The sequence below is a fragment of the Vipera ursinii genome, assembly GCF_947247035.1.
Source record: "Vipera ursinii genome assembly, chromosome: 2".
In the NCBI taxonomy this organism is placed as follows: domain Eukaryota; kingdom Metazoa; phylum Chordata; class Lepidosauria; order Squamata; family Viperidae; genus Vipera; species Vipera ursinii.
The window spans coordinates 14,881,770-14,953,858 of NC_139513.1; the positions used below are offsets into that span (position 1 = coordinate 14,881,770).

At 42.7% G+C, this 72,089-nt stretch overlaps 1 long non-coding RNA gene across 1 annotated transcript; it reads left to right on the forward strand.

Moving 5' to 3' along the window:
- Positions 1 to 9,991: 9,991 nt before the first annotated feature.
- Positions 9,992 to 30,009, forward strand: LOC310635720. Its single transcript, XR_014491490.1, has 3 exons — positions 9,992 to 10,080; positions 12,059 to 14,629; positions 29,765 to 30,009. It is a non-coding gene; the product is annotated as an uncharacterized lncRNA (long non-coding RNA).
- Positions 30,010 to 72,089: the final 42,080 nt, after the last annotated feature.

Genomic DNA, 72,089 nt, shown 5'->3' on the forward strand with positions numbered 1-72,089 from the left:
TTCAAGTGAAGGTTGATTCTTTGGGAATGGCTTCCCTCCAGAGGTTGGGGGTACTCCGTCACTCGAGGCTTGTAACAGAGTTGGAAGGAACCTTACAGGTCTTCTGTTCCGACCCCTTGTTCAAGCAGGAGATCCTATACCATTTCAGACAAATGGCTGTCCCGTCTTTTTAAAAGCCACCACTGATCGAGCACCCACAACTGCGGAAAGCAAACCGGTCCACTTGCTAATTCTTCTCAGGGTCAGGGAATTTTCCCTTAGTTGTAGGTTACTTCTCTCCTTGATTAGTTTCCATCTACTGCTTGTCTTTCCTTCTGGTGCTTTGGAAAATGAGTTGAACCCCCTCTTCCTGCCCCCTCAAGTATTGGAACATGTCACCCCTAGTCCTTCCTTTCACTAACTAGACATACCCAACTCCTGCAGCCATTCTTTATGTTTTATCCTCCAGCCCCCTAATCATCCTTGCTGCTTTCTCTTTGCTCTTTATAGAATCTCAACACTTTTTTTTATATTGTGGTGACCAAAACTGGATGCAGTATTCCCAGTATGGTCTTACCATAGCATTATAAATTGGTGCTAACACTTCATGTGATTTTGATTCTGTGCCTCTCTTTAGGCAGCCTAGGATTGCATTGGCTGTTTTGGCCACTGCATCACAGTGTTGGCTCGCATCTAAGTGATTGTCCACTAAAACCTCAAGATGTCATAAAACTGAGTTCAGGACACTCAAGTGAAGTTTTCCAGTAGTTCTTTTATTCTTGTGTTATTTGGACAAAAAGCAAGACAGGCATGGTTCCTTTATATTTATACATATACTTGTCTAATTTTAAAGTTATTTTACTTCAATAAGTTATTCCCAACAAGGCTCTTCAGGTTACTATGCCCAACAAGGCTACTCAAGTTGCTGTAAGTATTGCTGCCCAACTAAGCTACTCATTCACACAATAATCACATATCCTCTCAACACAGGTGATCAGACTATGTTAGAGTGGGCTGGAAAGCAGATTCAGGGTGTTTCCTGCTCCAACAAAACTGTCTCGAAATGTGGGGTCTGATTCATCCCAGTGTTCTCTTTATACCCAACTTGTTTACTCAGAATCTATGTGTATGACAATCTTACCCCAGCCATATCAGGAACTTTACATCCTCATGCTTTGGTCCAAAACTCCATAAAAAAATGCAACCTCCTACACTCCTTATGCCCACTAATGTTTTACCTGCTGTCACCAATAATATATCATTCATACATGCACTCAGAATCTTTCCTTATCAGTAGTACACACATTCCAGCAACGTGAGTTTCCCCAATGCGATCTCAAGAAAAGGCTAACTACGGTTGCATTACAGGCCCTCTATATTCATAACTTACATTTGTGATATATTCATAACCTATGACATTAAATATATAACAAAGATCCCTCTCCCATTTATTGCTATTGATCCATGTTCCATGTATTCTGTACCTTGATATTTGCTTTTTCTTGGCTAAGAGGAAAGCCTATTTTTTGTCCTCCATTGAATTTCAATTTTTTAGATGGGGTCCCAGAGTTCAAATATATAAAGATTCTACTGTATCTTGAGCTTGTCTCCTGGGTGTTGGCTATTTCTGCCAGCTTAGCATCATCTCCAAATTTGATACATTCTTCTATTCCCTCATCTAAATTGTTTATGAAAATATTGAAGAATATTGAAGATAGAGCCTTGGGGTACCCTGCTACTTACAACGCTTCATATTGATGTAGTTCCATTAAGAACTAATCATTGGATGTGGTTTGTCAGCCAATTACAAATCCATCTAATGGTGATTAAATCAAGTCCAAAGTCCGCAAGAAGCATCTGATGTTCTGAGTTGGGAAAAAAACAGTTCAAAGTCCAAAAGATGGGATCTGGCACAGCTGGGAAGATGCACATCAGAAAAAGCACTGCCCTTCTGATGGGAGGGGGACCTTGGCAGCTCTCCTGTGATATCTTTAGCTTTGCTTTGGTTTGCTGTGTTCCTCTTTGCTTTGGTGTGCCTTTCTGGGGACTGTAAAGGGAAGGGAATCGCCTGAGGCCATCTGCTTCACCTCACCAAAGAAAAGAGGCCTGGGAACATCTTATCCACAGTCTCCCCCTGGAGTTCTCACACAACATCTTCACACCTCTGAATTGGCTCCTATGGACTTGGCAGTTGGGAGGGGTTTTAAACAATAGGTTTTAGCTTTTTCGTTGTAATTATAGATTTTGCTTTCTTTCACATCTGCAATCATTTCATGCACCATTAAGCTTTAAATTTAAACTTTGGGCTCAGTTGTGGTCGTACGTTGAGGGCTATCTGTATTTGAACTTGGATCTTGGTAGTCTTCCATGTGTCAAATGAATCATGATTAATGTAAGAGGTTATTGTAACATCGTAGCATGGTTACTTTTTATTTTAATGTATACTTATTCATATTTTCTACAATTTTATAAACAATTAACATTACACTTTTCTTTAAATCCCATAGGCAAAGAGGATGGCAATAAGAGCAACTGGAAACTCTGAATTAGAAGCAACGTTGAAAGAAAATCAATCCAGAAATCAAAATATTTTCCATTTCCTTCAGCAGCTAATAGACAAGAGAGAAAACTAAGAAAGATTTCAAGCTGCAATAAGTAGAGCATATGGAACTCAAGAATACATTACGTGAAAAGGCAAGGGAGATTATTCTTTATTCAGTAACAGAGTGAAATATCTGGAAGTCACTGGATAGGAAAAAGTCACTTGGAGAGCCACCTAGGGCAGACAGTGATGCAAGCTGTGCTCTGGGAGGGGAAAAAAGAGCTTTAATTAAAAAAATCCACTAAAAAAGGGATCACACGTTTTTGACCTCCAGAATATAATTGGTGGAAAAGCTCAATATATTTGCTTACTGTGGGAAAGATACAACTTGCAAATCACAGCTGATTTGCATGACAAGACCCATAAAGGAGAGAAGCCATAAAAGGTCTCCCAATGTGGTAAATACTTCAGTGAGTGTGGCACTGTGGTGATACATCAAAGGACTGACACCACGTATGATTGCCCGGATTATGTGAAAGTTTTATTGGAAATTCCCAATATCATGAGGCAAGAGAGCACTCACACAGCAGAGAAATCCTTTAAATGTGTTGATTGTGGTAAATGTTTCACTCAGAATTACTACCTTGTGAGACACCAGAGGATTCACACAGGAGAGAAACCCTTTGAATGTCCTGATTGCGGTAAAGGTTTTATTCACAATTCCAGGCTGGTAACACACCAGAGAACTCACACAGGAGAGAAACCCTTTGAATGTCCTTATTGTGGGAAACGTTTCAGCCAGAATTTCACCCTGGTGACACACCAGAGGACACACACAGGAGAGAAACCCTTTGAATGTCCTGATTGTGGGAAAGGTTTCAGTAAGAATGCCCACATGGTGATACACCAGAGGACTCACACAGGAAACAAACCCTTTGAATGTCCTGATTGTGGTAAAGGTTCCAGCCAGAATTCCAGCCTGGTGAAACACCAGAGGACTCACACAGGAGAGAAACCCTTTGAATGTCCTGATTGTGGGAAAGCTTTCATTAGAAATTCCCACCTGGTGATACACCAGAGGATTCACACAGGAGAGAAACCCTTTGAATGTCCTGATTGTGGGAAAAGTTTCAGCCAGAATGCCCACCTTGTGATACACCAGAGGATTCACACAGGAGAGAAACCCTTTGAATGTCCAGATTGTGGGAAAAGTTTCAGCCAGAATGCCCACCTGGTGGTACACCAGAGGACTCACACAGGAGAGAAACCCTTTGAATGTCCTGATTGTGGTAAAGGTTTCAGTGACAGTTCCAGTCTGGTGAAACACCAGAGGACTCACACAGGAGACAAACCCTTTGAATGTCCTGATTGTGGTAAATGTTTCAGTCAGAATTCCACCCTCATGACACACCAGAGGACTCACACAGGAGAGAAACCTTTTGAATGTCCTGATTGTGTGAAATGTTTCAATAACAATTCCAGCCTGGTAACACACCACAGGAATCACACAGGAGAGAAACCCTTTGAATGTCCTGATTGTGGGAAAAGTTTCAGTAAGAATGCCCACCTGGTGATACACCAGAGGACTCACACAGGAGAGAAACCCTTTGAATGTCCTGATTGTGGGAAAAGTTTCAGCCAGAATGCCCACCTTGTGATACACCAGAGGATTCACACAGGAGAGAAACCCTTTGAATGTCCTGATTGTGGGAAAAGTTTCAGCCAGACTGCCCACCTGGTGCAACACAAGAGGACTCACACAGGAGAGATACCCTTTGAATGTCCTGATTGTGGTAAAGGTTTCAATTACAATTCCAGCCTGGTGCAACACAAGAGGACTCACACAGGAGAGAAACCCTTTGAATGTCCTTATTGTGGTAAATGTTTCAGTCAGAATTCCAACCTGGTGACACACCAGAGGACTCACACAGGAGAGAAACCTTTTGAATGTCCTGATTGTGGGAAATGTTTCAATAAGAATTCCAGCCTGGTAACACACCACAGGACTCACACAGGAGAGAAACCCTTTGAATGTCCTGATTGTGGGAAAAGTTTCAGTAAGAATGCCCACCTGGTGATACACCAGAGGACTCACACAGGAGAGAAACCCTTTGAATGTCCTGATTGTGGTAAAGGTTTCAGTGACAGTTCCAGTCTGGTGAAACACCAGAGGACTCACACAGGAGAGAAACCCTTTGAATGTCCTTATTGTGGTAAATGTTTCAGTCAGAATTCCACCCTCATGACACACCAGAGGACTCACACAGGAGAGAAACCTTTTGAATGTCCTGATTGTGGGAAAAGTTTCAGTAACAATTCCAACCTGGTAACACACCAGAGGACTCACACAGGAGAGAAACCCTTTGAATGTCCTGATTGTGGGAAAAGTTTCAGTCGTATTTCCAGCCTGGTGACACACCAAAGGACTCACACAGGAGAGAAACCTTTTGAATGTCCTGATTGTGGGAAAAGTTTCAGTAACAATTCCACCCTGGTAACACACCAGAGGACTCACACAGTAGAGAAACCCTTTGAATGTCCTGATTGTGGTAAATGTTTCAGTCAGAATTCCGACCTGGTGACACACCAGAGAACTCACACAGGAGAGATACCCTTTGAATGTCCTGATTGTGGTAAAGGTTTCAATTACAATTCCAGCCTGGTGCAACACAAGAGGACTCACACAGGAGAGAAATCCTTTGAATGTCCTGATTGTGGTAAAGGTTTCAGTAACAGTTCCACCCTGTTAACACAGCAGAGGACAGGAAAGAATCCTTTTTAATGTCCTGATTATAGTAAAGGTTTCAGTCAGAATTCCAACCTAGTAGTACAACAGAGGACTCATATGAGGGAGAAACCTTTCAAATGTCCCTTTGAATGTGCAGATTGTGGAAAAAGGTTCATTAGAAAGTCCCATCTCATTAGACACCAGAGGATTCACACGGGAGAAACCTTTCAAATATCCAGTCTGTTCATGTAATTTCACTCATATATCCTCCCTTATTGCTCACAAAGAAATCTGTATGAGGCAAAAGTAGAAGAGTTTTAGAGAAGGCTTGAGTTTCATTTTGATGTCCCATTGAAAGTGTAGGTGAGAAATTGAAATATTTCTCAGGATTGTAGGTGGAGAGGAAAGGAAAATGATTAATTACCTCTCTGATTATCAGTGGAACGTTCTGGATATTTCCTTTTGCAGTAGTACTGGAATTCATGAAATAGGCTTTTGCGTGGTGTTTTTGAATATTGATTATGTAATTCCAACATCTGAAATTTCAATCTTCTGTCTTGTTTTCCTCCAGATTTTGAGCCCCAGAATTCCTTAGCCACCGTACAAGAGGTCCTCAAGATACAAATGTCATGGCCTTGCAATTACATTTGCACGTTGCAGCGGATGTCAAGTGGTACTGCTTTCCGTAACTCCCCGCATTCTGCTGCTCTCCCTTGAGGCAGCCATTAATTGAATGTGTGAGTCGCTAAGCGGAACACTGGCTACCTCAGGTTTAGGGAAAACTCTTGGTCTAGCACAGGGCTTGCCTGCTGTAGATATCCCTAGGCCTCCCCCACAGTAGATAATGTTTTATTTTTAAAAATGTGTTTTGTTAAAATTGTCAGTAGCTTTTGACAAGGGAAAAAAATGGGTATTTTCAATGTTGCCATGAAAATTATGGCAAGGCAAGTCGCTCAAAATTATTTCAAACGGCGTCATGAGCAGCTATTATAGTTTAATAAATAAATGAATTTAATAATAAAAAGTAATGTAAAGCTCATTTCCCAATTCTTGTTCAGTGATGAGGACTCCACACATAACAGTGGGTTTCTAACACAGTACAATTGTTAACTTGTAATCTATCTCTTGTGCATTCTACCTCTCTATGACCAATCTATTTTCCTGCTTTCCTTCCCTCTTCATTATAAATTTAAAATTACAGTTTCAGTCATACATCAGTCCAGCCTCTCTGTGCCTCTGATGATGTGAGCTGAAATTAGGCTTAATTTATTTGTTGTGTTTCTATCTGCCCGAGTCTTAAGTTCGATGGAAGTATGACATTTTATTAGGCTTGCGGACTGCTGCACACCCACGGCTATTTTTCATCCTTCCTGAAGACCCTAGTGGGTCCAAGCTGAAAAGGATGCCTTGGTGACTCTGGAATGAGGGTGGGCGGTCATCTTGGGGAAAACCTAACCCAACAGGAGAAAGGCTGTATTTCACCTATCGGCCCAAGCTACCTGCAACTGAAGTCCAAAAGAACTAACCAGCACAACAGTAAACAGCATGCTTGAAATTGGGTAAGGAATCTGATTTTCCCTTTTCCATTCCACACTTAATTTCCTGGAAAAGATCCCCAGGAAGCAAAATACCGGTACCTCCAAAAGTGAAGGAGTGGGACTTCTGCCCCACCTTTATACTAACGGAAGCAGCTAATTAAAATTTCCATGGAGGATGAAAATATATGATAGTGAAATAAATGTGTAAACTTGAAAGCTAAAATTTAATTTTGGACAAGTTTAAAATTGTTGAGTGGTTAAGACTCATTTTAAAAACCATTGTTTTTATTGAAAACTGAATAGATGCTGACACCTTTGTGATGGTTGAAGATTATGACAGTTATGATCTCCATAGAGAACTTGCCAAAACCTGGGAAAAGCTAATTGTGTTTGTGATCTTCAAAGCTTTAATAACAAAGAACAGCTGTGACAAAAAAAATCTGTGACAAAAATCTGGGCTGCAGACAAAGAGAATTATAAACTTTAGAAAAAAAAATTTTTTGAACACTTTGGATTACAAATATCTGTTTAACCAGGATTCTAAAGCTATTTGCAGATAAGAAGAAAAAAAGAAAGTGTCAGCATTTCTATAAACATTGGAGAGATTTTCTGTTCTTTCTCTTCTCTCCTAGGGCTCCTTAATTATTTTCAAAAATTTATTGTTCAAATAAAGAGAGGGACATTATTTGAAGCAGTGAAATGACATTTTAGCTATGCAGATAGATTATTCTGATTGTGCTGGGATTGGAAGATACTAAAAATTCCACAATTGTTTATTTCGCCAACACAATTGGAAAAGACAGTTTACAATTTTTTTTAGTAGATCACATGCAATGTGAAGGACACTCTGTGACCAGGAGCATATAATACTATGAATGTGACAAAAACTTTGGTCAGAATAGCTCCCTTGAGATTCACAGAAAGACCTACACAGGACAGATGCCCTATAAGTGTTCCCAATGTGGTAAATGCTTTAGCAAACATGGCAACGTGGTGATACATCAGAGAACTCGCACCATGACCTCCTCTTCTCGGTGGCCGCCCCTCAAATACTGGAATACTACTATCATGTCTCCCCTATTTCTTCTTTTCTTTAGACTAGCCAAACCCAAGTCCTGCAGCCATTCTTTATATGTTTTAGTCTCCAGGCTTTTAATCATCTTAGTTGCTCTTCTCTGATTTTTTTTCCAAACTCTCAACATCTTTTCTCTGATATGGTGAACAAAATTGGCTGCAGTATTCCAGGCAGTGCTTTTTTTGTAAAAGAAAAAGGTGCCAGAACTCACACATCATACAACCCGCCTTGCCTACCCTATAAGGTTCCATCCAAAAAAGGTGCCGGAACTCCGTTCTGAGCGTTCTATGAGAAAAAAGCCCTGATTCCAGGTGTGGTCTTACTAGGGTTTTAGAAAGCGGTACTAATACCTTGCGTGATCTTGATTCTATGCTTCTGTTTATACAAACCAGGATTGTATTAGCTTTTTTCGCTGCTGCTGCGCACTGGTGGCTCATACCTGAAGGCAGATATTATACTGTTGCCATTATGGAAACATGTTGGGATGAAACCCACAAATGGAACACACAGCTAGAGGGATTTAAATTATTTAAAAGAAACAGAATAAATAAAAGAGGAAGTGGAGTTGCTCTCTATATAAGAAATAACTAACATCTCTACAGAAATAGAGCACAACAATGATGAAAACTGTCTTGAATGCATTTGGGTCAACATAAAAGAGGGACAAAATGACATTGGCATAGGTCCGTGGAGGTGAACCTATGGCATGCGTGCCATAGGTGGTACGCAAAGCCCTCTGGAGGCATGTGTGCCATCGCCCCAGTCCTAGGCCTTCAGCTGGGTTTTATAAAACCTTTTTGCTTTAGGCCTCCGCTGCCGTGTGCAAAAAAAAAGGTTCAATCAGTTTCAACTTCTTACGGGAAAAAAAGATCTCGCAAAGTTGGAATTGATTGAACTTTTTAGTCCTACCCAGTCTGCCATTACCACCGCAACCACGCCCACCCAGTGGGCCATGCCCACACGGCACCCAACGATACATAAGTGGGTTTTGGGTTGCAGTTTGGGCACTCAAGTCTCTAAAAGGTTTGTCATCACTGCCATAGGTGTATACTATAGGCCATCCAACCAACCAGAGGAAATAGATGAACTTTTTACTAGTCAGCTAACTAAGGTATATAGGAAGCACATCATAATCGTAATGGGGGACTTTAATTACCCTGACATCAACTGGGAGACAAACTGCACCAAGTGGAAGATCAAATAAATTCCTGACAAACCTAGCATACAACTTTGTCTCCCAAAAAGTAGAGAAGGGAACTAGGGGATTAGCCATATTGGATCTAATCCTCACTAACAGAGATGAAATGATAGAAGGTGTTGAAGCCACAGGAACCTTGAAGGTTCAATATTGGAATTCAACATTATGGAATTCAACATTATGGAAGCACAAGCAATAGAACACAGAACACAGAGAACAATAGAACACAGTCAAACCAGAGTCTTGGACTTTAAGAGAGATAATTTCAATAAATTTGGGGGAACTTGGGAAGGATACCATGGATGAGAATCCTCAAGAGGAAAACAACTCAATTTAGTTACTTTATCAAGGAATGAAATAAGATTGGTTTGGCAGGATCTGTATTGCTACCTTAAGCCTGTGCAGACCATGTTAAGGTGTGTGGGGAGTAGGGCCGAGCTCAGTGAAAAAAGCGGGGTAAAATTTCACATGTAAAGGCTGCTCTGCCTTGCAGATGAAGCTGATGGAGAAGAGCTGTAGGAATATTAATTTGAGGAGAAAAGGGATTGTGGCTTTGATGACAGGATCTCCAGGTTTGTTAGCAATTCCTTTTGTGATCTCGTTTTCTTAGAGCTGCTTGCTTGTTTCCCTTTGATGGTTGCTCCGTGATAGCAGCACTAAGATGCTAACATATTCGTTGCATCCTCCTTGGTATTGGCGATGTGAGAAAAAATGCACATCTTGCAACTGCTTTAGGTCGAGACGGAGCAACGTGATTTTCAGCTTCACGTCACTAGATGGCGCACTATAGATAAGCTCCAGGCAACTCGTCACTGCAAGTAGAGCATCGGAAATTGAGGCGAAAGGAAACATTCGAATATTAGATTGCTAGAGAGGATTTGGAGGAGAGGAGGTCAACAGCAGAGAAACTTCCTCTTCCGCTTCTCCGCTGGGAGGACGGAGGCGGGGAGGCCGGTTCTCCTGGTCTTCCCAGGGTGGAAGCAGCAGCTGAAACGTAAGCTGAGGACAGGTGGAAGAGAGGCAAGTAGGGCTGCTTGGATTTCCCCAGGGTGTAAAAGCAGAGAAGCAACGAGGTTGAATCATGTCAGCTGCAACACATTCCTCCCCCCCGCCCCCCAGATTTTATTCCATTGATGGTGCATGCTTTAAAAAGTCTCCTTTGTGTTAGGGTTGACTCCTTGTGATTTTATGGACGTGTTTTTTTTTTCTTGGCAACAATTTGAAACTGATCTGCCAGTGCTGTGTTCGGGGATTTTGTTTTTACTTCCATATCTAGCAAACAAACATGGGATTTACTGGTGGTGTGCCATCCATGTATTAACCTGGCACAACCCTGAACTTTTTTAAAAAAAAATCGTTATTGGGCCCATTTGAGATGTTCGGTTTTATGGGTAACCCTACCTTATTGCTTAGCAGTCTTCAGTGCTACAGTAGTGATGAAAAGAAGACTTTAAACTATTCCTCAAAGTTGTAGCTGTCACAGTTATCTGGGGGTGACACTGGCTTGTATTTATGACAGTTGTAGAGTCCCACACATTTGGAGCGTTTATAACTGACTTCTATTAAACAAAATGAATTGAAAATTGACAGGAAGTTGCAAGTCACAGTTATGTGACATTACACTGAACAGACCACACTGATTCACTTAATGACCACAGCCAGAATGGATGTTGTAAGTTGGCATGGTTAACTGATGTCATAGTTAATGACCAAGTCATTTAGGAATGGACTTGCTGGTCCCAATGGCTGTCAGTAAGTGAGGACTACCTGAATTGGGATGTCATCAGCACCGTTGTAGGCAGTATTTCTTGTCTTTTTCTTATTTGGAGTGGGCAAAAATGGTCCTTTAAGTGTTGCTAAGGCTCTTGGGATCATTTCATAAGTTTCCCACCCACCCACCGACCACCATCGCTCTAAAATTAGGCCAAACAATGTGAGTGTAGCCACATATATTTGTATATATATAATGTGTCCCCAGCACTTTCAGATGATTGTTGTTGTTGTTAGTTGCGAAGTCGTGTCCGACCCATTGCGACCCAATGGACAACGTTCCTCCAGGCCTTCCTGTCCTCTACCATCTTCTGGAGTCCATTTAGGCTCACGCCAACTGCTTCAGTGACTCCATCCAGCCACCTCATTCTCTGTTGTCCCTTTCTTCTATTGCCCTCAATCTTTCCCAACATTAGGCTCTTCTCCAGTGAGTCCTTCCTTCTCATTAGGTGGCCAAAGTATTTGAGTTTCAACTTCAGGATCTGGCCTTCTAAAGAGCAGTCAGTGTTGATCTCCTCTAGGACTGACCGGTTTGAATGCCTTGCAGTCCAAGGGACTCACAGGAGTTTTCTCCAGCACCAGAGTTCAAAGGCCTCAATTCTTTGGCGCTCAGCCTTTCTTATGGTCCAACTTTCACTGCCATACATTGCAACTGGGAAAACCATGGCCTTGACTATACATACTTTTGTTGGCAGGGTGACGTCTCTGCTTTTTAGTATACTGTCTAGATTTGCCATAGCTTTCCTCCCCAGGAGAAAGCGTCTTTTAATTTCTTGGCTACAGTCCCCATCTGCAGTGATCTTGGAGCCCAGGAAAATAAAATCTATCACTACCTCCATTTCTTCCCCATCTACTTGCCAAGAATTGAGGGGGCCGGATGCCATGATCTTGGTTTTCTTAATGTTGAGTTTCAAGCCCACTTTTACACTCTCCTTCACCCACATCAAGAGGCTATATTTGATGATAACTCTTTGCAATTCTATGAACTCATGATTGATCCACGTTAATAAGTAAATTTCATAACTGAATGGGTATTTGAAAACTTGGTTCTCACTAGACATGTATACTGAAAATGAATCATAATTAATGTAAGAGGTTAAGTTAAGTTAGCATTTTGGCATCTTTGTTTTTTATTGTAATGTATGCTTTGGGATCTGTTTTTTTCCAAATGCTGTGCAGCCATTTTATAAGCAATAATTATACTAACCCTTTTATGTGAATGTTACAGGCAACAGAATGCCAAAGAGAGGACTATGGAGAACTGAGAATCACAAGCAGCATTAAAATGCAAAGCAAACCAAGGCAGAAGTCAAAATCTTAGTTCCTCTGGAAAACCCTAAAACTCTTCTTACCTAGCAGGTGACAGCAAGGAAAAGAGTTTTGAGCTGGACAAAATAGAGTATGTGGAAGAAAAATATCAAAATATCGAGGGGAATCATTTCCTAGTTCAGAAAAAGAGGGAAATGTTTGGAAGTCACTGAGAAGGAAAAAGTCACTTGGACAGCCACATAAGACAGAGAGTAATGCAGGCCTCGTCCTGTGATAAAGGAAACAGTAGTTTGAATCAAAGCTCCATCCAACAAGGGATTCAGAGTATTTTTGATGTCCTTGAGAATCCAAGAATATCAGTGGTAGAAAAGATCCACGGATGTGCCTATTGTGGGAAAAGCACACATTGTAGATCACAGCTGAATATTCATGAGAGGATCCACACTGAAGAAAAGCCATATCGATGCTCCCAATGCAGCAAAAGCTTTGGTCAGAACAGCTCACTTTTGTTTCATGGAAGGACTCACAACAGACAGGAGACCTACCAGGGCTCCCAATGTGGCAAAAGCTATAGTGAGTCGGGCAAGCTGATAATACACCAGAGAACTCACACTGTGGAGAAACTGTTTGAGTGTCCGGATTGTGGGAAAGGTTTCAGTCAGAATTCCTACCTTGTGATACACAAGAGGATTCACACAGGAGAGAAACCTTATAAGTGTCCGGTTTGTGGGAAAAGTTTCAATCGGAATTTTGAGTTGGTGATTCACCAGAGGACTCACACAGGAGAGAAACCGTATGAATGTCCGGATTGTGGGAAAAGTTTCAGTCAGAATTCCAATCTCGTGATACACCAGACAACACACACAGGAGAGAAACCATATGAATGTCTGGTTTGTGAAAAAAGTTTCCGTCGGAAGTCCCACCTGGTGATACACCACAAAACACACACAGGAGAGAAACCGTATGAGTGTCCAGATTGTGGAATAAGTTTCACTCAGAATTCTGATTTGGTGAGACACCAGAGTACCCACACAGGAGAGAAACCATATGAATGTCCAGATTGTGGGAAAAAATTTAGTCGAAATTCCAGCCTGGCAATACACCAGAGGACTCACACAGGAGAGAAGGCATATGAGTGCTTAGATTGTGGGAAAAGTTTCAGTCAGAATTCTCACTTGATGACACACAAGAAGATTCACAAAGGAGAGAAACCATATGCATGTACAGATTGTGGGAAAAGTTTCATTCGGAATTCAGACCTGGTGATACACCGGAGAAGTCACACAGGAGAGAAACCATATGAGTGTCCAGATTGTGGGAAAGATTTTAGTACTAGGTCTAGTCTTATCAATCATGTAGGTATTCATACAGGGGAGAAACCATTCAGATGCCTGGACTGTGGACGGTGCTTCACAAAAAATTCCTCCCTTACTGCGCACAAGAAAATCCACATGATGCAGGAGGTGATAAGTTTAGAGAAGTCTTGAAATTCATTTCCGGTCTCATTGGAAATCCAGATGAAAAACTGATTACTTACTTTGTGGCCTGAGTTAGTCAAATGTTTCATCATGAGACATCAAGGATAAGAGAGAGAAAAATGGAAAAGGTTAGTTTGATTAAAAACCAACAATACGTATCTGGCCATCAGCGGGAGTTAATGTATATTATTTACCTTAGCAGAAATAGCACAATTGGCAAATTGAGCATTATAGAACATAGGAAAGCAACTTGCAGATTTTCAGCCTTCTGCACCCAGGGTGTCTTCCAGATTTTGAGGCCAGAATTTCCCAGCCAGCATATTCTCGGAACAAAATGTCTGTGAGTCATAAGCAACGTTTCTGAGTGGTCCCAGTAAAGTTGCTGAAGCTTCTAAAAATACATTGTTAAAAAAAAGATGCACCCAGACTTTTATTAGAGATTGAAGCTTGAGGGAAAAAAACATTGTGGCTTTGAGCACAGGGTCTGTAGGTTTATTAACAACTCCTGCTGTGCTCTTGTCTTCTGGGAGATGTTTGCTTGTTAGCCAATTGGTACCAGCACAAAGATACTGACAAATTTGTTGGAGCTGTGAGAAAGAAATATGATGGGAAATGTTTTATTTCTTAAAAAAAAGCATTGTGTGGCTCTTTAAGTAGCTTTTGAGAAAGAAAAAAATGGGTTTTGTCAGCATTGCTGTGAATATGGGGATAAGAGGATGTAAAGTTGTTTCCATTTTTTTCATTCTTTCAGGGCTTCTTTTTAAAATTTTCCAAATAATTCCTACAAGTAAAGAGAGGTGTAATAATTGGAGCAGAGAACTGGAATATAGCTGTGCAAATGAATAATCCTAATTTTGCTGAATTTAGAAGAGACTAAAGAATTGCAGGTTTGTTCATTTCACTAACACAATTCAGAGAAAGTGGTTATATATTTTTTTTTCTAGTGAGTCACTTTGCATATGATCTGTCTGCAAACAGAAATCCACAACCAGGGCCAGGTGAGGGGTGAGGAGGAACCAAGAACCTATTTTGGCCTGAACCTCCAGCTCCAGGTAGCTTCAAATTTAAAGATGTTGAAAGTTTCTAAATTTTAAATCATTAAAATTATATTTAATGTTTCATTTTTGCTGCCATTTTTTTTGCACAGCTGTCATGTCTCATTATGGAGTAGGAGCTAAAAACCCTTGAAATGGCCAAAGCCTCTGAATCTTTTACAGCGCTATACTGTAGCCCAGGGATCTTCAAACTTGGCCCTTTTATGACTTGTGGACTTCAACTCCCAGAATTCTCAGCCAGCATGCCTGGCTGAGGAATTCTGGGAGTTGAAGTCCACAGGTCATAAAAGGGCCAAGTTTTAAGAGCCCTGCTGTAGTGCATAATCGTGTATTCTAAAATAATGTTCAGAATCCACCTGTGAGGAAAAATTATTGGCCATGGATTTCTGATTTCTTCAGGGAATAAAGTGGGACACTAAGACAGGCAACAGAAGAAAACTTGGATGACTTTATGGCTTTGCTGTCTACTGCAAGAGTTCACTGCAGAGTGTGACTTTTTTATCTTGGAGATCTCTTTTTTAAAATATATTTTATTAATTTTGTACAATGACATTCTTTAGTGCTTAGTAAACAACGTGTTGTCTGGGTTCAGAAATTTTTTAAAAACCATCAATAATAATTTCTATAGTTCCATAATCAATATATTAATGATATATTTCTTTGATCTTCTCTTGGTCCAGCAGTATTATCAACATTAAATTCTTAAAATTCAATACATATAAAGTTAGATATAAACCTTTTTCTTGTGTTTGTACAAATAACAGTAACCTCAGCATATAACATATTTTTGCATTAGCTTATATTTCAATTATATTTATAAAAGTCATCTTATTAAATCACTATATGTCCTATTTTCAAGATTCTTATTTAAGCTTAATTTCCCCTCTGTATTCAAACCATTGTTATCAGTCATAATTTTCTCAAATAACCTTTAAATACATCCAACCTTTTCATTCACTTATACACCATCCCAATATTTTTACATTTCATATATTATAAAAAATACTATACTACTTGTATATCTTATCTCTTTTACTGTGAGGCCCTTTTATATCCATAATTTATTCTTTTAATCATATTCAAACAAGTGTTTAATCATATAGTTACTCCATCTGGTAAATCGCATCAAATCTCTTAGACTTAATTCTAGCCTTCTTCTTTTGCCAGATAGATTTTGATCTCCATTGAGAGTCACCCCTAAGCAAGTTGAAAGTTGATTGTGTAATTCTATAAAACCTTCATGAACTTTTAGGGCTCTGCACATAGATGCTCTTCAGAAGCTAAGTAGCATCACATCTCATTATTTCAGTTGCAAAGGTCGCTTGCTAGCAGTCAAAAACAAAGCTGATAGCATTTAATCAGTGAAAATATCTTGCAAACGCCTTAGGGCCAGGCAGAGAAGAGACAAGAATGTTTTTCTACCACCTATCCGGGCATGGCGGTCACATAGGCAACCTCTGCGCCTGCAAAGCGGACGATACATCAGGCGCCGTCTGTGGTTGAGCTTAAAGGAGTTAAAATCATCGAGTAGTGCATTGCTAGAACGGAGGGGAGGAGAGAAGAAGTGGAAAGGAACTTCCTCTTCCTGATCACTCACGGGAGGAAGGTGGTGTGCAGAACGGCTTTTGTGCTGTTCCCAGAGTCGAAGCAGCTGAAAGGTGAGTTGAGGGCAGGTTGGAGAAAAAGCCGAGAGCAAGTTGGGCTTTTTGGTTTACTCCACTGCGTGGAAGTAGAGAAACAGCTGGGCTGAAGCATGTCAGCTGCTGCTGCATGTTCCTTTCCTGCCTAATAATAATAATAATAATAATAATAATAATAATAATAATAATAATAATAATAATAGTTGGAAGGGACCTTGGAGGTCATCTAGTCCAACCCCCTGCTCAGGCAGGAAACCCTATACCATTTCAGGCAAATGGCTGTTCAGTCTCTTCTTAAAAACCTCCAGTGTTGGAGCATTCACCACCTCTGGAGGCAGGTTGTTCCACTGGTTAGTTGTTCTAACTGTCAGGAAGTTTCTCCTTAGTTCTAGGTTGCTTCTCTCCTTGACTAGTTTCCATCCGTTGCTTCTTGTCCTGCTTTCAGGTGCTTTGGAGAATAGCTTGGCTCCCTCTTCTTTGTGGCAGCCCCTGAGATATTGGAACACTGCTATCATGTCACCCCTCACCCTTCTCTTCGTTAAACTACACATACCCAATTCCAGCAACCGTTCCCTATATGTTTTAGCCTCCAGTCCCCCGCTGGTGCTGCATGCTGTTAAACTGGGGGCTGCAATTTTCTGCTGGTGGGAAGATTTAAAGTCTCCTTCAAGTGAAGGTTGATTCCTATCGGAATGGCTTCCGTCCAGAGGTTGTGGTTGCTCCATCAGTGGAGGTTTGTAACAGTAACAGAATTGGAAGGAGGTCGTCTGTTCTAATCCTTTGCTCAAGCAGGAGACCTAATATCATTTCAGACAAATGGCTGTCCAGTCTTTTCTTAAAAGTCTCCAGTGATGGAGCACCCACAACTTCTGAAGGCTGTTCCACTGGTTAATTGTTCTCGCTGTTAGGAAGTTTCTCCTTAGTTCTAGGTTGCTTCTCTCAATTAGTTTCCATCCCTTCTTCCCACTGTGTCCTACTGTTTGCTTTTGTATTTTTGTGTTTTATTCGACAATCTAATATTAATGTTACAAACTGGGGAAAAAGAAAAAGAAATTTCTTTGGTGGGGGTTCCTTTGCTGAATCACCTTCCCTTTGCACTGACAAATGTATGATGAATTTCTCCATATTTATTAATATGCACCGCTACCTTGGTGGTCAGCTGACCGGTCGGCCCTGTTTCCTCCCTCCCTGCCCTCTTTCTCCTCAGCCTTCACTTGCAAAAGCCCCTCCCCTCTCTCTCACACACACTACTCTCCACAAAGTTTTCCTCCCCCTCCGTCTCACTGCTTTTCAGACAAAAGTCTTTTATCTTCTGACTCTTTCTCCAATGTATTTTTTTCCATCTCTCCCTGTCCTGCCAAAATTGCCTCCTTTTATCTCCTCTCCTGTCTCCACACCTCTCCTCCCTTCTCAGGTGGGAGGTCCCAGCCTTTGTCTCGCCCCAGCAGCCCTGAAGGACTCACTGTCAGGGCAAGTCCGTGTAACCCCGGCCAGGTGCCAACGTACCACTGGTTGAAAAGCCCTGCTTGATATGTTTTAGCCTCCAGCACCCTAACCATCCTTGCTACTCTTCTCTGTGCTCTTTATGGAATCTCCTTTTTAATACTGTGGCAACCAAAACTGGATGCAATATTCCAAGCGTGGTCTTACCAAAGCATTATAAATTGGTACGAACACTTTGCATCATCTTGATTCTATCTCTCTGTTTCAGCAGCCTAGGATTGCATTGGCTTTTTTGGCCATTGCATCACACTGATTAAGTGATAGTCCACTAGGACGTCAAAATCCTTCTCACAGTTGCTGCTATTAAGCCAGGTTCCATCTATTCTGTACCTTGACATTTGGATTTTCTTGGCTGACTGAGTGTAAAACCTAATTTTTCTCCATTGAATTTCATTTTGTTAGATAGGGCCCAGTGTTCAAATCTATCCAGATTCTTCTGTATCTTGAGGCTGTCTTCTAAAGAGTATTGGCTGGTCCTGGTTCCAACTCATCCTCCTCTTCCTCCGAACTGGGATCCGTTGAAGCCATACCAATCAGCTTTTTTCCAGTCCACTGGCAGTTCCCAGGTATTCGAGGAGCTTTGAAAGATAGTTCAATGGTTCTGAGATCAGGTCTGTCAGTTCCTTCAAACTCTGGAATGTAATGAATCTAGTCCTGATGATTTGATTTTTTTACCATTTTCTTGCCTATTTTAATTTGTATTCCTAGTTTGTCTTTTACAGTTCTGTTTTTGGTGGATTGAACTATTTTTCCTTTTTGTGTGAAAACAGATGCAAAGAATGAATTAAGCAGCCCCACTTTCTCCCTGCTGCCAGTCACTTCCTTTCCATCTTCTCCCATTAGTGAGCCAATTGTTTCCTTAACTTTTTTTCTTGTATTTTACTTGTTGAAAGAAACTTTGAAAATTATTTTTTACATTTGTAGCAGGTCTTCATTCATTCTGAACCTTAGCTTTTCTGATTTCATTTTTGTAGATTCGGGCTATATGCTGGTATTCTACCTTAGTTATGTGTCCCTCTTTCTATTTTTGATACTTATACTTTTGTTTTTCAGTTTATCGAAAGGACTCACTTCTTTAGATTTCTTATTTTTCTTTTCCATAAGTATTTTGCTGGACTGGGCTTTTGTAATGAGATTTTTCAGTTTCCTAAGCTTCTTGAGTTGTTTTCTCCTCTAAGATTTTCATACATGGAGTCCTTCCCAAGCTGCCTCTAGGTTTGTTAAAATCAGCTCTTCTAAAGTCTAAGACACTAGATTTTGTCCTGTTGCTTGTGTCTTCATTACATTGAATTCCAATATAACATGGTCTTGCTCCCCCAAATTTCCTGAAACTTCAACCTCCTCTATCATTTCATCTTTGCTAGTAAGAATTTAGGTCAGTGTAGGAGACCCCTAGTTCCTTCCTCTGTCTTTTGGATGACAAAATAGCCATCTATGTTCATCAGAAACCTTTAAGATAAGATTGGACAGCCATTTCTTCGGAATGGTAATAGGGTCTCCTGCTTGAGCAGGGGATTGGACTAGAAGACCTCCAACATCCCTTCCAACTCTGTTATTCTGTTATGGACTTGCTATTTTCTTGGCAAAAAGATAGTACTTACTTTGCCACTGGTGTATATTTTTTTTACTTCCATGTCTTGCCAATAAGCACAGAATTTCTTGTTGGTGCCCCATCTGTGTATTTACTAGGTTCAGCTGTACTTAATCCAACAGTTTTTTAAAAATAGCTATTGAGGACCTTTGGGATGTTCAGTTGTATAAGTAGTTCTCACTTACCACTTGTTCCCTGAGCCTTCTAAGTTATTATCGTACTGTAAAAGTAGATGTATGGCTGGTCCACAAATTTGTACTCATTGTAGCACTTGTTCAGTGACCCCACATCAGCATTTCATGTGGTTATGAAGGTGCAAGTAAAGGAGATGCACCAATTTGAGTGCACATATGTGATGGCTGCAGCATCCCACAATCATGATCCCCATTTGTGACTTTCCCAGCTAGCTCCTGACAAGCAAATCAGTGGAGATACCAGCAGGAATTTGCAATTCACAATCATGTGAAATTCCCTTTAACAACCCATAGTGATTTGCTTAACAACTGCAGAGGAACTGATGTAAGTTGGCTCTTTCATTTGACATCATGCTCATGATCTTGCTTAGTGACCAGATACCAATCCCAATTGCAGTCAGTAAGTGAGGAATTTTTGAATTGAGCAGTTGTGGACAGTATTTTCTGCCCTTATTTAGAGCTGAGCAAAACGGGTGCAGAGACTTTAGGCAAAGATTTCATCAGCTAAAGCCCCACATATCTAAAATTAGCTTAGAAGGATTGAGTGTAACCATTTTGGGAGATTTTTCAGGATTGAAGGTCATGAATTTTCCACATATTTACATTTGCAAGTGTCTGTATTTGTCTCTGTATAAATATATTTGCAAATCTATAATCTATCCCCAGCACATCCAGATATATTTGATGATAACCCCTTTGCAAGGCTAAGAATTTGTGATTGATCCAAGTCAACAAGAGAATTTCATGATTGAATTGATATCTGCACTAGGATCTTGATAGTCTTCCATATGTCAAATGAATCATTAATAATGTAAGAGATTGTTCTAATATTGTGGCTTGTTTGCTGTTTCGTTGTAATGTATACTTTTTTCTTTTTTTCACATCTTCTGCAACCATTTTATATGCAATAAAGTTACACATTTCTTTGAATCTTATACATAAAGAGGATGGTAATAAGAGCACTTGGACAACTGAGAATAACAAGCAACATAGAAAAGGAAAGAAAATTGAGCCAGAAATCAAAATATTTTCCATTTCCTTCAGAAAACCACACAAGTCTCCCTCCCTAGCAGTTGACAAGACAAAAGAGAGAAAATTAAGAAGGATTTCAAGCTAGAATAAATAAAGCATATGGAACTCAAGATACATTGTAGGAATAATTGAAGGAGATTATTTTTCATTCAGCAAAAGAGGGAAATACCTCGAAGTCAATGAGGAGGAACAGATCACTTGGATAATCGTGTAGGTGATGCAGACGTTGCCCTAGGAGGAAGAAAATGGCTTGAAACAAAGCACCACTAAACAAGGGATTACACATATTTTTGACCTCAATAATATCAATGGTGGAAAACCTCCACAAATGTCCCTATTGTGGGGAAAAAACAAATTAGAAATCACAGCTCATTATGCACAAGAAGATCCATACAAGAAAAAAATATATCTGAACGTGGCAAAAGCTTTGGTCACAGCAGGTCCCTTGTGGTTGATGGAAGGACCCACACAGGAGAGAAGCCATACAAGTGTTCCCAATGTGGTAAATACTTTAGTGAGCATGACAACTTGAGGATACATCAAAGGACTCAAATCATGTATGATTGTCCAGACTGTGAAAGTTTCATCGGAAATTCCCAGCTCATGAGACAACAGAGGACTTGCATAGGAGAGAAACCCTTTGAATGCCCTATCTGTGGGAAACGTTTCAGTCACAATTACAGCATGGTGAACCACCAGAAGACTCACACAGGAAAGAAACTGTTTGAATGTCCTGATTGTGGAAAAAGTTTTATTAGAAATTCTCATCTCTTGAGACACCAGAGGATTCACACAGGAGAGAAACCCTTTGAATGTCCAGACTGTGAAAAACGTTTCAGTCAAAATTCCAACCTGGTGATACACCAGAGGACTCACACAAGAGAGAAACACTTTAAATGTCCTGATTGTGGGGAATGTTTCATTAGAAATTCCTACCTCATGAGACATCAGAGGACTCACACAGGAGAGAAAGCCTTTGACTGTCCTGATTGTGGGGAAAGTTTCAGTAAAAATTCCCACCTCATTAGCCACCAGAGGATTCATACAGGAGGGAAGCCCTTTAAATGTCCTGACTGTGGGAATAGTTTCAGTCAAAATTCCTACCTCGTGAGACACCAGAGGACTCACACAGGAGAGAAACCCTTTGAATGTCCTGATTGTGGGAAAAGTTTCAGTCGGAATTTCAGCCTGGTGATACACCAGAGGACTCATACAGGGGAGAAACCATATGAGTGTCCAGACTGTGGGAAAGATTTCAGTACTAAGTCTAACCTTATAAATCATGTCCGTATACACACAGGGGAGAAACCATTTAAGTGCTCTGAGTGTGGACAATGCTTCAGGAAACATTCCACCCTTATCACACACAAGAAAATCCACATGAGGGTCATATGATGGGTGTAGAGAAGGCTTGAATTTCATTTCTATTGTCCCGTTGTATGTCCAGGTGAGAAATTGACTATTTAATTTGACTATAAAGAATTTGCCTGATTTTTTGTAGTCAGATATGTCATGGTATAAGATGGGAAGGATGAAAGAAAAAAATGGAAGATGTTAGTTTGATAATGACTATCAGGCCAGCAGCGGGGGAGACTCAGCAGGTGACTGGCAGGCATCTGCAATTGCAAGGGTAGGGGCAGTGGTGGGATTCAGCCAGTTTGCACTACTACGGCAGAACCGGTAGCTAATTTTTTGTTGCCCAGGCCCAGAATGGACTTGCGGAAGCAGTATCCACACAGAGAATCAGTTGTTCACATATTTGAATCCCACTGGGTAGTGGGGCTTGGGGGGGGGGATGCTCAGGCAAACGATGATAGGCCTTAACTTCTGGCGGGGGGGACACATGGGTGCACAGGCAAACGGCAGGGCTGGCATGGCTTCTGCATTTGCGGGGAAGAGTTGTCAAGCCAGCTGCCCCACCCCATTCTGTCCAATGCTGCCAGCATGACACCGAACTGGCAATTGGCCTGCTGCCTTCCTCCTGCCAGAAGTTGCGGCCCATCGTCATTCACCTGCACACTCAATTCCCCTGTCCCTGCAGTTGCAGTTGCAGATGCCGTGCCAGCCCTGCCATTCACCTGCTGAGCCTCCCCCCCTCCTGCAACACCAGAATCCGTGTTGGCCTTGTTCCTCTTTCCTTCTTTCATTTGAGTTGTAAATCAAGCTGTCTTTGTAAAGCCCCTTTGAGGCACCCTTCCCTCCCTTGCTGGTTCCCCCCCCCAACACAGATTCACCTGTCTGACCCCCAGTGGCCCTGGAGGCTACTATTCCCACCACCATCCTCCCTCTGGTCCTGGTGATTGAGCTGCAAGTCTCCAAAATCTGCATAGCAGCCGCAGCACTTTTTTAAAAAAAAGTCTTGCATTGCACACTGCCCCAGCCCCTTCGATCATCCATTGCACACTGCTCCCCACAGCACCATGGCTTCTGCCTGCCACCCAATTGGCTGCCGACTATTTGTCCCATGCAGCCAAAGGCCCAGGACAAAGGGTGCCTCGGTGAATGGGCTGGGGCCAAAGGGCGCAGAGCAGAGGGCCAGCTGAGGAGGAAAGCGGGATGTAAATAGGCAGAGGCTGGAGGCAAAGGAGGCATGGCCAAGAGTCTGTGCCTAAAGGTCCTGTTCTGTCCATGACTGAGTGGAGAAGACAACTTGTATCTCCCTGCTCTTAGCCTAGCATTGTCAACCACCATATCCTTTGCCTAGAGGGCCCATTGCAAAGACTGAAAAAAATGGCCTTGGAAGATATACAAATGCCACTTCTAAAGAGACGAGGGGAAAACATCGCAAGTCTGCAACACACTGATCCTATTCAAAGGGACTCAGACAATCACCTCCCTAAGTCACAGGAGTATAAGAAGGAGAGGGACTGTGATATTCAGGTTCTGAGGTTTTGCTGGTAAAAAATACAGGAAACCAGAAGTTGCCTTCAAGCTTTACGTTTCTATTCAGCTGAACAAAAAAACTGGCTCTTCTAAAAGGGAGCAGCCCCGAAAGACAAGAAATCCTTGTATTTATTCCTTCTGGTTACATAAGCAAGCCATCCAGTAAAGCTGACATTCGTACGATAAAGATTTCACCCAGTAAGTCTGGCATACTATAGATAAGAGAGCAGAAGTAACTAAACATGTTCCTTTTGGGGTGTTTCCCTAAAGATATTGTATGTTCTTGGGTGGGTTAGGACATTGGGTGTTTTCCTTGTTGACCTTTCATGACCCTGCATCCAGGCAAGAGCCCAAAGACAGTAGGGCCATCTGCACATTGACAATTGATATTTCCTATACTGTTCCCTAATTCCGGGTCAACAATAGTACGAAGAAGATATTTTGCATGTTTTCACCCAAAAAGAAAACACGACTCAACTTATTAAAATCAGAACCATAAATGACAGGTTAGGAATGCAAATGTAAAATATGCAAAAATAAGGTAAGAGAACACCTGTTGGCTTCAGACCACTTCAAATCACTGAGTCTGGATGGACTACATCCCAGAGTTCTGAAGGAACCAGCTATATTTTGGGGGGAGGAAGAAGATCCAGTTTGATGTAGTGAAGGCACCAGGTTAGAGATTGGGAAATGCTCGGTCCTAGTCTCACCTTAATTGCAAAGCCATTTTGCAATTTTGGCCAGTCCTATCAGGCCTATGAGGCAGAAAAGGGGGAAACCACTTGACTGACTTGAAGGCACCAAAAACAAGCATGCAGTGTACGGCTCAATGATGGAAAGTCACAAGTTCTAATTCAGTGTTATACATAAAGGAGTTCTGGAATATTGAGAGCCAAAAAGTATGTCTTGGGAGATATGGAAGCTGTCCAGGGGCCATTTACCCTGTAAATTTACAGCATGCCACACATAGTTTTGTATGCCATCATGAGTTCCTAAATGCAAAGGAAATAAAATTTTGGAGTTATATTATTCCAGATTCCTCCACATAACAGAGCTTACAGCCAATAACTGAAATGGCCACTATCACCACCCAATCTGCCTCTGTTAGACCCCTTTTTCTAGGCATTGTTCTACACCAGGGGTGTCAAACTCAATTTCATTGAGGGCTGCATCAGCATTGAGGTTACCTCAGGGGGCTGGGTGGGCGTGGCTAAAGTGCGTATGGCCTACTGGGTGGGCATGGCCAGCTCTACATCGTTCGCATCAAGGGTGCCTATGAGGGCCTGGGCAGGAGTGGGACAGATCTGAGGGTCTCTGGCAGAAGGAGGGTCTCTGGGCCAGGGCCAAGGCAGTGGGGGCTGTTTCCTGGATGGCTTCATGGGCCACATGAAACCTTCGCGGGCCTTGTGTTTGACATGTCTGTTCTACACTTTTCTCTCTCAGTGATCTAATTGAGACTTCCATGCAGGCAAATTTACAGAAGCACATGGCATTTAGCATAAGTAAAATTTCCTCCTTCAGGAATGAAGCTGACATACTGGGTGCTCTTGGATGTAGCCCTGACCAACAAGAGTGAAGTTGGCTTCCACAGAGCATCTCACCTGATGATGCTGCCATGTCATAAATCCTTGGGAGCCACAGAAAATCAGTCTTAAAGTTTTGAGATGTAGAGAGGTTTTGATCTCCACTGAGAGTCACCCCTAAGAAAGTTGTGTAATTCTGTAAAACCTTGAACTTTTAGGGCTGTGCACATAGATATCTATATATAGATCACATGGTGTAACAAGATGGTGGGTTTGTTGTCACTGAGTTGTGGAAGGGGCACGAAGGGAGGCTCAGCCAATCTCAATGTATACATAGTTGTTCATTCAGAGAGAGAGAGAGAGAGAGATGGTATATATGTATATAGAATGTGAATATGTGTGTTATGTATGTTTATGGATATATATATATATATACTTTCTCTTGAGAGCAGACAACAGAATTTCCTTTTTAATGTGGCCACTGTGCTTCCAGTAAAAAAAATGACAATAAAAGTTATCTTATTAATAGAGGTGCTACTTAAAGGTTACCTTGCCAGAGTGACTTGGGTCAGAACACTGATATAGTTCCCATCTTCAATAAAGGGGGAAAATTCACAAAACTACAGACCAATCAGCCTGCCATCAATGCCTGAGAAGATCCTGGAAAAGATAATCAAGCAAAAGATCTGCAAACACCTAGAAGGAACCAAACCTATAACCAGAAGGCAACATGGGTTTGTCAAAAAAGATCATGCCACACAAATCTTATTTCTTCTTTGATAAAGTGACTAAATGCCAGCAGGAATTTGCCTTTACCAACCCACAGTGATTTGCTTAATAACTGCAGAAGCTCAGATGTAAATTGGCACTTTCATGTGACATTATGTTCATGATGGGGCTGCTCAGTGGCCTGATACCAGTCCCATTTGAGGTCAGTAACTGAGTAGTAGTTAGTTGAATTGGGATATAACCAGAGTAGTTGTGGACAGTATTTTCTGCCCTTATTTGTAGCTGAGCAAAATGTGTGCTTTAAATCTTGCACAGCCATTAGGCAATATTTCATTGGTTAAAGCCCACATCTCAAAAATTAGCTCAGAAGGTTTGACTCTAACCATTTTGAGACATTTTTCAGGTTTGAAAGACATGGACTTTCCACGTATATATATTTGTAGGTGTCTGTAATCTGTATTTGTCTATGCATATATCTGCTATTGTATAATCTATCCTCAACACATCCAGATATAGTTGATGATAACAATTTGCAGTGCTAAGAATTTGTGATTGACCCAAATCAACAAGAGTATTTCATGATTGGATATTTGAACATGGATGTCAGTAGTCCCATGTGTCAAATGAATCATAAATAATGTAAGAGATTATTCTAGCTTTGTGGCATGTTTGCTTTTTCGTTGTAATGTATACGTTTTTCCCCCCACATCATCTCTAACCATTTTATATACAATTAAAGTTACACTTTTCTTTGAATCTTATAGACAAAGAGGATGACAATAAGAACGCTCTGGACAACCGAGAGTAATAAGCAACATTGAAAAGGAAAGAAAATTGAAATCAAATCGAAATGTTTTCCATTTCCTTTAGAAAACCACACAATTCTCCTTTTCCAGCAGCTGATAGACAAAAGAGAAAATTAAGAAGGATTTCAAGCTGGAAGAAGTAGCGCATATGGATACATTATATGAATACATTACATGAAAAGTCAAGGGAGATTATTTTTCCATTCAGCAAAACAGGAAAATATCTGCAAATCATTGAGGAGGAAAATGTTATTTGGAAAGCCATTGATGCAGTGATGCAGCCCTCGCTCTGGGAGGAAAAAAAACTGCTTGAATCAAAACATCACTAAACAAGTGATCATTGTGGAAAAGCTCCATAGATGTGCCTATTTCGGAAAAAGCACATATTTCAAATCATAGCTACACAAGGATCTACAGTGGAGAAAACCCCCAGAAGTGTTCCCAATGTGGTAAATACTGTAGTGAGCATGGCAATGTGGTGATACATCAGAGGACTCAAATCACGTATGAATGTCCAGATTATTCATTGGAAATTCCCACCTCATGAGACAACAGAGGACTCGCATTGGAGAAAAACCGTTTGAATGCCCTATCTGTGGGAAAAATTTCTGTCACAATTACAGCCTGGTGAACCACCAAAGGACTCATACAGGAGAGAAACCCTTTGAATGTCCTGATTGTGAAAAAAGTTTTAGTCAAAATTCTAATCTGGTGAGACACAAGAGGACACACACAGGAAAGAAATCCTTTGAATGTCCTGAGTGTGGGAAAAAATTCATTAAAAATTCCCACCTCATTAGCCACCAGAGGACTCACACAGGAGAGAAACTGTTTGAATGTTCTGATTGTGGAAAAAGTTTTATTAGAAATTCCCACCTTGTGAGACACCAGAGGACTCATACAGGAGAGAAACCTTTTGAATGTCCTGATTGTGAAAAACGTTTCAATCAAAATTCCAACCTAGTGATACACCAGAGGACTCATACAGGAGAGAAACACTTTGAATGTCCTGATTGTGGGAAAAGTTTCATTAGAAATTCCTACCTCGTGAGTCACCAGAGAACTCACACAGGATTGAAACCCTTTGAATGTCCCGATTGTGAGAAAAGTTTTACTAAAAATTCCCACCTCATTAGCCACCAGAGGATTCACACAGGAGGGAAACCCTTTAAATGTCCTGACTGTGGGAATAGTTTCAGTCAGAACTCCCATCTTGTGAGACACCAGAGAACTCACACAGGAGAAAAACCTTTTGCATGTCCTGATTGTGGGAAAAGTTTCACTCGGAATTCCAGCTTGGTGATACATCAGAGGACTCACACAGGAGAGAAACCTTTTGAATGTCCTGATTGTGGGAAATGTTTTAGTGAGAATTTCAGCCTGGTGAAACACCATAGGACTCACACAGGAGAGAAACCATTTGAATGTCCTGATTGTAGTAAACGTTTTGGTCAGAGTTCCCAGCTTGTGATACACCAGAGGACTCACACAGGAGAGAAACCTTTTGAATGTCCTGATTGTGGGAAAAATTTCAGTAACAATTCCAGCCTGGTAACACACCAGAGGATTCACACAGGAGAGAAACCCTTTGAATGTGCTGACTGTGGGAAAAGTTTCAGTCGGAATTATGATCTGGTGATACACCAAAGAACTCACACAGGAGAGAAACCCTTTGAATGTCATGATTGTGGTAAAAGTTTCAGTAAAAATTCCAACTTGGTGAAACACCAGAGGACTCACACAGGAGAGAAACCGTTTGAATGTTCTGATTGTGGAAAAAGTTTCAGTGAGAGATCCCATCTTATTGCACACCAGAGAACTCACACAGGAGAGAAACCATTTGAATGTCCCGATTGTGGGAAAAATTTCAGTCAGAGTTCCCAGCTCATTATACACCAGAGGACTCACACAGGAGAGAAACCGTATGAATGTCCAGACTGTGGGAAAGATTTCAGTACTAGGTCTAACCTTATAAATCATGTGCTTATACACACAGGGGAGAAACCATTTAAGTGCCCCGAATGTGGACAGTGCTTCAGGAAACCATCCACTCTTATCACACACAAGAAAATCCACATGAGGCCCAAAGTGATATGTTTAGAGAAGGCTGAATTTCATTTCTAATGTCCCATTGAGAAATTGACTATTTAATTTGACTACAATAGATTTGCCTGATTTTTTTGTAGTCAATTATGTCATGGTATTAGATGGGAAGGAGGAAAGAAAAAATTGGAACATATTAGTGTGATAATGGCTATCTGGCCATCAGCAGTAGAAGGTGCTGGCTATGTATTTTTACAGAAATTGGAAAAATCTGTAAAAGTCTTTTGGGGAGTGTTCTTTGCATTTTTATCTTGATAAAAGATAGAAATGCCATATCCCAGCCTCAGGGAAGGAGGCTCAGTCAATCTCAATGTATACATGGTTGTACTTTGACAATAAAGGTTCATTCATTTTCTCCCTGGGTGTCCTCGAGATTTTTAGCCCCACAATTTCCCAGCCACCATCTCTTCAGGAGTACTCAGACAATAAAGATTGTACTTCTTCATAAGAAAGGAATAGAGTAGAGTATAGAATAGAATACCCATTGCTCCCCTTTCTTGCCTTCTGGGCCTTTGGTTGTACACATCAGACATCTCCAAGAAAAAAAGTTACACTCTTTGCAATGAACTCTTGCGATAGCCAGCAAAGCTATAAACTCTTCCAAGTTCTTCTGCTCCCTGTCTTAGTGTCCCACTTTATTCCCCAAAGAAATCAGAAATCCATGGCTGATAAATATAATTTGTCCTCACTGGGGTAGATTCTGAACATTGTTTTAGAATGTATGATTATGTTCTACAAAATAGCCCTGTTAGAGATTCAGAGGCTTTCACCCATTTCAAGTGTTTTTAGCTCCTAAACATGATACATGATGACAGCTATGCAAAAAGAAAAAAAAGGCACCCAAAATGAGAGAAAGGAAATAGGAAAATATATGTGTATGTTACCCACTGCTTAAATTGTTGAAACACTTGTTTTGCTTTTTAGTAAATAACACAACCCATACCTAGAGAAATCAATCATTACCAAAGCAAATATGGGCCCTCCCATTGATGGGAATAGAGGGCCAATTAAATCAGAATGTACTAATAGAAAAATTCTGTCAGATTTCCTATTACTTCTTTTGTTGACAGGATATATCTCTCTAAGCTTCAAAAAATCTTATTTTGCTTTTTCTTTGTTTGCCAACAGATGCAGATGGTAGGGGAGATCATTGGAATGTGTTTGGAGCAGGTTAGTCTAGGAAGCAAGGTCATGCAAGATAGTTGCTAGGAAACAGTTTTCTCATAACAATTATCTAGTGCTTCATTTGGGGAATGTGACTTGCACTGTCAGGGGGAAGGGGAGTTTCAGTTTACTGTTCTGGCACCAAATTATCAGAGCTGTTTTTTTTCATTCATCAGTGCCGGTATGCCATGCTTAATAAAGTTTTGCATTAGAGATTGGAATGTCTCAGCTGTGCTTACTTTGTTGGGATCATCAACCGGAACCATTACAAACAGCACAATCAAATAGTTGTCACAACCATTTACAATCAAACCCACAGCCAGGTCAGGCATTCTCCATAATACTTTAAAACTTGCATGACCCAGCCTTCTGTGTAATAAATGAGCACACTCATGCTTTGGTTCATTTCAATTGTCTGCACAATTTCCTTGTGGTTCAAAAGATATAAATTGTTCAGTTTCCAACCTTTTGTACACACCTTGTTAGTCTTTGACTTTGCACATAGCCTTTGCAAAAATTACCTCATACCCTGCATTGTCTAAGCAAGATACACTCGGCAAATTGTCATGTAAATCTGGTACACACAAAACCTTATCAAACAACTTACCAATACATGGTACATAAACTGGTGCTTGCCCTTGTACAAAATAATGATCACCATTTACCAGGCTTACAAATTCCTGGGCAGCTGGTCCTAGACTGGAAAAAAGTTTTGGGTTATTTACAAGATGCTCACTTGCCCCATTGTCCAACAACCAAATGTCTTTAGTGTCTTTGCTGGTTGCTGTCCCCACAGAAATCTGTGTGTCTTCCTTCTTCCACTGTTGTGTTGTATTTTTTTAATCTTCTTAGTGGGCAGTTTCTCTGGATATGTTGAACAGATCCATATGCAAAGCAGGATATTACTATACAGACTTTCTCTCCCACCTTGTTAGCACTCTGGAATGGAGTTCCTTTTTGATTCACAGTTGCCTGTCTCGTCTTTTCTGTTCTTCCAAAAGCTTCCCAGTTACCTAACTCATAGTTAAATCATGCTTGTTCATGGGCTCAAGGCTTGTTACTAACACATCCCAAACATCAAGGGAATTAAGCACAACATACATTTTGGGTGCTTCTGAAAACAACATTCCTCACTCTTCTAATTCAAGGAATGTTTTCCTCATAACCTGGAGGTGATCTGACATACTTAATCCAAACTTCAGCCTTGCTCTATAAAGTTTTCTGGTGAGAGGTACTTTCCTACTTGTCGTTTCTCATAAATTCTGCTTTAGGCCAGCCAGCATTCTCTCTAGCAGATATAAGCCCACACACATGTACCACCTGACTATCTTCCAAGCATAAAATGCTGGCTAGTGCTTCCTTATCTTTCCTTCACCTCTCCTCATTGAGATCTGCTGGAGAATTGCTTACAGCTGTTCACAAATCCTCCCTCCGCAGAAACATCTCCATGAGAAATAATTCATCTCAAGGGGAGCTACAGGAAATCCTCCTTCCATTCCTGTAACAGATAGCATCGTATTGTCTTTACAGGCCAATCATCCTCAATCTACCTCAGGTTCATGAAGAAATTTTTACCTCAGAAAAACTTTACCTCTGGCTCTTCAGGGTACTTCTGGGTCCATAACCTGTTAGGGATTTGCACAGCCTGTGTCCAAAGATGCTGACGTGAACTGGTAGTTTTAAATAAATATATTTTACAACCGTACATACAGTAAACTAGATAGGAGCGTCATCAGGTAAATCAACAAAGCAGAAACCCCATGAGGTAAATTACAGAAAAAACCTACAGCGCTCAAGAGAAAAAGAGGCGGGGAAACAAGGAAATTCCCACTTTAACCCTCAGAGCAACCAATCACATCTTAGATTGCCTCAGGCAGTTAGCCAGCTCTCTTCAACCAGTTAGCCATAACTTTGTGTGCTTATTAATTGTCCGACCCTGTTCCAGCTATTAAATTAAATATACTTAACAAGCTGGCTCCGCTGGAGCATCTAGCCTGAAGATCTGGGAAGTAGAGGTTTTGATCTCCATTGAGAGTCACCCTTTAAAAATCTTATTCTGTAATTCTGAAAAACAGTCATGAACTTTTAGGGCTCAGCATACAGCTAATCTTCACAAGCTAAGTAGCATCACATCTCACTATTTCACATGTCTCAATTGTAAAAGTCAGTTGCTAGAAGTCAAAAACTACTTGGTAGCATTTAAATCAAACGCCTCAGGTACAGACAAAACAAGCGGATTTTTCTGCGTCCTATTCAGCGATGGTGGTCAAATAGGCCACATCTGTGCCTAGAAAGTGGACAGTTCAGCGGGTAGCATCTGCGTTTGAGTTTAAAGGAGTTAAAACCATAGAGTTCTGTATTGCTAGAAAGGATGGGAGGCGTGAAGAAGCACAGAGGAACTTCCTCTTCCGCATCACTCACGGGGGTGGGTGGGAAAGGAGGGATGTAGAGCGGTTTTTGTGCTGTTTCCAGGGTGGAAGCAGCAGCTGGAAGGTGAGTTGAGGCGAAGCCGGAAGCAAGTAGGGCTGTTTGGTTTCCTCCACGGCGTCCAAGCAGAGAAGCAACTCGGCTGAAACATGTCAGCTGCTGCTGCTGCAAATCCTTTCCCTCCCCAACTTTAAGTCCACTGGTACCGAACGCTGTTAAACTCGGGGCTGCAATTTTCTGCTGGTGGGAAGATTTAAAAACTATTTCAAGTGAAAGTTGATTCTTTAGAAAGGGCTTTCCTCCAGAGGTTGTGGATGCTCCATCACTCCAGGTTTGTAACAGAGTTGGAAGGAACTTTGTAGGTCTTCTGTTCCATCCCTTGATCAAGCAGGAGACCCTGTACCAGGGGTAGACAACCTTGTTCTTTTATGACTCGTGGACTTTAACTCCCAGAATTCCTAAGCAAGCAAGGTTGCCTACCCGTGCCCTATACCACTGCATACAAATGGCTGTCTAGCACCCAGAATTGTTCTCAATTAGTTCTCACTTTCTCCTTAGTTCTAGGTTGCTTTTCTCCTTATTAGTTTCCATCCATTGCTTAATAGAAGTAGTACTATTAAGGTTTACACATTGAATGTGGTTTTTCAGCCAGTTATGAATCCATCTGTGAAGATGGATGTATCTGTCCCACATTTTACCAAGAAGTAGATTATGGTGTATTTTGTCAAATGCCCTACTGAAATCCAAGTATACTATGTCCACAGCATTTTGCTGGTCCACTATTGAGTCATTTTGTTAAAGAATGAAATAAGATTTGTTTGGCATGGTCTGTCTTTGACAGACCCATGTTAACTTCTGGTTATAAATTCTGGCTACTATCAGGGCTAGGAAGCAGGAAAGGGGAAACCCCTTGACTGACTTAGGCCCCAAAAACAAACATCTGGTTTAAGGCTAAGGGCGCTGGATGGAAAACTATGAGCTGTACCTCAGCGTTAAATTAGAAGCTATGGAATACTCAGAGGCAAAAAGTATGTCTCAGTAGGTAGGCAGGATGTTTGGGGGCATTTAGCCTGTAAATCACAGCTTGCCACACAGGAAGTGCTTTGTATGTCATCTTGAGTTCCTGAATGAAAAGGGAATCAATAAAATATATGGTGGGGTTATTTTATTTCAGTGTCCTCCATGCAACAGAGCTTAGAGCCAAGTTGAAATTGCCACTATCACCACCCATTCTTTACTAAATTTAGATTACAAATGGCAGTGCAGGGTATCCCAGTAAAAAGGTTAGCCTGGCTTTGATGGGATATTCTATTTTTCCCTTTTGTTTTTTTAAATAATGTTTTCTGCAAACATTTCATTCTATCATATATTGGCAATCACCCCCTCTTTCTTAGTAACCATTTTCTAGGCCCTGCTGCATATTCTTCCCATGACCTAATGGAAACCTCTGCCAGCAAATTTACAGAAACACGTGGCATTTGGCATTTAGCAGATATAAAATTTCCTCCTTCAGGAATGAAGTGAAGTGGGGAGTGCTTCTCAATGCAGCCTGACCCACAGGAGTGAAGATGGCGCCCCTGTAGCATCTCCCCTGATGGTGCTGCCATGTCCTAAAATCCTTGGGAACCACAAGAAATCAATCATAAAAATTTGGGATGTAAAGAGCCTTTGATTTCTAGTGAAAGTCATACCTGAGAAAGCTGATTTTGTAGTTCTGTAAAAACATCTTGCAGTTTTAGGGCTTAGCACATAGCTAAGTTTCATAAAGTAAGTAGGATCACATTTCACTATTTCACTTGGCTCAGTTGCAAAAGCCAGTTGCTAGAAGTCAAAAACTACTTGGTGGCATTTAATCAGTGAAAACATCTTGCAAACGCCAGCATATTTTTCTGTGTCCTATCCAGCGATGGCGATCAAATAGGCCACATATGTGCCTAGAAAGTGGACAATACAGCAGGCAGCATCTGTGGTTGAGTTTAAAGGAGTTAAAACCATTAAGCTCTGTATTGCTAGAAAGGATGGGAGATGAGAAGAAGCACACTTTTTAGAAGTCAAAAATGACTTGATAGCATTTAATTAGTGAAAAGATCTTGTAAACGCCTTAGGTAGAAATGGGACAAGCATGTTTTTCCGCCACCTATCAAGAAATAGCAATATTAATAGCACTTAGACTTATATACCGCTTCACAGTGCTTTACAGCCCTCTCTAAGCAGTTTAGAGAGCATATTGCCACAACAATCTGGGTACTCATTTTACCAACGTCAGAAGGATGGAAGGCCGAGTCCACCTTGAGCCAATGAGAATCGAACTGATGGCAGCCAGCAGAAGTAGCCTGCAGTACTGCATTCTAACCACTGCACCAACACATTTCAAAGCTGTCAAATCTGCCTAAAAAGCAGTATAGTAGGTGGCAGTGTTAAATGAGTTAAAACCATCAAAAACTATTCCTAGAAAGGGGAGGAGAGTAGAAGAAAGTCCAGTTACTCTTGAAAAAGCACCTTTGGGACAACAGAACTTCCTCTACTGGATCACTCATGGGAGGAAGATGGTTGGCCGAGTGGCATTTGTGCTTTTCCAAGGATCAAAGCAGCAGCTAGAAGGTGAATTGAGAATAGGTCAGGATAGGTTGGGAGCAAATAGGTCTGTTTGGTTTCCTCCATAGCATGGAAGCAGAGAAGCAGTTAGGGTGAAGCATGTCAGCTACTGCTTCTGCATGTTCCTTCCTTCCTCAAATTTAAGTCCAATGGAGCTGCATGGTTTGAAACTCAAGGCTGCAATTTTCTGCTGGTGGGAAGATTTAAATAGTCTCCTTCAAGTGAAGATTGATTCGTTGGGAATAGCTAGCTTCTAGAACAGACATGTCAAACTCGCGACGTCACGTAATGTGCAATGTATCAGGATGATTTTGCCATTGCCGGCAATGGGGTGGGTGCGGCTGCCGGATGACGTGTGCGGCCTGTGGGCCGGCAGTTTGACACCCCTGTTCTAGAAGTTGTTGGTGCTTCATTGCTGGAGGTTTGTAACAGAGTAACAGAGCTAGAAGGGACCTTGGAGGTCTTCTAGTCCAACTACCTGCTTAAGCAGGAGACCCAATATCATTTAATATGGAGGCTGTGCTCACCCCAGCTCTGGCAATGCAAAAAAAAGTCATGACACGTGATGTGGCGAATTTGACACCTGTGATTTAAGGCAAATGGCTGTTCAGTCTCTTCCTAAAAGCCTCCAGTGATGGAGCACCCATAATTTCTGAAGGCAAGCCATTCCACTGGTTAATTGTTCTCACTGTTAGTAAGTTTCTCCTTAGTTCTAGGTTGCTTCTCTCCTTGATTAGTTTCCATCCATTGCTTCTTCTCTTGCCTTCTGGTGATTTGGAAAATAAGTTGACCACCTCTTCTTTATGGCAAATCATCAAGTATTTGAACACTACTGTCATCCATAATTCCTCTTTTCACTAGACTAGACTACCCAATTCCTGCAACCATTCTATGTCTTAGCCTCCAGCTCCCTAATCATCTTAGTCAATCTTCTCTGCAGACTTTTTAGTGTCTCAACATCTTTTTTATAATATGGTGACCAAAGCTGGATACATTATTCCAAGTTTGGTTTTACCCAGTGCTTTCCAGCACCTTTTTTTTGAATAGAAGTACCGGTTCTTCTAAGCTGCCAGTGCAAGTACAGGTAATCCCTGAGTTATCTGCATTCACTTAACGCTCTCACGCTTCTCCCTCCCTGCTGCACAAGTCTCCTCTCTGCCACACTTCCTGCTGTCACTCCGATCTGAGGCCAGGGGACGCGTCCACAGCCCCCCCGTGGCCCAATCCATCTCTGGAGGCCTGGAAAAAACCTCTTCCACCCTGATCTATGGCCATGGAGCGATTTTGCAGGCGCCCCTGCGGTCTGATCCAGACTCTGGAGGTCTTTTCTAAGCTTCCAGAGCTCGGGTCTATGGCCACGGAGCGATTTTGCGGGGCCCCCCAGCGGCCTGATCTGGGCTCTGGAGGCCTGCAAAAGACCTACCGAGCCCAGATCTATGGCCGCGGAATGATTTTATGGCCCCTTGTGGCCCAATCCGGGCTCCGGAGGCTTTTTCCAAGCCACTGGAGCCCAGATTGGGCCACGGGGGGCTGTGGACAAATCCCCTGGCCTCACATTGGAGAGGCAGCAGGAACCGCAGCAGAGAGGAGACAGACTTTTTCCAGGTGAGTCATGTGCGGCAGGAAGGGAGGGGGAAGCATGAGGTATCTTAGTGGTTGGGGAGGCCTTGGGGGGCCTGTTCCATCAGGCCCTCCATGGCCTTCCCCACCTGAGATACCTCATCTTTACTTAATGAGCCACATGCATTTTAATGAGCCAGAGAACGATCTCACTAAAAGAACGAGATTCACTCTACAAGTTTTCGAGTTGCAAATGGAATGGGCAGGCTCCATTACACTTGTAATTCAAGAACTACCTGTAAAGCTCTGGCTCGGTGAAAGGAAGCTGCCTGGGGAAATCGGGGGCATTGAAGGTCGACCCGGAAACACTTCCACGGCCCTGAAAGCAGACCTTCTTCTCTGCCTGTCCTCACCCCCATGTTGGCCACCAAGGACCAGGATTGACTCCTGGAGTGAATCTCTTTGAGGTACCAGGCGCGCTCCCAAAGCAGCAGTGCCGCTGCTGCCTTGGTCATTCTGGCTCCGAAGGAAGCCTCTGTGTCATCAGAGGCGGAGGAGGATGAGGTGGCAGAAAACATGCTGGCTCTGAACAAGCGCCCTCTCAAAAGCCGTGGCAATGGTGTCTGTCAGCTGACACTGCTCACATGATCTGCGCCTTGGAAGCTCCCTATAGTGCCCCCCCCCCCCGGCTCTGTAAAGGGCTTTTGACTGGAGCTGGAGCAGTGTATGAGTTCTGGCACTTTTTTTTTTTTTACAAAAAAAGCACTGGTTTTATCAATGCATTATAAAGTGATATTAACACTTCAGGTGATCTTGATTCTATCCCTCTGTTAATGCACCCTAGGATTACATTGCCTTTTTTGTCCACTGCATCACACTGCTGACTCATATTTCAGTGATTGTCCACTAGGACTTCAAGATCCCTCTCACAATTACTGCTATTGAGCCAGGTTCCACCTATTCTTTGAGTTTTTCTTGCCTATGTATAAAACATTTTTTCTCTACATTGGATTTCATTTTGTTAGATAGGACTCGGTGTTCAAATCTATCAATATTCTTCTGTATCTTGGCTATTCCTGCCAGCTTGGTGTCATCTTCATATTTGATTTCTCCTTCTATTCCCTCATCTAAATGGACCTACAACAGAATCTTGGGGTACCCCACTGATTACTTCCCTCCATATAGATGTAGTTCCATTAAGGAATACACTTTGAGTGCAGTTTGTCAGCCAGTTATGACATCCATGTATGTGGATGGATGTGTCTGTCCCACATTTTTCTAACTTACCAAGATGTAGATTATGATCTACTTTGTCAAATGTCTTACTGAAATCCAAGTATACTACGTCCATAGCATTTGGCTGATCCACTAATTTAATAATAATGATTTTATTTGTAATTTAGTCACTTTGTCAAAGAATGAAATAAGATTTGTATGGCATAATCTGTTTTTGACAAACCCATTTTCGCTTCTGGTTATAACTTTGCTTGTTTTTTAGGTATTTGCAGATGTTGCTTGATTATCTTTTCCATAATCTTCTCAGGATTGTTGTCAGGCTGATTGGTCTGTAGTTTTGTGGACCCATTTTTCCCCCTTTTTTGAACATGGGAACTACATCAGTTCTTTTCCAGTCCACTGGTAGTTCCCTGGTGCTTGAAGATCTTTGAAAGATATGGTTCAACGGTTCTGAGATCACGTCTGCCAGCTCCTTCAGAACTCTGGGAGGTAATATGTCTGGTGCTGGTGATTAGAACTAGTATAGAGTGGGCAGGCATTCTCTTATTTTCTTGCCTATTTTAATTTGTAATCCTAGTTTATTTTTTATGGTTTTGTTTTTTGGTAGATTGGGCTATTTTTATGTGCATGAAAAAAGATGCAAAGAATGAATTTAAGCAGCTCTGCTTTGCCTCTACGGCCTGTTACTTCCTTGCCATCTTCTCTCTTTAGTGGACTGACTGTTTTCTTGACTTTTTACTTGTTACTTATATGTTGAAAAAAAACTTTTGTTATTACCTTTGACTTCTGTTGCAAGTCTTAGTTCTGTCATGGTTCCGACTAATGAGACAGATCAAAGGACATTGCATGATTGTTTATTCTAAAAAAGTCTATAATAACAAGAATGAAGCATCGGCACTCATGGATGAATGCCAGAGTCTGAATTCTCTTCCCCTTATCATATCATACAGAATTCCCTCCCTTAATTACATGTCATGAATCACATTCACCAATTAGTTTAACACACAAAGTTTCACTTCCCTTCTGAAGCCCGCTATCCCTTATCTTCTCAAAACATCCGGGTTGAATTCCTCCCGCGCTTTAGTGATTCAAAGCCAAACAGTTAAAGCAAAAGGCTGCCTCCTATATTGTCAGTACAAAAACATGTCAGTGTTTGCAGCATTGACAAGTTCATTCTGAGCATGAGCTTTCCTGATTTCATTTTTGCAGATTTGGGCTATATGCTGGTATTTTGCCTTAGTTAAGTGTCTCTCTTTTCATTTTTTATACTTATCCTTTTTGTCTTTCAGTTTATTGGAGAGCTTTTTTGCAACCCTCTTGTTTCTTGTGGATTTCTTATTTTTCTTTTTCAGTAATATTGTGTTGCACTGGGCTTTTGTAATCATATTTTTCAGTTTGCCAAGCTTTTTGAGTTGTCCTCCTCTTTAAGATTTTCATCCAATGAAATCCTTCCCAACCTGTCTCTAAGTTTGTTGACACCAGCTCTTTTAAATTCTAATACACTAGTTTGATTTTTTCTGTTGCTTGTGGTCTGCATTACCTTGACTCCCAGTATGACATATTTACTCACCCTCCAAAGTTTGTGACATTTCAACATCCCTCTATCATTTCATCTCTGCTAGTAAGAATTTAGATCATGATAGGAGGCCCCCTAGTTCCCTCTTCTATCTTTTGCATGACAAAGTTGTCACATAGATTTGTGAGGAGATTGGAGAGCCATTAGTCCAGAATGGTATGGGGTCTACTGCCTGAGCAGACTAAAAGACCTCCAAGGTCCCTTCCACTTCTGTTATTCTATTGTGGACATGCTGTTTTCGTGGCAACAATATTATACTGATCTGGCACTAGTCTTTTCTGGGATTTTTGTTTTTCACTTCCATGTATCGCCAACAAGCACAGTATTTCATATTGGTGCCACATCCATGTATTAACCAGGTTCAACTGTTCTTAACCCAGCACTTTTTAAAAAATAACTATTGAGGACCTCTCAGGATGTTCAATTTTATAGGTAGTCCTCACCATTTGTTCCCTGAGCCTTCAAAGTTACAATGTCAGTGTAAAAGCAGACTTACACCTGGCAACACAAATTAGTGGTCATCATTGCTCTTGTTCAGTGAGCACACATCAGCAGTTGTTATGATTATGAAGTTGCAGGAAAAGGAGTTGCACTAATCTGAGTTTTGCCAACTGGGGCACATTTATGAAGGTTGCAGTATCCCACACTCATATTCCCTATTTGTGACCTTTCCAGCTAGCTTCTGACAAACAAAATCAGTGGGGATGCTGGGAGGATAACAGTGGCAGAGGAACAGATGTAAGTTGGCTCTGTCATGTGACATCATGCTTAATGATCGGGCTTCTTAGTGACAGATATCAGTTCCAAATGTGGTTTGTAAGTGAGCACTGCTCGAGTTGGGATGTCACCAGAGTACTTGTGGACAGTATTTTCTGTCCTTATTTGCAGCTGAGGACTTCCATGGGCAAAACTGGTGCTTCAAATCTTGCTGAGGCTTTAAGCATCATTTCATCAGCTAAAGCACCCACATCTCTAAAGTTAGGAGGTTTGACTGTAACCATTTTGGGACATTTTGTCAGGCTTAAAAGACATAGATTTTCTTCATATACACATCTGTAGGTAGGTGTATCTGTATTTCTCTCTCTATGTATGTATCTACAAGTGTATAATTTATCCCCAGCATTTCCAGATATATTTGATGATAATCCTTTGCACTGTTAAGAATTTGTGATTGACCCAAGTGAACAAGAGAATTTCATGATTTAATTGATATTTGAACTTGGATCTTGGTAATCTTCCATGTGTCAAATGAATCATAATTAATGTAAGAGGTTATTCTAGCATTCTGGCACGTTTGCTTTTTTGTTGTAATGTATACTTTTTCTTTCTCATATCTTCTGCAACCATTTTATAAACAAAGATACACTTTTCTTTGAATCCTGTAGACAAAGAGGATGGCAATAAGAGCACTCTTGACAACTGAGACTAACAAGCAACTTTGAAAAGGAAAGCAAATTGAGTCAGAAATGAAAGTATTTTTCATTTCCTTCAGAAAAACAATCCTTCTCCTTCTCCAGCAGCTGAAGAGAAAATTAAGATTTCAATTGGAATAAGTGGAATATACAGAACTCAAGGATACATTACAGGAAAAAGTCAAGGGAGATTATTTATCATTCAGCAAAAGAGGGAAATATCTGGAAGTCATTGCAAAGGAAAAGTTAGATTGGACAGCCATGTTGGGCAGACAGTAATGCAGGTCTCACTCTGGGAGGAAGAAAACAGCTTGAATCAAAGCATGACTAAACAAGGGATCATCCATATTTTTGACCTCCTCAAGAATATCAGTTGTGGGAAGGCTCCATAGATGTGCCTATTGTGGGAAAGATACAATTTGCAAATCTCATTATGCATGAGAGGATCCACACTAGAGAAAAGCCATACAAATAATCCAAATTTGTGAAAAGCTTTGGTCAGAATAGCTCCCTTGTGGTTCATGGAAGGACCCACACAGGAAAGAAGCTCTACAAGTGCCCCCAAGGTGGTAAATGCTTCAGTGAGCATGGCAAATTGGTGATACATCAGAGGACTAATACAGGAGAAAAAATGTTTGAATGTCCTGATTGTAGGAAAAGTTTCAGTCAGAATTCTAACCTGGTGAGACACCAGAGGACTCACACAGGAGAGAAACCTTTTGAATGTCTTTTTTGTGGGAAATGTTTCATTAGAAATTGCCATCTTGTGAGACATCAGAGGACTCATACAAGAGAGAAGCACTTTGAATGTCCTGATTGTGGGAAAAGTTTCATTAGAAATTACCACCTTGTGAGACACCAGAGGACTCATGAAGGAGAGAAATCCTTTGAATGTCCTGATTGTGGGAAAAGTTTCAGTCAGAATTCCAACCTGCTGAAACACCAGAGGACTCATGGAGGAGATAAAACATTTAAATGTCCTGATTCTTGGAAAACGTTGAGTCATGATTCGAGCCTGGTAATAGACCAGAAGACTCACACAGGAGAGAAACTCTTTCAGTGTTTCAGTCACAATTCCAGCCTGGTGATAGACCAGACAACGCACCTAGGGAAATCCTTTGAATGTCCTGATTGTGGAAAAAATTTCAGTCAGAATTCCCACCTTGTGAAACACCAGAGGACTCACACAGGAGAGAAACCCTTTGAATGTCCTATCTGTGGGAAATGTTTCAGTCAGAATTCCAGCCTAGTGAACCACCAGAGGACTCACACAGGAGAGAAACCCTTTGAATGTCCTGATTGTGGAAAAAGTTTCAGTCACAATTCCAACCTGCTGATACATCAGTGGACTCACACAGGAAAGAAACCCTTTGAATGTCCTGATTGTGGGAAAAGTTTCAGTCGGAATTCCAGCCTTGTGATACACCAGAGGACTCACACAGGAGAGAAACCCTTTGAATGTCCTGATTGCAGGAAAAGTTTCAGTCAGAATTCTCACCTTGTGAGACACCAGAGGACTCACACAGGGGAGAAACCATATCAGTGTCCAGATTGTGGGAAAGGTTTCATTACAAATTCCCACCTTATGAGACACCAGAGGACTCATGGAGGAAATAAACCCTTTGAATGTCCTGATTCTGGGAAAGCTTTTAGTCAGAATTCCAGCCTAGTAAAACATCAAAGGGCTCACAAAGGAGGGAAACTCTTTGAGTGTCCTGATTGTGGGAAAAGTTTCAGTTGTAATTCTGACCTGGTGATACACCAGAGGAATCACACCGGAGAAAAACCATTTAAATGTCCTGACTGTGGGAAAAGTTTCAGTCGTAATTCGAGCCTGGTGAAACACCAGAGGACTCACACAGGAGAAAAACCATTTGAATGTTCTATCTGTGGGAAAAGTTTCAGTCACTTTTTCAGCCTGGTGATACACCAGAGGACTCACACAGGAGAGAAACCGTATCATTGTCCAGGCTGTGGGAAAGGTTTCAATTGTAATTCTGACCTGGTGAAACACCAGAGGACTCACACAGGAGAAAAACCTTTTGAATGTCCTGACTGTGGGAAAAGTTTCAGTCGTAATTCCAGCCTGGTGATACACCAGAGGACTCACACAGGAGAAAAACCCTTTGAATGCTCTGATTGTGGGAAACGTTTCAGTGAAAATTTTAGCCTGGTTAAACACCAGAGGACTCACACAGGAGAGAAACCCTTTGAATGTACTGAATGTGGTAAAAGTTTCATTCGTAATTCTGACCTGGGGATACACCAGAGGACTCACACAGGAGAGAAACCCTTTGAATGTCCTGACTGTGGGAAAAGGTTCAGTCGTAATTCCAGCCTGGTGAAACACCAGCGGACTCACACAGGAGAAAAACCCTTTGAATGCCCTGTCTGTGGGAAAAGTTTCAGTGAGAATTCAAGCCTGGTGAGCCACCAGAGGACTCATACAGGAGAGAAACCGTATCAGTGTCCAGATTGTGGGAAAAGTTTCAGGCAGAATTCCAACCTATTGATACACCAGAGGATTCACACAGGGGAAAAACCTTTCAAATGTCCAGTCTGTGCACGTTACTTCAGGCATAAATCATCCCTTATTGCACACAAGGAAATCCATATGAGGCAAAAGTAGTTGAGTTTAGAAAAGGCTTTGAATTTCATTTGTGATATCTCGTTGAAAATGTAGGTGAGAAGTTGACTATTTGAATTCTGGCCTGATTCTTTCTAGTGAAGCATATCTCAGGATTAAACTTGTAGGTGAAGAGAAAATGGAAAAGTCCTACTACCAGTTTCTGTTTATCAGCAGCAGTTACTGGATATTTCCTTTTGCAGAAGTTGTGGAATTCTTTAAAGAGGCTTTCAGGTGGTGTCTTTGTATATTGATTATTGTATTCCTAAATGTGGAGTTTCAATCTTCTACCTTGGTTTCCTCCAGATTTTGAGCCCCAGAATTCACCAGCCAGCATACAAGAAGTTCTCAAGATACAACTGTCATGGGTCTTGCAATTATGGTTGCATGTTGCAATGACTTTGAGCTTTCGTTAACTACCCTGATGTCCCTGTTGCAGCCATTAATTGAATGTTTGAGTCACTAAGCGGAACACTTGCTACCTCAGGGTTGGGGAAAAACATTGGAGTTCTAGTGCATGGTCAGGCTTGCCTGCTGTAGGTATCCCTAGGCCTCCCCCACTGTGTTTCCCAACCGTTGTATCCTCCTGGCCTTTCCCTTGACAAAATCTCCCCAGGCCTCACTTTCCCCACAGTGTCTCCACAGACTTTTTCCTACTCCCACTGGGTCTCTGCAGTCCTTAGACCTGACTCCCACCCCACCAGGCCTCATACCTTCCTCCTCTTTTCCTGTTGAAGATATCTGATCCTCATTGTCAACGCTGCTAACATCGAATGTTCTTGCTTTGACAAAAAATGAAGAAGTAGCTATTATTTTAAACTTGTGCATTACTTTAAGGCAGAGGAGGTGGAGCAACCACAAAGAGACAACTCCTACAAATTGCATTCCCCAGACCTGTGGGGAGCTGCCAGGCCATCAGAGATTGAATACTCGGGTGAGTGGAAATATCCATCTGCACCCCATAGCCAATCAATTGACTATCTAGTGGAAATATTTGAAGAGCTAGAAGTGAGAAGCGCAGAACAGCTCCTGCCGAGAGAGGCCCCCAGCCCCCCCTTTCACAGAGCTAACAGCCCTCCAACCCCTGGAGTTCCCTGCTAGGGCCTCCAGTCCCACAGCGCAAGAGAACCTAGAGCCCCCACAGTAGTGGAGAATATGGCAACCCCCACAGAAGGAGGGGCAGCAACCTTTGGGCCTAAATCAGCTAATAGAGGCCTTGCAACAGCTTGGGGTGATGCAGAAGCCTGGAGAACAACAGCTAGTTGGAGGCGACAACTCCATGGAGGCTGGTCACCATCCCCGAGCGCCAAGCAACCACTGAGGGGCCCGCAATTGAAGGAGGCACCACAGCACTTGAGGCTAACATGTCTCCTAGTAGATTAGCAGCAGAGGGTGCCACAATTCCCTGCAGTCCAAATCCAGAGTAGACGACAGCAGCCCCCATCTATCCAACAACCATTGAGGGGCCTACAGCAGCAGGTGGTACCATGACTTCCTGCCGGATGACAGCAGCCTCCCCTCAGACAACCACAGCAAGGGGAGCAGGGCCCAAACGTGCAACCCTTGGTTACATCCCCCACCCAGGAGGACATTGGCCCACCAACTGGACCCTCCACCACTCTACCCGGCTTTTGACAGCGATGATGAAGGGGAGAACCACCTGATGGTGAGTCGACATGTCCCACCTTTTCCATTGCCTGCTAAACTCATAATCCCTAAATCAGGCACAAGTAGACTTGAAAGTGCTAGTCGATACTGGCTGCTCCCAATGCATCATTAGCCTGTCATGTGCCCTGAGACTGGGCATACGGGCTAAGCCGCTCTCCAAACCTGTGAGGTTTGAGCAAGCCGATCGCTCCCTAATGGGAGGGACTTTAGTCATGCAATTAATGGAGCCCTTACGCCTAGAAATAGGCGAGTACTGGGAGTTTCTTCGCTTCTTGGTGGCTCCAAAAATGACAGACTGTGATCCTAGGACTAGCCTGGGCTAGACAAATGGAAGCCATTTATCTGGTGGGAGAAAGGAATGAGAACTGTGAGACTGACTACCCATAGGGCCCAATCCCCCCATTGATTCAACAGATGTTACAGGGGATTTTAGCCCACCCAATGAGCGAGCGCACATGGCTGCCTTACGGCCACCAGGCAAGCTACTTCTCTTCAGTGAGTACCGAGACCTAGCGGAGGCATTTAGTGAGAAAGAATGCGATACCTTGCCTCCTCACCAACCCAATGTTTGTTCCATTGAAATGTTGCCGGGGCCCAAACTTCCCCAACCAAGAATGTACGCTATGTCCCCCCTTGAAATGGAGGAGATGCAGCGATATGGGGATGCAAACCTAGCGAGGGGATTCATTGAATGGGCCAAGTCTACCGTGGGAGCCCCTGTGTTGTTCAAAGAAAAAAAAGATGAGTCTCTTCATCTCTGCGTAGAATATAAGGGGCTTAACGCTGTGAGCGTGGAAAATAAATACCCTCTCCCCCTCCTGAAAGACTTACTAACCCACCTGGTGAAGGGGAGTGCCTTCACTAAATTAGACCTAAGAGAAGCAAATTACTGAGTGAGAATAAAGGAGGGGGATGAGTGGAAAACGGCCTTCAACTGCCCCTTGGGAAGCTACCAATTCAATTGAATGCCAAACTTTATGTCAAATTGTTGAAATGTGAATTTCACCAAACCCGATTAGATTATCTTGGCTATAGAATTTCCAATGAGGGCATTGAAATGGACCCAGCCAAAGTGAAAGCTATAATTGAATGGCAGCACCCAAAGACTCGCAAACAGCTCCAGAGCTTCCTACAGTTTGCCAACTTCTACTGTCAATTCATTCCCTCTTTTGCCAAGATTGCTCTACCCCTTACAGAACTACTCAAAACGAGCAAGGGAGGGGGAAAACCATGACCTGGCCAACCACTAGCATGGACTATGAGTTGTCAGAAAGCTTTTGAGAATTTGAAAAGACTATTTGCTGCTGAACTGATTCTAAAGCACCCCTGCCAAGGGGAGCCCTTCATAGTTCAGGCAGATGCCAGTGACGTGGCAGTCGGAGCTGCATTACTGCAAAAGAATAAAAGTGGGGTCCTGCAACCTTGTGCCTACACTTCTAAGAAATTCATTGAAAGCGAGAAGAGATGGACAGTCTGGGAGAAGGAGGCCTTCGCAATTAGGTGGGGGCTATTAAACTGGCAACACTATTTAGAAGGGAGCAAGGTGGCTTTTGAAGTATGGACAGATCACAAAAATTTAGAGGTACTAAAAACTCCCCACAAATTGTCCCCAAAGCAAGTGCGATGGGCACAGTACTTTAACCATTTTAATTTTACTCTAAAGTACATACTAGGAAGGAAAAACTTCCTAGCTGATGCATTATTGAGATTGCGCCAGTACAAAAGTGAACGCGAAGAAGTTAACGAGGCATTTATCTCCAGTCCACAAACTGCTGCCCAACTCACACCTCACAGGACCCCTAATCCTGGTCATCCTGGGGTAAAGAAAATAAACAAGAACTCCTCACCGATCAATGGTTCAAAGGTAATCAGACATCCCTAACATGCAGTCTGGTCTGGCTTACAAGGTGGGGAAATTGTACTTGCCTGAAGCTCTCCATCTTAACACTCTCAAACACAGCCATGATGTCAAACAGGCTGGACACTTTGGATATCTAAAAACTCTACATCCGCTGGCAATTCTGGTGGCCGGGACTAAAACGAGACATGGAAAACTATGTCAGGAGTTGTACTTTATGTGCCACCATGAAAAGAATCCCAGGGAAAACCCCTGGGTTACTGCAAATAGTGGCCAACCCTTCTCAACTATGGGAAGAAATAGCTATGGACTTTATAGTAGACCTACCTGAGAGTAGAGAAAATACTGTCATCTGGACTGTGATAGACCTGTTTCCAAAATAGGCTCATTTTATCACCTGCAAAGGACTCCTGTTGGCCCAACGGCTGACTAAGTTGTTCCTAAAAGATATCTACCGGCTACATGGTGCCCCTAAGCGAATAATTTCAGACAGAGGGGTGCAGTTCACAGCAAAATTTTGGAGGAATTTTCTTAAATTAATTGGATCATCTCAAGGCCTATCAACTGTTTTTCACCCGGCTACTAATGGGGCCACAGAATCTGGCAACAAAATGGTGGAACAATATCTTAGGTGCTACGTTTCTTACCAACAAACAAACTGGACCGACCTCTTCCCTTTCGCAGAGGTGGCTTACAATAATTCAGCACATAGCAGCACTGGCTACACTCCTTTCCAGGTAGCCACAGGGAAAGAATTCAACCCCATACCGGAATACCCTCAGTTGCCCTCCGCTTCCCAGACACTTGAGGGGTTGGGAAGAAATTTGGAAAAATACAAAGATGGCCTTAAAAAAGACTTTTGAGACTTACAAAAAGTAGACTGATAAAAAGAGAGCTCCAAAAAGGACATTCCATGTTGGGGAAAAGATTTATTTGTCAACCAAATACTTATGCCTTAAACTACCCAACAAGAAATTAGGACCAAAATTCTTGGGGCCTTTCCCCATTGTGAGAATCATCAACCCGGTCACAGTAGAATTGAAACTCCCTAGACTTTTGGGAAAAATTCACCCGGTTTTCCATTGTAGTTTGCTGAATCCTTTTCGGACCTCCACTTTAAGACTTCCCCTAAGAAGGCACCCGGACCCCTCGTAGTTGCGGGTCAGACCCATTATGAAGTGAAATGTATTCTTGACTAGAGGAAAATTGCAGTACCTAGTACAATGGAAGGGATACCCATTGTCTGAAGCCATTTGGGTGAAATCTAGTGATGTGAAAGCTGACAGACTTGTCAAAAAGTTTTATCTCATAAAACCCCAACAAACCAAAAGCCAGCTCCTAATTTGTGTTTTGTTTACATTATAGGATCTCTCCTTTTTGTAAGGAGGGCCGGATGTCAACACTGCTAACATTGAATGTTCTTGCTTTGACAAAAGATGAAGAAGCAGCTATTTCTTATTTTAAACTTGTGCATTACTTTGAGAGCTATAATCAGTTAATGATGGGGGAGGGAGGAGGAAGAATGTCTCTCAAGGCGGTCTCGAAATAAGAGAAGATAAGAATTTGGCAGGTTGTCTAACAGAAGGGAAAACTAACCCTTCAAAGTAATTGGAGAATGTGATTTATGACAGCAATGAAAAGGAGGAGAATTGTGTTTAACATATTGTGCTAAGGGAAGGGGAATTCAGATTCCAGCTTCAACTAGCAAGCTTTGTCGGTTATAGGGCTCTAATAATAAAAGACTTTTAAGGTAAACAATGCCTCAGAGTCATTTGAAAGAGCTCATCCGTCAGAAACTTGACACTCGTGTTGGATAAGGAGGGGAGGGCGTGCATCCCTCGGCCTCACGACTATGTGCTGGAAGCAGCCATCATTTTCAGTGGGACCTGCATTCGTCCCTGGGCCAAGCAGTGGACTTGCTGAAGCGGCTTCCATTTTGCCACACTGTCCAAAGTGTCACGCAGAAGAAGGACAATCTCTCTGTTTAGGCACCATTTAAAAATTCAAGTGTTTAAACTGGACCTATTTGTTTGACATTCTTCTGAGATTCAGGGATGGTCTTCTACATCAGGTGTCCCCAACCTCTGGTCCATGGACTGGAGATGAATTTCTTTAGTATAAGAAGAACTTGGCTGATCAATTTGAAAAGTGGTACCGAGTGTGGCACTTGGGGCATTTGAAGGTGCCTGTGACCCCCTCTTGGTTCTTCTGGGCTCTGTGCCCCCTGATTTGATTCTTTCTTTTAAAAGATTGAGAATTTCACAAGTTATGTAATTAAAGCACAATTCTGTTTCTGTTTCCACTGATGGTTCTGGGGAAACAGAAATGATGGGCAGCTGTAAATGAAGCCAGAATGGATTTCTTAAAAACAGATTGTGCCAGACAAACATTATTGCCATTTTTGATGAAGTATCTAAATTAGTGGATCTGCAAAATGTTGTGGAGATAGTATACTTGGACTTTGACAAGGTAGAACACAATTTACTTCTTGGTAAGATAGAACGACGTGGGATAGACAAAACCAGCACTAGGTGGATTCGCAATTGACTGACAAACTGCATTCAGTTGATATTCCTCCATAGAGCTACATCTACATGGAGAGAAGCATGCAGTGGGGTACCTCAAAGTTCGTTCTTGGGCCCAGTATTCTTTGACATCTTCATAAATGATCTACAGGGGGGATAGAAGAGGACCTTATGAAATTTGTAGATGACACCAAATTGGGGGGGGGGAAGCCAATACTATAAAAAAATAGGCTCAAGATCCAGAAGGATCTTGACACATTTGAGCATTGGGCCAACAAAATGCAGCTCAGTGGTTAATAAAATAAGGTCCTACACTTAGGTAGGAAAAATCAGGTTCACTGGTAAGAAATAGGAAGTACGTGGGTCAACAGTAGTAAGAGAGGAATGGAATGGACTCGTGGACAAGTATGAGCCAGCAGTGTGCTCCAGCTGTCAAAAAAGCCAATGCAGTCCTATATGCATCAACAGAGGGATTGTGTCAAGACAGCAGGAATTAATAGTACTGTTTCACACTATGCTAGTGACACCACACTTAGAATACTGCATCCAGTTCTGGTCAAAAGAATACAGAACAGATGTTGAGACACTGGAAAGTGCAGAGATGAACAAAGATGACAAATGGTTGATGCTAAATCATATGATGGTCAGTTGAGGAAGCAAGGATAACTAGGCTATCAAAGAGAAGGATTAGAAGGAACCAAGTTAAGGGGGCTTTGAAGAAGTGGCTGTGCTCCCCGTGGCAGCCACTTGGGAAGAGCTCAGCTCACAAAGCCATCCATTTGGGAGGAAGCCATCCATTTGTGTGTGCTTATAATGCCAAAGGCCTCCATCAGAGCAAAAATGTTTTTTACTCACCATGATCCTTTACATCTTTCTAGATAATCCACCAGCTGAATACAACAAATTTCCTCGCTATGAGGCTTCCAGGAAATGGCATCCACTACAAATGGCTTTTTTCTCGATTTAATATAGATAGTCCACTCACTTTCCATTTGCCTCGTTTAGTAACCATTCCAGATTATGATGGTTATAACCATTTGGCAAATAATCCTTGGATTTATAGCTATAACATTGTCTCCTGATCCTGTGATGGTCATTAGCAATCTTCCCAACAAGCTTAAGGCAAACAAAATCCATGTAGATAGAAGACAGAAATAAGTAGCAGTCATTTGATGTCTCACTTAATGTCCATGTTGATCCATTTGATGATCAAAGGGAAGTCAGGTGAAAAACCTGCTGCAATAAAATGACTTATTGGAACTCCCAGTCATAACTGTGGTCACTAAGCGAGGACTACCCACCTTTCATTCATCACCACCCTTCTTCCTGCAGTGGATGGGAAGGAGGCCAAGTTGCAGTAGGGAGTCTCTCTGGATGGCTTTCCTTTTAGAGAGCTGGTGAGCTGCAGGGGTGAAGGTGCTGTTGCTGAGTGGAGACAAGGGGGAGACAAGGGGGCATTGAAAAACTTGCTGTGCTCCCCGTGGCAACTACTTGGGAAGAACTCAGCTCACAAAGCCATCCATTTGGGAGGGAGCCATCCATGTGTGTGGGCTTATAATCCCAAAGGCCTCCATCCGTCCCAGAGCAGAAAAGTTTTTTCTCACCATGATCCTTCACATCCTTCTGGATAATTCACCAGCTGGGTACAATAATCATTTCCTCCCTGTTATGCTTCCAGCAAATGATGGCAGATGGTGTTTTTTTCTGGGTGTAATACAGATAATCCTCATATACCATTCCAGATTATGATGGTATAAAAAAACAGTTTGGCAAACGATCCTTGCATTCACATTGTCCCCCGATCCTATGATAGCCATTACCATCCTTCCCAACAAGCTTAAGACAAACAAAATCCATGTAGACAGAAGACAGAAATAAAATCACAAGTAGCAGTCATTTGATGTCTCACTGAATGTCCATGTTGCTTCACTTGATGACCAGAATGGAAGTCAGGTCAAAACCTGTTGCAATAAAATGATTTATCAGAAGTCCCAGTCATAACTGTGGTCACTAAGCGAGGACTACCCACCTTTCATTCATCACCACCCTTCTTCTTCCTGCATTGGATGGGGAGAAGACCAAGGTGCAGTAGGGAGTCTCTGGATGGCTTTCCTTTTAGAGAGCTGGTGAGATGCAGGGGTGAAGGTGCTGTTGCTGAGTGGAGACACCCGAATTCCAGCCCCTCCTCAGCCATGAAAGGAAGACTCCAACACTGTTATTTTTTATTGAGACTGAAGGTAATAAAATCTTGCAAGTCTGATTGTGTTGGACCTCCCACCCCAAACCTCTTACACTGCTGTAAATTAGGGAGGAGTTTGAGCCTCTTTGTAAAATTTGTTTGTTTTGTACCTTACTTTAAAAATGTCAAATTAAAAAAGGCATGCATTCCCAACAAAGGACTATGGCAACATTTCATAGTTTTTTCCATGTACTTTTACAACCTTTTGAAATGTCTCTAATCTGGCAATTATTTACGGACTTTGCACACAAATAAGCTCTTCATGAGCTTTTGAGGCCCAGAGCCTACCTACTTTTGAAAAGCTAAGTAGGGCCAAGCCTCCATCTTCAAGCTTCTCTGTCTTGCAAAACTAAGTGTTCATGAGTTGTCCTGCACGGCACCCCCCAAGAGAAATAACTGGCTGGAGGAGTCTTCACCGAGCCTTAAGGGAGGTGTGCTTGACTTCTGTATGCATATAGTTCCCCCCTTCTTTCCCTTGGTGTAGTTCTTCTTGCATGGGAAGCTTCTTGCTCTGTTCCTGTGGTGATCAGTGAATCCACGGGAGGCCTGATAGAACAAGTTAGGGATAATCATCATGGGGAAAGTCTATCGATGCGATCCCTGGAGTTGAAAACCACTTGACGTCACATAATCAATAAAAATGAATCTGGCAACTGTCTTAGGTAGAGACGGAGCAACATGATTTTCAGCTTTATGTCACTAGATGGCGTACTACTGATAGACTAGAGTCGCTAGACCACTCTCACTGCAAGTATAGCATTGGTAACTGAGGCAAGCCAAGTTGAAACATTCAAATCTTAGGTTCCTAGAGAGGATGTGGAGGGAAAGAGAACAACAGCAAAGGAACTTCCTCTTCCGGCTCTCCGCTGGGAGGATGGAGGAGGTGAGGTTAGTTCTCCTGGTCTTCCCAGGGTGGAAGCAGCAGCTGAAAGGTGAGCTGAGGACAGGTGGAGGAGAGGCCGGGAGCAAGTAGGGCTGTTTGGGTTTTCTGGGTCACGGGTCGGCAACCTGCGGCTCCAGAGCCACATGCGGCTCTTTCAGCCATCTCCTGCGGCTCCCAGTGCTACGCCATGTACAGTCTAAAAAAAGGGGGGGACTAAAAATGTTCAACCAATCAATTCAAACTTCTCATGGAAAAAAAACTTGCGAAGTTTGAATTGATTGGTTGAAGTTCTTTGGTTTGTGGGACTGCCCACAAACCTCTTCCTCGGACTTCATGTGGTGGCAGCGGAGGAAGAGACAAGAGGACTGCTGGAAAGGTGAATGGGTCGGTCAGATGGGGCGTGCAGGGAGGGGGGGTTGTGTGTGTGTGTGTGTGTGTGCGCACGCGTGTGTACAGCACCTACAAGTCCGTTCATTCCCACGGTTTCTTAACAGTGAGGAGGGCCCACTAGAAAGAGGAGATTTAGCAGCTTGGTTGGTCAGCCTATAAGCTTTCTCTTACTAGTTTTGCTAGATGCAATCCCCTTTCCCAATCTGTACCTCCCCTAATACCCATTGGGCACCACTGTGTCCATTAGAAGGAAAGAAACCAAAAGCCACCCCTTTCACGTTCTGCCTTCCAAGCAGGGAAGCTTTTGGGGGAGGAAAGGGTGAAGCAAACGCACTCCTCCCCCAACCATTCCTTGCAGAAGAAACTAAGACTGATCAGCTGCATTTATTAGGAAGCGGCCCCTCTATTCTGGAGAACCAGCAGTGCCCCTGCTTTGCTTTTCCTACATCAGCAGGGCTGGCACTCCCTTAGTCTGGAAAAAGAAGAGTAAAAAACTCAAAAAGATGGTTCTTGCTAGCGGCAGGGAGCTGTGAAGGTTGGTGACTCGGGGGGGGGGGAAGGTGGTGTCAGAAGAAAGGGATAAAAGGAAAGCTTTTATCTCGCTCTCTCATTCACACGTTCCTCGCAAAAGCTTCTCTTGCTCTCATTTTCTCACATTTTGCTCTAAAAAGCCTCTTTCACACACTCATTCACTCACACTTTGCTCAAAAATGCTTCTCTCTCACTCTCATTCACTCACCGACTCGAAAGGCCAGCCACAGTGCCTCCATTGACTTCTATGGGGACACTTGGCAATGAAGAAGACAATCGAAACCACTAGTGCTGCTACTGCTAACTTTTCCACGCTGCTTGGTTCCTATGAAACCGAAGAATCCCAGGATGCCACTGCTGGGGATGGAGGAGGCTGCCTGGGTTCGTCTATAACGGAAGCTGACAACAGTAGCAGCGGAGGCAGTGCCAAGACAGACGCTGGAGGTCCACCACATCTCCATCAGCTTCCACCTCCCTCGCAGAAACAAATGCCCGTGCCGGCCCCATGGTAGCAACAGGCCCCAAGAGCCAAGCAATCGCTCCAGTGGCAACGGCTGCTGTTCGGGTGGCCTAGTGCCCTTGCCGAGAGATGCTGGAGGTGCTCCAGGCCCGGCATGGGAGCCGTTGTGCTCGCCGTTTTTGGTGGCTGTGGCAGCAGGAGCAGCAACCCCTGCCTGCCAGGCGGAAACAACAGGAAGGCAGCGCTGGCTGCTGCTGTTGCAGCAGCCTAGTGCCCTTGCCAAGACACACTGGAGGTGCTCCAGGCCCAGCATGGGGGCTGCTGCACTTGCCGTCTTTGGCAGCTGTGGTGGCAGGAGCAACTCCGCCTGCCTGCCGGGCAGAAGCAACAGGAAGGTGGCGGTGGCTGTTGGGGCAGCCTAGTGCCTGGCAGGCAGTACTCGGCAAGTGGGCATGGACGATGCGCCAGCAGCTCCCACACCTCCAAGTACCAGGCAGTGCCGCCCAAACACACCGCTACTCCTGCTGCCACAGTCACCAAAGACGGCGAGCGCAGCAGCTCCCACACCTGCCTGGAGCACCTCCAGTGTCTCTTGGCAAGGGCACTAGGCTGCTACAACAGCAGCTGCCGCCTTCCTTTTTGCTTTTGCCTGGCAGGCAGGCGGTGCTGCTCCTGCCGCCACAGCTGCCAAAATCGGCGAGTGCAGTGGCTCCCATGCCGGGCCTGGAGCACCTCCAGCGTCTCTCGGCGAGCGCACTAGGCCATCCCAACAGCAGCTGCCGGCGCCGGAGTAATTGCCCGGTCCTTGAGGTCCACTGCTGCCATGGGGGCCGGCACGAGAATTTGTTTCTGCAGAGGAGGCGGAGGCTGACAGAGATGCGGCGGACCTCCAGCGTCTCTCTCGCCACCACCTCCACCGCTACTGTCATCGGCTTCCGCTATGGCTGAACCCAGGTAGCCTCCTCCACCCCCAGCAGTGGCATCCAGGGATTCTGCTGCCGGCATCAAGCTCCCTTCGTCCAGTGCGCTCCCACAGGGAGGGTCTTCTCAGGGTGCCACCGGTAAGAGATTGCCGGCGGACGACACCCAGGGATAGGGCCTTCTCAGTGGGCGCATCTGCCCTGTGGAACCAGCTGCCAGTGGAGCTTAGGACTGCCCCCGACCTCCGTTCATTCCACCAGGACCTGAAGACCTGGCTCTTCGAGCTCTCTGGCCCAGGCTGAGAATTTTAACTTTAGTCTTAATTTTAATTTTAACTGGGGTTTCATGCAGGGATGAATATAATTTTTTAAATCTGTTTTTAACTTTTGTATTTTTGTTTTTAATTACCCTGTAAACCGCCCTGAGTCCTTCGGGAAAGGGCGATATATAAATGTAATAAAATAAATAAAATAAAATAAATAAATTCTCCGGTTTCATTGGAACCAAGGAGCAAGTGGAAAAGTCAGCAGTAGCAGCACTGCTTCTCTTTGCAGATCCTCTCCAAGTCATTAAGGTTTCAAGGTTGACGTGTGGCAGCTTGAACTTTCAGCTCCCTCAAGAGATTGTCTATGGGATTAAAGTCTAGAGACTGCCTAGGCCACTCCAGGACCTTAATATGCTTCTTTAGCCACTCTTTTGTTGCCTTGGCCGTGTGTTTTGGGTCATTGTCATACTGGAATACCCATCAATGACCCATTTTCAATGCCCTGGCTAAGGGAAAGAGGTTCTCACCCAAGATTTGACTGTACATGGCCCCATCCATCGTCCCTTTGTTGCAGTGAAGTTGTCCTGTCCGCTTAGCAGAAAAACACCCCCAAAGCATAATGTTTCCACCTCAATGTTTGACAGTGGAGATGGTGTTCTTGGGGTCATTGGCACCATTCCTCCCAGGTGCCTTGAGATCACTGACAAGATCCTCCCGTGTAGTTCTGGGCTGATTCCTCACCATTCTCATGATTATTGAAACTCCACGAGATGAGATCTTTCATGGAGCCCCAGACCGAGGAAGATTGACAGTTATTTCTTCCATTTGCAAATAATTGTACCAACCTTTGTTATCTTCTCACCAAGCTGCTTGGCGATAGTGTTGTAGCCCCTTCCAGCCTTGTATAGGTCTACAATCTTGTCCCTGACATCCTTGGACAGTTTTTTATTTCTATTTTTTATTAGTTTTCTAATATTACAATAGTATCTTTAAAAAGCAATCTGGTGTCTGGGTTACAATAGTTCCATTTCAGACAATACATATTATTACAAATCTCCAAATTGTTGTAACCAATACTTCCTCTCACTTATTTCCTTTAATACATACTATGTCTTATCTAAATTAACATATTTCTCATTGCTATCCATCAATCATTTAATAGTTTTCTTATACTTGTCAGTACTTTAGTATATTTTAGGGTTAGGCGATAGTCTTGTAGCCCCTTCCAACCTTGTATAGGTCTACAATCTTGTCCCTGACATGCTTGGACAGTTCTGTGGTCTTCACCATGGTGGAAAGTTTGGAATCTGATTGATTGATTGCTTCTGTGGAGAGGTGTTTTTTTATACAGGTAACCCTATAAGAGAGTGCTCCTAACCTCAGCACGTTTCCTTGTATAAAATGCTCCTGGGAGCCCCAAATTTTGCTGATTAATAGGGGATCAAATACATATCTCAGTCATTAAAATGCAAATAAGTTTATAACTTTTTTTCAAATGTGTTATTCTGGATGTTTTTCTCGTTATTCTGTCTCTCACTATTAAACCTACAATTAAAATTATAGACTGATCATTTCTTTGTCAGTGGGCAAACGTACAAAATCAGCAGGTGATTAAATATTTTTTCCCTCACTGTAGTTAAGTGATTCATACTTAACAATCACACCATTTATGAATGGACTTGCCAGTCCCAACAGCTTTTGGTAAGTGAGGACTACCTGAATTGGAATGTCATCAGTGTGGTTCTGGACAACATTTCTTCCCTTTATCTTATTTGGAATGGTTGACTTCTATAGGAAAAATAGATCCTTTAAATCTAGCCAAAGATCTTGGGATCATTTCATCAATTAACCCCCCACCCATCACTCTAAAATTAGGCCAAAAAATGTAAGTGTACCCATATATATGTGTATATGTACAGTATACTCTGTCCCCAGCACTTCCAGATATATTTCATGATAACTCTTTGAAAATCATGACTGACCCAAGTCAATAAGTAAATTTCATAATTGAATAGGTATTTGAACTTGAATCTTACTAGACATGTATATTGAAAATGAACCATAATTAATGTATATTTGCTTTTTATTGTTCAAGTATGCTTTTGGATCTGGTTTTTTTTAAATGTGCAGCCATTTTTTAAACTAACCCTTTTATGTGAATCTTACAGGCAACACAATGCCAAAGAGAAGACTCTGGAGAACTGAGAATCACAAGCAGCATTAAAATGCAAAACAAACCAAGACAGCAATCAAAATCTTATTAGTTCCTCTGGAAAACCCCAAAACATTTCTTCTTCCCCAGCAGGTGACAGACAAGGAAGAGAAAACCAGGAAAAGAGTTTTGAGCTGGACAAAATAGAGTATACAGAAGAGAGATATCAAAATATCAAGGGGGATCATTTTCTAGTTCACAAAAAGAGGGAAACCTCTGGAATTTCATTGGAAGAAAAAGGTCACTTGGACCATAATGCAGGCCTCGCCCTTTGAGCGAGGAAACAGCTTGAATCCAACCTCCATCCAACAAGGGATTCAGAGTGTTTTTGAGGTCCTTGAGAATCCAACAACATCAGTGGTGGAAAAGATACAGAAATCTGCCTATTGTGTGAAAAGCACAGATATCAGTGCTCCCAATGCAGCAAAAGCTTTGGACAAAACAGCTGACCTTTGGAGAACTCACACTGTGGAGAAACGATTTGAGTGTCTGGCTTGTGGGAAAGGTTTCAGTCAGAATTCTTACCTGATAATACACCAGAGGATTCACACAGGAGAGAAACCATATGAGTGTTCACATTGTGGGAAACGTTTCAATCATAATTCGAGCCTGGTGAAACACCAGAGGACTCACACAGGAGAAAAACCATTTGAATGTTTTATCTGTGGGAAAAGTTTCAGTCACTTTTTTAGCCTGGTGATACACCAGAGGACTCACACAGGAGAGAAACCCTTTGAATGTCCAGTCTGTGGTAAAAGTTTCAGTCAGAATTCCAGCCTTGTGAAACACCAGAGGACTCACACAGGAGAGAAACCCTTTGAATGTCCTGTCTGTGGTAAAAGTTTCAGTCAGAATTTCAACCTAGTAATACACCAGAGGACTCACACAGGAGAGAAACCCTTTGAATGTCCTCTCTGTGGTAAAGGTTTCCGTGAGAATTCCCACCTGGTGATACACCAAAGGACTCACACAGGAGACAAACCCTTTGAATGTCCTGATTGTGGGAAAAGTTTTAGTCGCATTTCTAACTTGGTGAGACACCAGAGGACTCACACAGGAGAGAAACCGTTTGAATGTTCTGATTGTGGGGAAAAATTTAGTCGCATTATTAACTTGGTGATACACCAAAGGACTCACACAGGAGAAAAACCATATGAGTGTCAAGATTGTGGGAAAACTTTCAGTTATAATTCTGACCTGGTGAAACACCAGAGGACTCACACAGGAGAGAAACCCTTTGAATGTCCTGTCTGTGGTAAAAGTTTCAGTCAGAATTCCATCCTTGTGAAGCACCAGAGGACTCACACAGGAGAGAAACCCTTTGAATGTCCTGATTGTGGTAAAAGTTTCAGTCAGAATTCCAACCTGGTGATACACCAGAGGACTCACACAGGAGAGAAACCCTTTGAATGTCCTGTCTGTGGTAAAAGTTTCCGTGAGAATTCCAAACTGGTGATACACCAGAGGACTCACACAGGAGAGAAACCCTTTGAATGTCCTGATTGTGGTAAAAGTTTCAGTCAGAATTCCAACCTGGTGATACACCAGAGGACTCACACAGGAGAGAAACCCTTTGAATGTCCTGATTGTGGTAAAAGTTTCAGTCAGAATTCCAACCTGGTGATACACCAGAGGACTCACACACGAGAGAAACACTGAATGTTTTGTCTGTGCTAAAAGTTTCAGCCAGAAACACCACAGGATTCACACCAGAGAGAAATCCTCTGACTGTTCTCTCTGTGAGAAACGTTGCAGTTGTTATTCTGAACTGGGGAAACAGCAGAGGACTCACACGGAGGAGAAACCTTACAATGTCGAGTCTGTGGCTTTTACTTGTGGGAAAGATCGTCCCTTATTGCACACAAGGAAATCCACATGAGCCCAAATTAAATGATTTTAGAGAAGGTTTGAATTTCATTTGTGATATCTCATTGAAAGTGTAGGTGAGAAATTGACTATTTCAATTCTGGCCTGATTTTTTTTACTCAAACATGTCTCAGGATTAGATTTGTCAGTGCAGAGAAAAGGAAAGTGGAAAAAGGCTAAGTACCAGTTTCTGGTTATCAGCAGCAGTTACTGGATATTTCGTTTTGCAGAAGTGGTAGAATTCCTCAAAAAGGTTTGTAAGGTTTTACACTGAGCCTCACAATTGCCCCAGCATTAATCAGGAATTTAAAAGAGCCAAAGAAACTCCTGAGCCGAGGTTTCAACCACCAAACAACTTTTATTTTGATCAAAATAAAGTTGGGTGGCCACATCTTTCTTTGTGGCTGGTAGAGAGATGAAGGCAATAACCAAGAAAGATGTTTTCCACCTTTTATGCCAGGGCTTTTCAACCAGTGGTACTGGTGTTCTGTTCCAGCCTATGACCGGCCCTGTTCAAATGTCAGGGACAACCCCTTTTTATAGTCAATAGGCTGGAAAAAAACCCAATCAAATTTATTGACAAAGAAATCAAAAGTTCAAACAAGAGTTAAACAAAAAATTCAAACAAGAGTTAAACCAAAAGTTCAAACAAGAGTTAAACAGGAATAAAAGACCAGGACTCTAGCAGAGCCAGCTGTGGATCATCTTCCAATACCTCGTGGTCACATGGCTGAGTCTGATGAGGAACAAGACAGGAGGGGCCAGGCTGAGAGTACTGCAGTGCATCAGAACCTCCCTCTGACACCCAAAGCTCTCCAAACCCCTCCTCCTCCTCCTCTTCAGAATCATCAGACTCAGCTGCCGGAACCACAGACTGACACTGAATCACAACACTTGGCAGGTAGTACATGACCATCCTAGAAAAGTGGTAGTGGGGGAGGGGAATGAGCTGAAGTGGTCGCAATACTGCATAAGCCTGAGTGAGAGATGGCTGGAGCTGCAAGGCTGTCAGAATTCAGCGGAAGTGGCAGGATCAGTGCCAGGCTCCAGCTGGAGCTTGGCGCTGATCCTGGTGCTTCTACTGAACCCAGAAGAAGCACCGATCAGCTGGAATGTTGCAGCATCTCCAGGGTCTTCTGATTTACATCAGGGCTTTTCATCCTTTTGATGCCTTGTGAGAATTGTAGTCTGTTTAGTGAATACCATTCCAGTTTCAAAGCAGGCAGCTACCCCTGGCACCCACTTGTGGCACGTGCCTGAAATACAAGCATTTAACATTAAACTGCTTGTGGTCCTGGAACATCATAAGAAGCCCATACATGGCGGCCTCTAGTGGCAACCTGCAAAGCAACAAGCCAACATGTATGTTACCTGCAACTGAAGCCTAAAGCAAAGCAACTCTACCCAGTTCCTCTAGTTCTAAACAAGGGAACAAGGAGCAAATTGACCTTCATTAAAGGCACAGTTTCACGGCCTATGGTTGAAGCTCTTAACATGGGCAGGCAGTTCCTTAGGAGTTCCAGACCAGCTTACAACTTGTTCCAGACAGCTACAACAAGCAACTTCTACTCCTCCTTCAACCAAGGAGCCCCAGCATGGCTCCAAAGAGCGCCCCGAGACGCTCGGCAAGGTCAACTGCACATCAGCATGTAGCGACTCGCCATTACCAAGTGCACCCCCAAGAGAAGAGACACCTTTCACAACGTGCACTGTGCGACAGAGCACGGCAGGGAGAAAGGACGCTGAACTCTGCATCCAGTCATTAGATGGGAGCTCACAGATCCTACCATCGCCATTGGCAGTTGCTGAACTCCGCAACCAGTCACTAGATGGGAGTCAACAGATCCTACGTTGCCATTGCCAGTCACTGAACTCCGCATCCAGTCGCTAGGAGTCCACAGTTCCTACTGTCGCCATTACCAAAATGGGAGGCCTCACAAGACGATCGTAGTCAAATTCCAACACCAGAGGTAACACGTACCATACCACACCTGAAGCACATGGATGATCACCTTCCTGAACACCTAAATCCTGAGGCTGAAATCTTGCCTCTGTTGAGAGTAGACGCACCTGACACCTTTGCCTACCACGGAATGGTCAGAGGCCCAACAAGTCCCCCGATTGCCTTTGGGATGGAACCTGCATGGTCCATCCCAAGAATGGTCTTTGTTAACCAAATGCAAACTCCAGCCCAGGTGAATATCTCAATGACGTTCATTCTCAGTAATGGGAGAGCAATCCACCTGAAACTGTACCAAGAACGCTTCATGCTTGTGATTCTTAGTAATGGGAGAGCATCCCACGTCTTCATGCTTAGAACCCCGGCAAAAGACAATGCTTTCATAAGAAGAGGAGTCTTGTCTACAATAAACAGCCTGTTTGACCCTTTAAGTTTTGCCACAACAGTCCAAGGAAAGCTGCTTCTACGCTCACTCTCCCAACACATCTTGGACTGGGACAAGCCGCTCACAACAGGAGCAAGAGTGGGAGAGGTGGCGTGGATCCCTAAGTTGTCTCCAAAGCGCCCACGTACACAGCACACATGTTCCCATCTCAATTGCAACTGCAACAAACAAAGAGCTGCTCATGTTCTCAGGTGCTGCAAAGAAGACAATAGCAGCTGTAGGATACATCAAAGTCTACAGCGGGGAGAGTTGCGACATCGGTTTCGCCTTTGGAAAGGCGAAGCTGGGACCGCTACAAGGTCACACAGTCCCCAGATTAGAACTCCGCGGCACTGTTTTTGCCATAGAAACAGCAGACTTGATAACTAAAGCAATGAACTTTGAGTTTCAATCCATCACCTTCTACACAAACAGCAAGGTGGTGCTGTACTGCATCTACAACCAAAGCAGACACTTCTACGTCTATGCAAACAATAGAGTAGAAAAGATTAAATGATCTCCAATCCCTGAGCAGTGCCAACATGTGCCAACAGATCAGAACCCTGCGGACCATGCTAGGTGGTCCATTTTGGCAGACTCAGTATGGCTAAAGGTCCTGAGTTATCGGCTCATCCAAACAGCCTGATGTCACCGAGACCAGAACACTACGCGCTAAGACACCCACACTGACGCATGAGGTCCTTGCTACCCTCATGGCAGAAGCTGCAGCCACCATCAATGCTCAGCCTTTGGTTCCAGTTTCTTCTGTTCCTGAAGATCCTTTGGTTCCAGTTTTCTTTGTTCCTGAGATTCCTTTCGTTCCAGTTTCTTCTGTTCCTCAGAACCTTTTGGTTCCAGTTTCTTCTGTTCCTGAAGACCCTTTGGTTCCAGCTTCTTCTGTTGGCCCATGGGACTTGTGAAATCCAGATTGTGAAGCCACAAAAGTCGGGTCGCGACTCGCAGACTCTTGTTAAACGGCTTTACACCAGACCGATCACCGAAGTGGTCTTGTTGCTGAAGAAGACCAAACTTGAAGACTGAACCTTGAACTATGGATATTGTGTCTACATCACGATTGCATTGTTTGATGTAACACTTTGCTTATCTCAGTTAGTTACGCATGTTTTTTATTTATCTTAAAGTTATGCATGTTTTGATACCACGTTTGTTATTCTAGTTAATGGTCAGTTAATATTCAAAGTTGCATGCTTGATGTTATGTTTTTTGCTTATTCTAGTCAGTTATAGTGGAAATTTATATTTCCAAGCGGGGAGTGTGCTGGACCAGTATACATTCAGCTGCTCCATTTTATATCTAGTTTAGGAATTAAGAACTGTGTTAGTGTATTCAGCATTTACAGGGTTAATACAGCACCCTAGCAGCATTGTATGTAAGAACATGTAGCATTTACAGGATTAAACGTTATTTCCTTAAGAGATGCCTTATGGGAATTGTAGTCTTAGTGAATACCATGCTTACCTAGCTAAGTGGGTGGAGTTTAAAGTTTTATGGCAGGACGTCCGGCCTTTGTCTTTGTACTATCTCTCTGGATAAACCCTGGCGTGGCTGGGGATATCAAACTCCATTTTCAACATGTAACTTTGCTCAGGATGGAAAGGTCATCATTTTTTTACCTAATGAGATGGGTCCAAATTACTGCCTTGCATTCCGGCTGGACCTTTGCTGTAACCGTTATTGACATTGGACGCATGTGAAATAAAGTGATTTGTTTATTCCCATTTCATTTGAGTTTATTCTGGCTGATTCAAGTGGGATTAGCAATCACATCTCTACTTGAGACGGAACACTTCTCCCCCTCGCTTTTCCCCCTTTTTCCTCCCCACTTAGTCCTATTATTTGCTTTTGTATTTTTGTATTTTATTCTATAATCTAATACAGGGCTTTTCAACCTTTTCACCCATTGTACCAGTTTTAGGATATGGCTGCCATTATGTCACATTGCCAGCACTGTCACACAGAAGAGTGACAGATCTCTCTTTTTTGCTACCTTGTTCTGTTTTGGTAAGACAGAATGATGTGGGATAAGCAGAAGAAGCACCAGGTGGTTTCGCAATTGACTGACCATTCACACTCAGGATATTCCTCAATAGAACTACATCTACATGGAGAGAAGCATGCAGTGGGGTACCTCAAAGTTCATTCTTGGGCCCAGTATTTTTTGAAATCTTCATAAATGATCTACAGGAGGGGATAGAAGGGGAACTTATGAAATTTGCAGATGACACCAAGTTGGGGGGGAAGAGCCAAAACTTTAGAAGATTGGCTCAAGATCCAGAAGGATCTTAACACATTTGAGCATTTGGCCAACAAAATGCAGCTCAGTGGTGAATAAAATAAGGTCCTACACTTAGGTAGGAAAAACCAAATGTACTGGTAACAAATACGTAGTATGTGGCTCAACAGTAGGAAGTGTGAGAGAAATCTGGGTGTCCTAGTGCAGAGGTCACCAACATTTGTTGGTTGGCAGACTGGAGGAAAAGGGAGGGGAAAGTATTTTATATGCATACATGTGCACGCATGTACATGGGGCCACAAGCATGTACGGGCCACAAACTGGTCAGGGCTAGCACCCACGTGATACTCACTAGCCCTGCCCAGTTCTTGCATGGTGCAGTGCTTTGTTTCTGCTACCTGTGGCAAGGCAGCAGCCCGTTTTGTGCCCCGTAGCACAGCGGCACCCACAGTGTGATGGTGGCCCATTTCCGCACCCCATGGCATGGCCCCATCCATTTTTGTGCCTGGCAACACTGTGATGGCCCATTTTTGCACCCCATGGTGCTGTGGTGCCCCATTTTCGTGCCCCACAGCGTGGCAGCAGGTTCCGCTTTCATGCCCCAATGCGCTGCAGCATCCAGTTTTTGCACCCCAAGACGCCACACAGAGGGATTGTGTCAAGACAAAAATTAATGGTACTGCTTCACACTATGCTCGTGAGACCACACTTAGAATACTGAATCCAGTTTTGGTCACCACAATACAAAAAAGATGTTAAGACCCTGGAAAGTACACAAAAGATCAGCAAAGATGATAAAGGGTCCGAACGCTAAATGGTATGATTATTGGATGAGGGAGCTAGGATAACTAGGCTATCAAAGGGAAGCATTAGAAGGAACCACGCCAAGGGGGCATTGAAGAACTTGCTGTGCTCCCCGTGGCAACTTCTTGGGAAGAACTCAGCTCACAAAGCCATCCATTTGGGAGGGAGCCATCCATGTGTGTGGGCTTATAATCCCAAAGGCCTCCATCCGTCCCAGAGCAGAAAAGTTTTTTCTCACCATGATCCTTCACATCCTTCTGGATAATTCACCAGCTGGGTACAATAATCATTTCCTCCCTGTTATGCTTCCAGCAAATTTATTATTTATTTATTTTGTTAGATTTATATACCGCCCTTTCCTGAAGGACTCAGGGCGGTTTACAGGGCATTTAAAAGAGAGTCAATACAAATGATGGCAGATGGTGTTTTTTTTCTGGGTGTAATACAGATAATCCTCATATACCATTCCAGATTATGATGGTATAAAAAAAACAGTTTGGCAAACAGTCCTTGCATTCACATTGTCCCCCGATCCTATGATAGCCATTACCATGCTTCCCAACAAGCTTAAGACAAACAAAATCCATGTAGACAGAAGACAGAAATAAAATCACAAGTAGCAGTCATTTGATGTCTCACTGAATGTCCATGTTGATTCACTTGATGACCAGAATGGAAGTCAGGTCAAAAACCTGTTGCAATAAAATGATTTATCGGAAGTCCCAGTCATAACTGTGGTCACTAAGCGAGGACTACCCACCTTTCATTCATCACCACCCTTCTTCTTCCTGCAGTGGATGGGGAGGAGGCCAAGGTGCAATAAGGAGTCTCTCTGGATGTTTTTTCTTTCAGAGAGCTGGTGAGCTGCAGGGGTGAAGGTGCTGTTGCTGAGTGGAGACACCCGAATTCCAGCCCCTCCTCAGCCATGAAAGGTCCTTCAGGCTCAGCCCCACTTGGTAGACCAGCCCAAGGAAACAGCCCCACAGGAAGACCCAAACATTTTATTTTAAATGGAGACGGAAGGTAATAAGAAAACCTGGCAAGTTTGGTTCTGTTATACTTCCCTCCCCCAAACTCTTATGCTGCTGAGAATTAGGTAGACCTTTGTCTGAGCTTGTTTGTGATAGAAGTAAATGAAAGGTCTTCAAAAATTTTAAAATTGAAAGAGAAATTTAAAACTGAATATGCTGCAGTGGAAATTTACTAGGTGGATGGAGAAGATGAGAACCAGGAAAGGAGAGGAGAAAGAAAGGATGCTAAATGAAACACGCAGGCAAAAATTAGCTGGGTCTTAAGAGTGGGAAAGGAAGAAGACAAGCTATCAATACATCTGTAAGAGAAGATAAGTAGCAAAACAGGAAAGAACCTAAAAGGTCACAAAAAGGGGGGTAGAACTCAAGCAACTGCACATGTGCAATTAGTTGATTAATATTAACTGACACACCTTGCAAAAATTATCTCTTAATTTTAATGTACATGGGATGTACGATTTAGTATGTAGCAGGAAATATGTAGGAGGCAGTCAGAAAGTGTGTAACCTCATAGTACCTCCGCCAATGGGGAAAGAGCAGGGATGTGCGGCCGGGGCCAGGGATCTATAAAAATGGGAATGTTTTGGTTTGAAACTTTGGAGAGAAGCAAGCTTTGATATCTTCTCTCCCTGCTTATTGCAATAAATGAAACAAAAGGCCTTCACTGTGTCTTGGCTGGTTATTTTTTAAACTTGGTTTTTAACTTTTGTATTTTTGGTTTTTAATTACCCTGTAAACCGCCCTGAGTCCTCCGGGAAAGGGCGGTATATAAATGTAATAAAATAAATAAATAAATAAATAAATAAATAAATATTGGTCAGGCGAGCTTGTCTCTGGTCATGAAGGAAAGTGGCCAGGAGCGCAAAACATTTGTAAAATTAGTTTCTTTGTTTTGTACATTACTTTAAAAATTTCAAATTATTATTATTTTTTTAAAATTCCATTTATATCCCGCCCTCAGGGCGGCTTACAAGCTTAGCAGTAGCCTTCATTCTATGTATATGCCTGCTTATTAGGGCTTTCACACACACCCCCAAGCGGCATTATTACAAAGTCAGCTTAATTGCCCCCAACAATCTGGGTCCTCATTTTACCTACCTCGGAAGGATGGAAGGCTGAGTCAACCTTGAGCCTGGTGGGACTCGAACCTGCACTAATTGCAGGCAGCTGGTGTTACTTAAGGAGGCATTAGCCCACTGCTCCACCAAGGCTCTTAAATTAAAAAAGGTATGCATTTCCAACAAAGACTATGGCAACTTTCATAGGTTTTTGCATGTACTTTTACAACCCTTTGAAACGTCTCCTTGGGAACTTTATGTTTTTTTGCCATATATAGGCTGTCACCCCCTCTTTCTAAGGTCCCCTTTTTCTAGGCTCTGCTCCCTCTTTGCCTCTCCCTCTCCATTAGCTTTGTTCTAAAGGAGACTTCTCTGCAAGAGAATTTATGGAAGCATTTAGCATTTAGCAGACTTAAAATTTCTTCCTTCACAAGTGAAACAGACACTGGGCACGTTTGGACACAGCCTGGCCTAGATGAAGGAAACTCCCTCCCTTGGGTTTAACTTTTAAAAAGCTAAGTAGGTTCAAGCTTCCATTTTCAAGCTTCTCTCTCTTGCAAAATTAAGTGTTCGTGAGTTGTCCCGCACGGCACCCACCCCCCAAGAGAAATAACTGGCTGGAGGAGTCTTCACCGATCCTTAAGTGAGGTGTGCTAGACTTCTGTAAGCACATAATTCTCCCCCGCTCCTTTTTTCCTTTGGTGTAGCTCTTCTTGCATGGGAAGCTTCTTGCTCTGTTCCTATGGTGATGGGTGAATCCTCGGGAGGTCTGAAAGAACAATAGGGATAATCATCATGGGGAAAGTCTATCGATGCGATCCCTGAGTCGAAAACCACTTGACGTCACATAATCAATAAAAAATGAATCTGGCAACTTTCTTAGGTAGAGACGGAGCAACGTGATTTTCAGCTTTATGTCACTAGATGGCGCACTACTGATAGGTTAGAGTCGCTAGACCACTCTCACTGTAACTGAGGCGAACCGAGTTGAAACGTTCGATTCTTAGATTCCTAGAGAGGATGTGGAGGGAAGGAGAACATCAGCAAAGGAACTTCCTCTTCTGGCTCTCCGCTGGGAGGATGGAGGCGGGGAGGGCGGTTCTCCTGGTCTTCCCAGGGTGGAAACAGCAGCTGAAAGGTGAGTTGAGGGCAGATGCAGGAGAGGCCGGGAGCAAGCAGGGCTGTTTGGGTTTCCCTGGGTTGTAAAAGCAGAGAAGCAACGAGATTGAAACATGTCAGCTGCTACACGTTCCTTCCCTCCCCAGATTTTATTTCCCTGGTGGTGCAAGCATTAAAACGGGTGCCTCATTTTTCTCAGTGTTGGGAGATTTTAAAAGTCTCCATCGTGTTAGGGTTGGCTCCTTGTGATTTTATGGACATGTTCCTTTCTTGGCAACAATTTCGAACTGATCTGCCCGTGCTGTCTTCCAGAATTTTGTTTTTGCTTCCATATCTAAGAAACAAATGAAGGATTTCCTGGTGGTGTGCCATCCATATATTAACCTGGCACATCTCTGCATGATTCAGAACTTTCTTTTTTTAAATAGTAATTGGGCTCATTTGGCATGTTCGGTTTTATAGGTAATCCTCACTTATCGCCTACCATTCAGTCTTCAAAGTTTCATTGGTGCTGAAAAAGAGGACTTGCAACTGTTCCTCAAAGTTTTGGCCATCGCAGTTATTTAGGGGTGGCACCAGCTTCCATTCACGAGGGTTGCGGTGTCCCACAGTCATGGAACTTCCATTTGGAACATTCACAACTAGTTTCCAACAAACAAACAAATCAATTGGAAATTGACAGGAAGTTGCAAGTCACAGTCATATTACATTGCACTGAGCAGACCACGGTGATTCACTTAATGACCGCAGCCAGAGAGAGAAAGAATAACAAAAAAAATCCAGAAAAAGACATTTCAAAAAAGTTATAAATTGATTTGCATTTTAATGAGTGAAATAAGTATTGGACCCCTTTGCAAAACATGACTTCGTACTTGGTCGCAAAACCCTTGTTGGCAATCACAGAGGTCAGACATTTCTTGTAGTTGGCCACCAGGTTTGCACACATCTCAGAAGGGATTTTGTCCCACTTCTCTTTGCAGATCCTCTCCAAGTCATTAAGCTTTCAAGGTTGACATGTGGCAGCTTGAACCTTCAGCTCCCTCAAGAGATTGTCTATGGGATTAAAGTCTGGAGACTGCCTAGGCCACTCCAGGACCTTAATATGCTTCTTCTTTAGCCACTCTTTTGTTGCCTTGGCCGTGTGTTTTGGGTCATTGTCATACTGGAATACCCATCAATGACCCAGTTTCAATGCTCTGGCTAAGGGAAGGAGGTTCTCACCCAACATTTGACTGTACATGGCCCCATCCATCATCCCTTTGTTGCAGTGAAGTTGTCCTGTCCCCTTAGCAGAAAAACACCCCCAAAGCATAATATTTCCACCTCAATGTTTGACAGTGGGGATGGTGTTCTTGGGGTCATAGGCACCATTCCTCCTCCTCCAACACGGCGAGTTGAGTCGATGCCAAAGAGCTCAATTTTGGTCTCATCTAAGCACAACACTTTCACACAGTTCTCCTCTAAATCATTCAGATGTTCATTGGCAAACTTCAGATGGGCCTGTACGTGTGCTTTCTTGAGCAGGGGGACCTTGTGGGTACTGCAGGATTTCACTCCTTCATGGCGTAGTGTGTTACCAAATGTTTTCTTGGTGACTATGGTCCCAGCTGCCTTGAGATCATTGACAAGATCCTCCCATGTATTTCTGGGCTGATTCCTCACCGTTCTCATGATCATTGAAACTCCACGAGGTGAGATCTTTCATGGAGCCCCAGACCGAGGAAGATTGACAGTTATTTTGTGTTTCTTCCATTTGCAAATAATCGCACCAACCTTTGTCATCTTCTCACCAAGCTGCTTGGCGATAGTGTTGTAGGCCCTTCCAGCCTTCTATAGGTCTACAATCTTGTCCCTGACATCCTTGGACAGTTTTTTTAATTTCTATTTTTTATTAGTTTTCTAATATTACAATAGTATCTTTAAAGAGCAACGTGGTGTCTGGGTTACAATAGTTCCATTTCAGACAATACATTTTATTACAAATCTCCAAATTGTAACCAATACTTCCTCTCTCTTATTCCCTTTAATACATACCATCTCTTATCTAAATTAACATACTTCTCATTGCTATCCATCAATCATTTAATAGTTTTCTTATACTTGTCAATACTTTAGTATATTTTATATTTTAATATTCCATCTTAAAAAAGAGAAAAAAGAGAAAACATCAAACACATTATATATTTTTCTAGCTTTAAATTTACATTAATGTTAAAATTAAACGTTTAAAATTTCTCATTTTCATATTACTAAATAACCTCTTTTCCCTTTACCCAATTTTCTCCAATACCTAGTAATGTATTACATTACACTTATTATTTATTTCATTTCCATATCAATGTTAGTAGTACAATATTAGAATGGTAGTCATTAGGATACCAATTGCAAGGAGGAGGAAGAGGAAGAGGACAATATAATGTTCTTATTTCTCATATTTTCCACATATTAAAGATTAACCAAAATTTCTTCCATTTCAACATTTAATACATCCTTTCATGTCACTACATTCAAGTATAATAGTTACACTCTATCATTCTTAACATATATACATCTTAATCCATGTCATTTAAAGAGCTCAATATTTCAATGTTAATATTCATACTTACGTGTTTTGTTTTGTTTAATTAGTATTTTTATCTACTCATCAAAGCAATTTCTCGTAATCCAAGTGCAATCCTGTCTATTTTGACATTATCTATTTCAAGCCTCTTAAAAATGTCCATATTTCTTCAATCTTATTCTTATTCTTGCTTTCTTCCTTTGCCATGTCATTTTTCACTTCTTTGCCTCAGGGTCATCAAAACCTTCTTGTGTTGTTATATCATATTAATGTGGCCCTCCAGTCTCCATTTTTGAAGGATTGAAGAGAATGTTAACAGCACCAAATCTTTTCATCATTTTCACCTCTTGATATAATTGTCCTGGTCTGAATAATTTTTTTCTACTTGTTTCCCATTATGATCTTCAAAAGACTGTATTTGTTGAATATTTAATTCTTCTGCCAATGTATTTCATTGTTCAATTTCTTCGGTTAAGTTCTGTCCCAATAAAATATTACTTGTAGTCAAAGTTTGAGTTTGTTTCTTCGAGATGCTTTCTAATTCTTTTCCAAAAGCTCTTATTTTATCGCCAGCTGTAGAGAGGAACTGATAAGTTTGGTAAGATATTTCCCACATAGCATAGATTTGTTTTTGAAACTCTTCCGTGGTGAAGTTTCATATCTGGTGTTCAAGGTTAATCTTATCTTGTTTTTCCTTAAATATTTTCTAGATTTTTTTAAAGAGAAAGTCAGATTGCAATTTCAGGTTTAGCCACTGGGTGTCCCCCAAGTACTTTGTAAATTCTTTTCTTTTAGTTCGTGTCTTTTTTCAACATTATTTTTTAAAAAAACACCCCTGGGCTTGCTCGCCGCTTATTTGAAGGGAGGATTGAATTCCCCCCTCCCTCTCCACAGGGGAAAAAGTACTTAACAGCTTGTTTAGGTGAAAAGAAGATGATTAAGGTATAAGAGAGGAATCTTATCTCTGTCTCTTCCACGCTGCTTTAATGTTGCCTGATGGTAAGTTTGACTTTGGCTGTCTGCAGTCTAGTAACTGGCCATATTACTATGGCCAGTCTTTCGTCCGCCGGTACGAAGGGAATGCAGGCACTAACGGGGGGGTTGCGGCTTCCCCGCGCTTCTGCAAAAGTCCCTTCTATCTGGTCACCCCTGCAAGGCGGCTCTTTGGTCCTTTTAGGACCCCCCAGCGATGCGAATCTGGATATGGAAGACAAGAGCCGTCCTCCAGCCGTCATGGACGTCTTAGCCTGGGCCAGAGAGCTCGAAGAGCCAGGTCTTCAGGTCCCGGCAGAATGAACGGAGGTCGGGGGTAGTCCTGAGCTCCATGGGGAGCTGGTTCCAGAGGGCAGGCGCACCCACTGAGAAGGCCCTCCCCCTGGGTGTTATTTGCCAGCAATCTTTTACCGGCGGCACCCTGAGAAGACCCTCCCTGTGGGAGCGCACTGGACGAAGGGAACTTGATGCTGGCAGCAGGTGTTCCCTCAGATATCCCGGACCCAAGCCATTTAGGGCTTTATAGGTCATCACCAGCACCTTGAATCTCACCCGGAGGGCAACCAAGAGCCAATGCAGCTCGCGGAGTAGAGGTGTTACATGGGAGTATCAGGAAACCCCTATCACAACTCGCGCGGCCGCATTCTGCACCAGCAGAAGCCTCCGAGTGGTCCTCAAGGGCAGCCCCATGTAGAGAGCGTTGCAGTAGTCTAAATGGGAGGTCATGAGCGCATGAGTGACTGTGCGTAGGGCATCTTGGTCCAGGTAGGGTCGCAACTGGCACACCAGGTGAACCTGGGCAAAAGCCCCCCGGTCACGGCTCCTATATGGTCTTC